The 72,089-nt window shown below is 38.4% G+C and overlaps 1 protein-coding gene across 4 annotated transcripts; it reads left to right on the forward strand.

The window, feature by feature from the left end:
• Nucleotides 1–12,115: 12,115 nt before the first annotated feature.
• On the forward strand, nt 12,116–50,226 carry TUBGCP5 (tubulin gamma complex associated protein 5). 4 transcript variants are annotated; one of them, XM_037832792.1, is made up of 23 exons: nt 12,116–12,311; nt 14,421–14,474; nt 14,596–14,704; nt 23,870–23,966; nt 24,349–24,428; nt 24,857–24,992; nt 28,870–28,987; nt 29,538–29,627; nt 30,388–30,481; nt 31,320–31,566; nt 33,108–33,310; nt 34,207–34,322; nt 35,560–35,828; nt 36,659–36,857; nt 37,456–37,644; nt 38,172–38,354; nt 42,859–42,943; nt 43,058–43,178; nt 43,662–43,837; nt 44,967–45,092; nt 45,739–45,827; nt 47,985–48,085; nt 49,099–50,226. In XM_037832792.1, the coding sequence occupies exons 1-23, from the start codon at nt 12,166–12,168 to the stop codon at nt 49,143–49,145; spliced, it is 3,075 nt and encodes a 1,024-aa protein (XP_037688720.1). In that variant the 5' UTR covers nt 12,116–12,165; the 3' UTR covers nt 49,146–50,226. The 4 variants fall into 4 exon arrangements, 3 of the variants coding, with proteins under 3 accessions (XP_037688720.1, XP_037688721.1, XP_037688722.1); XM_037832793.1 differs by having other exon boundaries at nt 28,873–28,987; XR_005216320.1 differs by lacking the exons at nt 45,739–45,827; nt 47,985–48,085; nt 49,099–50,226 and adding an exon at nt 44,362–44,483 and having other exon boundaries at nt 44,967–45,094.
• Nucleotides 50,227–72,089: the final 21,863 nt, after the last annotated feature.

The raw sequence follows: 72,089 nt of genomic DNA on the forward strand, positions 1-72,089 counted from the left end.
AGAGTTACTCTTCAATCCAGCAATTGCACTTCTTGGTGTATACTGGAAGATCTGAAAGCAGTGACACAAACAGATATCTGCACACCAATGTTCATAGCAGCAATATTCACAATTGCCAAGAGAAAGAAACAACCCAAATGTCCTTCAACAGAAGAGTGAATAAACAAAATATGGTATATACACACAATGGAATACTATGCAGCAGTAAGAAGGAATGAGGTCATCAAACATGTGACAACATGGATGAACCTTGAAGACATAAAGCTGAGCTAAATAAGCCAGGCACAAAAAGAGAAGTATTGTCTGTTACCACTAATGTGGACACTGAGAAATGTAAAATAAATGGTTTATAATGTAGAATGTAGGGAATCTAGCAATAGACAGAAATTAGTGAAGGGGAACAATAATCTAATAAGAACAGATAAGTTATCATGGGAAAACCTAATTTTCTGAGAATGCTCAGGAATGACTATGGTTTATTAATTTCTGGGGCGGAATGGTAGGAACAAGTTTGCAGAAATGTAATTATTTTAGGTTACTTGTTTTTCTTATTCCTTTCCTGGTCTAAATATTCTCTTGGGGTAAAGTAGGAACATGTTGGAAGTAATGTAGTTATTATAGGTTATTAGTTTTTTCTTTTTTCTTTATTTTGCTTTTGTTTGAGTTTTTTATTGTCTTTTTTTAAAATTTGCTGATAAAGTTAATTGAAAAAAATACAATGAAAAATATATATGCAGAGCCCCCTGAGGAGCTGGGGGAAAATGCAGAGGTATTGGGGTCCTCACCTGGATGGCTGTTGATGTTCTCACAAACATTGAGGACTGGCAGGATGATGGGCCAAGCCCTTGATCATGGAACATACCCTTATGAAGCTTGTTACTGCAAAGAAGAGGCTAAACCTAGTGTTCTAGTTTGCTAATGCTGCTGGAATGCGAAACACCAAAAACGGACTGGCTTTTATAAAGGGGGTTTATTTGGTTACACAGTTACAGTCTTAAGGCCATAAAGTGTCCAAGGTAACACATCAGCAATCGGGCACCTTCACTGGAGGATAGCCGATGGCATCCAAAAAACCTGTTAGCTGGGAAGGCATGTGGCTGGCGTCTGCTCCAAGTTCTGGTTTCAAAATGGCTTTCTCCCAGGACGTTCCTCTCTAGGCTGCAGTTCCTCAAAAATGTCCTCAAAAAAAATCACTCTTAGTTGCACTTGGGGTACAACTCTCCAGAGCAAGAGTGCTTTCAACGGCCGTCTTCAAACTTTCTCCCATCTGCAGCTCCTGTGCTTTCTTCAAAGTGTCCCTCTTGGCTGTGGCTCCTCTTCAAAACATCACTCACAGCTGCACTGAGTTCCCTCTGCCTGTCAGCTCATTTATATAGCTCCACTGATCAAGGCCCACACTAAATGGATGGGGCCACACCTCCATGGAAATTATCTCATCCATGGAATTATCTCATCAGTTGGGTGGGGCACATCTCCAAAGAAGCACTCAAAGAAATCTAATCAGCACTGGTAACGTCTGCCCACACAAGATTACATCAAAGATAATGGCATTTGGGGGACACAATACATTCAAACTGGCACACCTAGTTATAATTGTGCCTAAGATTCTCCCACTGAATAACTCCTTGTTGCTGAGATGTGGCCTCTCTCTCTAGCTAAGGCAACTCAGCTGGTGAACCCACTGCCCTCTCCCCTATGTGAGATCTGACACCCAGGGGTGTAAATGTCCCTGGCAAAGAGGGATATGACTCCCGGGGATGAATCTGGACCTGACATCATGGGATTGATAACATCTTAACCAAAAGAGGGATGTGAAATGAAATGAAATAAAGTTTCAGTGGCTGAGAGATTCCAAATGGAGTCAGGAGGTCACTCTGGTGGGTACTCTTACACAGTAATAGATAACCCTTTTAAGATTTTAATGTATTGGAATAACTAGAAGTAAATACCTGAAACTAACAAGCTGCAACCAAGTAGCCTTTACTCTTGAAGATGTATGTACAAAAACATAGCTTACAAGGGGTGACATGTGATTGGGAAAGCCTTGTGGGTCACACTGCCCTTTATCCAATGTATGGATGGATGAATAGAAAAATAGGGACAAAAAAACTAAAGGAAAAACTAGGCAGAAGGTAAGGGATCTCATTTTATTGAGATATATTCACATACCACGCAGTCATACAAAGCAAATTGTACTTTCGATTGTTTACAGTACCATTACATAGTTGTACATTCATCACCTAAATCAATCCCTGACACCTTCATTAGCACACACACAAAAATAACAAGAATAATAATTAGAGTGAAAAAGAGCAATTGAAGTAAAAAAGAACACTAGGTACCTTTGTCTGTTTGTTTGCTTCCCCTACTTTTCTACACATCCATCCATAAACTAGACAAAGTGGCGTTTGGTCCTTATGGCATTCCCAATCCCACTGTCACCCCACATAAGCTACATTTTTATACAACTGTCTTCGAGATTCATGGGTTCTGGGTTGTAGTTTAATAGTTTCAGGTATCCACCACCAGCTACCCCAATTCTTTAGAACCTAAAAAAGGTTGTCTAAAGTGTGCGTAAGAGTGCCCACCAGAGTGATCTCTCGGCTCGTTTTGGAATCTCTCTGCCACTGAAGCTTATTTCATTTCCTTTCACATCCCCCTTTTGGTCAAGAAGATGTTCTCCATCCCACGATGCCGGGTCTACATTCCTCCCCGGGAGTCATATTCCACGTTGCCAGGGAGATTCACTTCCCTGGGTGTCTGATCCCACGTAGCGGGGAGGGCAGTGATTTCACCTTTCAAGTTGGCTTAGCCAGAGAGAGAGGGCCACATCTGAGCAACAAAGAGGCATTCAGGAGGAGACTCTTAGGCACAAATACAGGGAGGCCTAGCCTCTCCTTTGCAGCAACCGTCTTCCCAAGGGTAAAACTTATGGTAGAGGGCTCAACCCATCAAACCACCAGTCCCCTATGTCTGTGGTCATGTTAGCAACCATGGAGGTGGGGTAGGCGAATACCCCTGCATTCTCCACAGGCTCCTCAAGGGGGCACTACATCTTTTTTTTTTTTTTTTACTTGTTTGTCTTTTTTCTTTTTTTTTTTTAACTTTCCCTTCTTTTTTCAAATCAACTGTATGATCCACACAGCGTTCCTTCGGACCAAGGAACCCACTTCATAGCAAATGAAGTGAGGGAATGGTTATATACTCATGGAATTCTCTGATCTTACCATCTTCTCCATCATCTGGAGGCAGCTGGGTTTGTAAAATTGTTAAATAGCATTTTGAAGGCTCAATTATGGCACCAACTAGGTGGCAATACCTTGCAGGGCTGGGGCAGTGTTCTCCAGGAGGCTGTGTATGCTCTGAATCAGTGTCCACTCTATGGTGCTGTTTCTCCCATAGCCAGGATTCATGGGTCCAGGAATCAAGGGGTGGAAACAGGAGTGGCACCACTTACTATCACTCCTAGTGATCCACTAGGGAAATTTTTGCTTCCTGTCCCTGCAACCTCAAGCTCTGCTGGTCTACAAGTCTTAGTTCCAAAAGGAGGAGTGTTTCCACCAGGAAACACAATAATCCCATTGAACTGGAAGTTAAGACTACCACCTGGCCGCTTTGTGCTTCTCATGCCTCTGAAACAATAGGCAAGGAAGGGGATTCCTGTACTGGCTGGTGTGACTGATCCTGACAATCACGGCGAAATAGGACTGCAACTACACAATGAAGGTAAAGAAGAGTTTTCCTGGAATTTAGGAGATCCCCTAGGGCTTCTCTTAGTCCTACCATGCCCTGTGATTAAAGTCAATGGAGAACTGCAACAACCCAATCCAGGCAGGACTACCAGTGGTCAAGTGGAAGAAGGTTTATTAAATCATCAGTCAATTGACTGCACCTGTGACTGATTAAATCAATGAAGGGCATGTCTTCTGCAAGGAGAGAATTCAATCAGCTAGATTTAATCCAATCAGTTGACAGCTTTTAAGGAAGAGGAAAGAGAACCTTCACTTCTTTGGCTAGCCAGCATCTCCATGGGAGTTCATTTTCCTGCCTGCCTGCCCTATGTAACTGGGACTCATGTATTCTGCCCCATGGAATTTGGACTCATGAATCCCCACAGTTGCCTCAGACACTGTTATAATATCTCATAATTACAGATATCTCCTCTTGGTTTTGCTTCCCTAAAGCACCCTAACACATTTCTGATGTCCAGACAATACAATGATGTGTGACCTTCATGTGACTCAAGTGTGCCATACATGTGACCACAACTGTCTGAGCATGATCTCAGTGTGCATCTGTACCTTCTCTGGTGGGGGACATGGAAGAATCTTCAGGGGCTTCATACAACAATTGGGACCTACAATGGGCTGCTGGCAAGCCTGGGGTGCCTTCTTGGGACTCACTGTATCCTTATCACTGGAGAGGGACTTGGGAATATTTTCAGGACGCCTCCTGTGATCAGACCCATGGGGGACTACAACCAGGCCTTAGACACCTTCCTCAGGCCTCCCTGGCGGAGCTGGCTAGCCCCACAATCTAGGGGGAACCACAGAATAACATTTGCAAGGAGCATCTGGCAACTGGGCCCCATGTGGAAAACAGCTGGGATGGGAGTGCTGTCCTCAGGCCTTCCTGTCAGCCACAGGCTAGTCCTGCCTCTGGAGGGGCTTGGTAAATTCTAGTAGGTGTATCTGATGACTGGTCCCCATGCCTGACTGGGGCCAGCATGCACCCGCAGTCTTCTCTGGCCCTGGCTGGTCCTGTCCTCATGGGATGCCTCTCATGGCTGGGGCCAATTACAGGGTTGTGGGTGGGGCCGGGGCACACTCACTAGAACTCTGTGGTCATCCTGGGCCTGGATCCTCCTCCAGAGGTGAACACAGAAAAACCTAGAAACACATCAGACATTGGCTTCATGAGGGCAACAGATGGGCCTGGACACCCACCCTGGGCATCTCTCACTGGCAAAGGCTGCTGCCCACCTCCACCAGAGGGGAACTTAGAAACAGTCTCTCAAGGCACATCTGAGGACAAGGCCCACCCATGCCCTTGGCTGTGACCAGTCCACTCTTTGCAGGGCCTCCTTGGTTGCTCCAGGCTGGTTCTCAACAACAAAGAGTGACTTAGGAAAAATGGAGGGCAGGGAATGGTGAGCCTCTGATGACAAGTAATCAGTTGGGACCACAGCCAGGCATTGCTGGAGGGAAATTGGACATTTTTCCAGCAGCATCTCCAATAATTGGACCCCATGTGGACTGGGCTGGGGCCTGGGGTCCTCTCCATAGGCCTCTTTTGTTGACCCTATACCCAGGAAGGAGCTTGGAAACATTTAATGGTTTTCCACACAGTGGTGTCACAGGGTGGAAACTGGATGCCTCAGGCCAGCATGAATCCTTTGGAAAGGAGACTTAGAAAATTTTTGAGGTATGCATCCAGCCACCAGGCTCCACAGAGCACTGCAGCCTGGCCAGCACACACTTTCAGGCCTCTTTTGCCAGCCCAGTGGCTCCCTCCCTCTAGAACAAGTTTCTGAATACTTTCCAGGAGACATATCTGGTGCCCAAGCCCGAGGTGGGACCACAGCCAGCCTGGATGCCCTCCTCAGGCTTCCCTAGCTGCTGGGGCCAGCACCCCTCTCCCAATATGGAGAAGGATTTGGAAGCATTTTTGAGAGGCACACCTGAAATCTGTGCTCACATGGCCCAGCCTTGGCACCTTCCACTCCTCCCAGGCCAGGCAGGCTAATTCCTGGTACACTTGGATGAGGTCTTTGAGGCCTGGGCCCTACTTGGAACCATGAATGGGCATGGAGGCCTCCCAGGGCAGTCATAGATGACCCTTCCAGAGGGGACTAGAAACCAGGAAGAGAGAAGGGACAGCAGGGTCCCATGAGGGACTGTGGCAGGGCTCAGGATATTCCCCAAGCCTCCCTGGCTGGCTGTTGTGACCCTTGTCACTAGAGAGGGGTTGAGAAATGTTTGTGGGAGGCACCCTGCACTCTGGAGTAGGGTACCAGCCCAGGTGGACAGGGAAGTCCAATGGGGCCTTCAAGCTCCAGCCATGGTCCCACGGCGAGCCTAAAAGCTAGATGCACAACCCCAAAATATGTATGTCTCCCTCTGAAGGGGGCAACTATCCAAGCAGGCAACTATCTGCAGAGGGCACCTTAGGCCCAACTGTGCTCCTGGATGAGGCCTGGGTTTTGGAGGCATCCATAAAATATTCCCAAGACATTCTCTGTGACACAGAAAGTTGGGGGTGGGTGGACAGGGCTCAAGCCCGTTTCAGTCCTGATGTTGGGAGCTCATCCCAAAAGTTTCCTAATTTCCCTCCAAAGGCCAGGATCAGCCTGGTAGTACAGACAATCCTGAGGAAGACACCCTGGGCCAGCTGCAGTCTCTTGTGGGCCCTGGTTATCAGCTGCATCTCCCAAAAACAATTTTCCCTCCAGAGACAGCATCAGACCAGGCCAGCCATGGATGAGGGGAGGGCGTTGCACCTCCCAAGCATGTTTGCAAGTCCCCTCCAAAGTCAGGACGGACTTGGCCTCAGTCCTTTGTGCACATCCAACAGAGGCACCCCCAAAACTTTTCTAAGCCCCTGCAGAAGGGGACACTTGAACAGGCTGGACAGGGAGGGCAGGGATGGTACCCTTGGCCAGGCTGCTGGTGGGCATGGGGACCAAGCAGAGCGCTGAGAGAAGCTAAGAGAGACAGAAGGACAGAGACATTTTGGATAACATTTTGAAACACATCCTGGGAGCAAAGACCAGCAGACAATATCACATGCCTTCCCAGCTGACAAACGTTTTCTGGACACCATCAGTCTTCCTTCTGTGAAGGCACACTCATGTCGAAGCCTTAATTTGGATATTTTCATGGCCTTCAGACTGTAAATTTGTAACCAAATAATCCCCCTTTATAAAAGCCAATCCATTTCTGGTATTTGGCATAATGGCAGCATTAGCAAACCAAAACAGGCACCACTCATTCTTTCCAGGTTTAAGAAAAGGGCAAATTTGGACATAAATGGAGAAGTGGTGGGGATAATCACCCCTTCAGTAATTAGATCTTATATAATAAGTTTTAATCCATGAAGGCCCTGTCTTAATTTAAATTGGGCCATATTAACTGCTTTAATTGATAGATCTTTGGGGTTCCATTCTTTTGAGCCAGTTTGTAGATGGCAAAGGCTTAACTTAATTTTAATTTATTTCTCATTGGGTCAGAGCATCCAGGCCTACTATGGGATATATTAGGGCAATGGGTACTATGAGCCTGGGAATTTAGACAAAACAATATTATGATATTATATTATGATATTATATTCAATAAGTCCTCTAAGATTAGAGATAGCACCATGTTTAAACTTAGTAGGACACAGAGGTGTAACTGTAATTTAAGCCCCAGTATTGATGGAATCCTTGAAATTTTGCCAATTAGTGCAGTTCAACAGATGTTAAAGTTAATTCAGAAATTTTGCTGTAGGTTCAGTGCCCTTTTACCATTTTGCTGAATAATTATTTTAGTAAACTTTGGATTTCCAATTGGGTCAAATTTTGGACTTTTGTTTCAATATGTTTTGTTTTTTTGTTTTCTCTCTTTGAATACACATTCCTTCCTTCCTTCCTACCTTCCTTCTTTCCTTCCTTCCTTTCTCTCTTTCTCTTTGTCACTGGATTAAGCGGAGTTTTTCACCCTGCTCATATTTTTAAATTTCTTCCTCCAGAGAGCATCACATCGGTATCATCAGGGTTAGGGGACTTTCTACAGGGCAATAGTTTTATGGTTTAAGGTTCCCAACTTAAGTTGGTTTTGAATTAGCCCCTCACTGTGCCACAGGATTCCACAGGTGTTTTTTCCCTATAACCTTGATGTATCAGTCAGGGATCTCCATACAAACAGAATCAACACGGCCACTTTGTTTCCACGCTGATTGGGCAATGGCTAGCAAAAGAAGCTATCTGGTATCTACAGAAAAGGTCACTTCTGGGGATGAATCTGGACCCGGCATGGTGGGATTGGGAACATCTTCTTGATGGAAAGGGGGATGCAGAATGAAACAAAATAAAGCTTCAGTAGCTGAGAGAATTGAAATGGAGTCAAGAGGTCACTCTGGTGAACATTCATATGCACTATTATATTTATTTTTATTTTTATTTATAAATCTTTTATTTATAAAATTTTATTTATAAATTATTTATAAATTATTATATTAAGAAATTTATTTTAAGGAATTGGCTTACACAATTGTGGGGGCTGGCAAGTCTGAAATCCATAGAGCTTGCCAACACTCTGGAAACTCAAGCAAGAGTTAGTATTGCTGTCTTGAGTAGGAAATCCATAAAGCATTCTAGCAGGCTGCTCAGGAAGGATTTTTATACTGAAGACTTGAGGCAGATTTCTTCTCTGGGAAACCTCTGTTTTTGCTTTTAAGGCCTTCGACTGATTGAATGAGGCTCACAAAAAATTTTGAGGGTAATCTCCTTTAAAGTCAACTGATTGTAGGTGTTAACCACATTTACAAAATACCTTCGCAGCAACTCTAGATTAATGTTTGATTAAATAACTTGGTACCATAGCCTCGCCAAGTTGGCACATAATACTAACCATCATGTCTGAAGTTCAGGATTCTTGTGGCAACAGTAGGGGTACAGGCAGTAGAGTGGTTTGTGGAAGAGAGCTCGGTCCACACTCAAGAAGGGTAAATCCCATCATCTGACACAGTCTTGCCCTGTTCCTACCACACTGGCTTCAGGTCCCCTCCATCCCTCCCTTCCTTCCCCCTTCCTTTCCCCCTTTCTCCTTCCTTCCTTCCTTCCTCCCTCCCTCCCTTCATTCCTTCCCTCCCTCCTTCCTTCCTTCTTTTCTTTTCTTTCTGTACAAATCACCTCAGAAATTTTGGATTTATAGCCATGTAAATTTGTGGCTTTTAGTTTCAGTCTCTGTCCAATCACTTGTGGTGTGGACCCTCTGAGTGAAATTTCGGGAGCCAGGTAACCTTCCTCATAGTGGGCCACCTCTTCCTCCAGGGAACGTCAGTCATCTCCCTGGGGTTATGTCCACATCTAGTAAAATAATTTTGCCTATGGCCCCAGTGGAATCCATCAAGCTCTGTGATCACAAGATTAGCCCTTAGGCATGCTGATAAGCAGTTGTGCTAAGCAGAGCCCAGGTACATTGGCTAGGGGTTCTGCATTGGGAGAGCAGTTGAGTACCATCTGCTTTTCTCCCTATCAGCAACATTTCTTTTCAATCATCAGTGCCTGGTCCATGGGCTACTGTGCCAGTTTGAAACTGCTGTATACCCCAGGAAAGACTATGTTCTTTAATGCAATCTTTTGGAGTAGACTTATTATGGGTGAGACCTTTTGATTAGATTACTTCCATGGAGATGTGATCCCACCCATTCAGGGTGGCTCTTGATTCGTTTACTGGAGTTCTTAAGAGAGCACAGGGGCTGACACAGTTGCAGACACTTGGAGATGCAGACAGAAAGCCATTTTGAAATGCTAAGAGACAAAACCCAGAGTTTGCCCCAGAGAAGATAAGAGAAGACTCCCAGATGCTTAGAGAGAAATGCCCTGGGAGAACAAGCAAGGTTGCACAGGAGCTGAGAGAGAGGAGCTAAGAGAGAGAGAAGCCCAGAAACAGTTTGGAGAGAGCTATTTTGAAAATAGAACCCGGGTGCAAAGGACCAGCAGACTCTAGCCACATGTCTTTCCAATTGACAGAGGTGTTCCAGACACCATTAGCCTTTCTTCAGTGAAGGTATCCTCTTGTTGATGCCTTAGTTTGGACACTTTTATGGCCTTAGAACTATAAATTTGTATCCTAATAAGTCACCTTTATAAAAGCCAACCCATTTCTGGTATTTTGCTGAATAGCACCTTTAGCAAACCAAAACAACTACCATGGATGTGTAACTTGATAATCTTGGGGGTCAGGAGAGAGTGCCAATGGCAGCAGAGGAGATGGACAAGGTTACTCACTACCCTGGCCTGAATAACAACACTTCTTAGGCAACCAAGGTACCATGCTTAGTTCTCCCCAGGGTGGTGTCCTTCTTCCTTTCTGCAAATCTCACGAAGGGCCATCCTCAGTTCTATCCCAATCACAGTGTCCATAAGACTGCCCCAAACAGTGATGGTCACCAGGCTAGGCACAGTTACCAGGGAGTACCAGCCCAACACTTAGTAAACTGGACTCAAGCACTATCTTGTTATGGTGCTGTGTTGTTGCAACCCTACAGGAAGGAGCCTCAAAGACCATCTTCCAAACACAGACTAAATGTGATGTCATGTCATGCCAGGTGTGATTTTTAATTTCATGTGTCAACTTGATTAGGATATGATGGCCAGCTGTTTGGTCAAGCAAGCACTGGCTCAATAGCTACAGTGAAAGCATTTCAAAGATAATATATGGCTGATTGCATCTACAATCAACAAAGGAAATTACCCTCAACAATGCAGGGAGTCTTCTAATCCAATCACCTAGCAGTCTGAAAAGCCAAAGCTGAGGATTTCAGAAGTCAGAGAAAGCCACAGGAGGAGACCCAGGACATCACCATGTGATGGAGGACAGCCATTACCAAACTTCTACCCACTTCTAGGAGGAAGCAAGCCCTGCCAATACCATGATGCTGGACTTCTAGCTTCCAAAACTGTAAGGCAATAAATGTTTGTAGTTTAAGCCAGACCAGCATGTGTTCTTTCCTATAACAGCCCTAGCAAACTAAAATACCAGGGTATTATCCATTAACAAAAATTCTTATCTAGAGGACACAGGCTTTAGGATGGGAAGATATGGTGACATCTGGCAAACACAACACAATGTTACACAAGCCAAAGTGCAAGCCCTCCAGCACTTGGCAATTCCATCCCAGAAGCCTTCACCACATCAAGGAACCAGTTGGTTAGCCAAGAGCAGCTAATTAAAGCTGACCAGGTATTCTCAGTCATGGTTGAGCCATTCCGTTTGTGACACCAGTTGTTTTGAAGGATTCCTGCCCTACGGTAATGGGGATGGTCGAAAGCAGGACCCCCAACATTAGCCAGATGAGTTCAACAGAAATTCATTATCCATTTATGCTTGCAGCCATGGGGAGGAGGACCCTGTGCCTGGCAGGGCCACACCAGCATTTCACTTGAGAACAAAGTGTACAAGCAGAGGCTGTGTGAGCAGACATTGTAGTAAAAAGAGGAGGAGGTGGCCCCTGGTACCACAAGAGGATGTGATTGGCTTGTTAGATAAATTCTGTGGGCTACCAGGGAACTGAAGCTTGCTATAAAGGGATAAGCAGGTACTGTGCCTGGTCCCTGTGATAAGGAAGTTGTTTGGCCAGGAGACCTTTTCCATGGGAGCACAAAGGGAAGGGGAACCTGTGTTCAGGCCATTCAAGGCCCTCCAGGTTTCCCTCAGATGTGAAGGCACACCTAATCCTGGGCCTTAAACTAGTGTGTGAGAGTGTGTGTGCGCGTGTGTGTGTGTGTGTGCAGACTGATTTTTGGAGATGTACAGTCAGCAATTAAATTACGGGTTTGGGGTGTCAAGAAAAATGCGAGCTGTATGTACAGATCTGAAAGTATAAGCATATAGATAATAGTTTAAACTGGAATATAAAAGATTGTGCAGGTGGAGAGCATATATGCTCATGCATAGAATCATTTCCACTGCTGTAATTTTCTCCTTCGTATGGTATTTGTGCACACTCTTCTGAATGTTTTTTAAAGACTTTTTTTTTAAAGCTCGATTAAGCGACAATACGTCACAAACCATACTGCGCCTTTGGGGAGTAGGACAACTTTCCAGGAGGCGGCGCTCGCGGCTAGCTTTAGAGCCTTACGCAGGGCACACAAACGCTCTCCACTTCAAAGTAATGCAGCATCTTCTTTAACACGTTCAAATTTACCAACCGCGAGTCGCAAACGCACACACTAGCGGCTCACAAAGACCATCCCCGCCACGCTGTCCAGGGGGAATATGTAGTGTCGCCTAGGCCCTCAGCGCCCGACCCACCTGCAGCGCGAACTCTCGCGATAGCTGTGTGACCTCGCTGATACTCAATACCGCGGGCGAGCAAACTCTCGCGAGAGTAGTTGGAACCTCGCCGAGAGCAGCCGCTGCTGGCGCGCAGGCGCGCGGGCGCGGAGGGCCTGCTAGGGCCATGGCCCGCGCTTTGACACCGTGTAGCTGGCTGGACAGACAGCAGGAGCTGGACGTGCTCGAGCTCGTCCGTCATGTAACCGGCCTCCAGGACGAGGCGGACCCCAACTTCCAGCAAGCCCTGCACTTCGTCTGGTCCAACTTCAGGTGTGTGGTGCGCCCGGGCCGGTTCCCGCCCACAGCCCGGGGTCTGCACCGGACCCTTCGTGTCTTTGTCGCCCGGGAGCCCCGAGGGAGGGGCGGGGGTACCCTCGGGGAAGCCCGCCCTGGCCCTGCTCCTGCACGGTGCCCTGAGGCCCTCATAGTCCCCGTCGCGAGGGACACGCGCGCGCTTCAGCAGTGAACCGTAGGTTGTTGAGTGTCCGCCACCCTCTTGGAATGTGGGCTTCTGGAGAGCAGGTCCGTGCCCTGTCTCTACTGTAGCCATTGCACTTTGTGCAGTACGAGTCTCTAGAGCAAAACTATGCTGACATGCTACTTAGAATTGTACTCTCCCTCACTCCCACTCCCTACCCAGACCACTCTGGATCTTCTTACTCTGCTGTCGGTATTTTGCCAGAGCGCGTGACAAAACACGTAGTATGATTTATCGATTGTTTACTGTTTGTCTCCACCTTCCCCCACCCTCAGCTAGAGTGTAAGTTTCAGGAGATCAGGAATCTTGCATCTTGGTCTGTTTCGTTCATTCCTATATGCCAGCACCTAGAACAGTTCCAGGCCCATAGTACAGTAAGGCACCCAGTACAGCTTCTCATTTAATTATTTTTTAAAATATCTACAATTTAGATATTTAGGTTGAAGTTGAGTTCCTGCTTTTCTTTATGGAATGCGTAAATTAGACAATACTGTTGTGATGGTTACCTGTAATGAAATTCATACTAAAAGAAGGTGCTAGTATTAACATTCTACCCATTTAATTTCATAGAAATCAGTAAACAGTTTTTTAAAAATCTGCAATCTTGATTATTGCAATAAAGTGCCTACTCGGTTTATAAGAGAGCTTTCAGACCCGTAAGTTTCTGAAATGATCAATCCAGTTCTTAAATGTAACTTACAAAAAATAAGTCTGCAATATCTCATGTAAGACAGGAAATTAAATGCACTATCCCAAATGATTTTTCTATTAATATTTCAAAATGACAGTAGGTAGATGGATATTATTTTCTTTACAAGAACTTTAAAGTTGCTGTCTCCTTTTTCAGATTGAGAAACTAAATTATGATGGGGAAAGTGGATAAGGGATATTGAGATAGAATTGGATGTGTTATTTGGGAGTGTAATTTATTTCTTTTAAGTACAGATTGTTGACTTTGATAACTAAAAAATGGAACATGAGAGTTGAATAACCTGTCAATCAGAAAAATGAACAATTCATGTTTACATTTCTGAACATTTTGGTTATGTCCTAGCTCCTCAAAATTCAGAAATGGGTAAGGTAATAGCTTCAATCCTAAAGGAAAACAGCAACAAAAGTGAACAATTACAGTATGATGTTGGACAGTAATTCTTAACTTGAGAGTCTGAAGGTGGAATTCAGGTGTTTGTGAATTTGGATAAGAAAATTATTATACTAACCTCTAACTGAAAAGTAGCATTTCCTTCAGTTATGAATGAAGACAACAAATCACAATAGTATTAGGCTATTAGCCTATAACTTCGTCACCAGTAGAAATTACAGTTTACTTTTATGTCATAAAATAGTTGCTGCAGATATTTCTCATTATTGTTCATGTTTCTTTAATGGTAGTTATTGAACTTATGCTAGATCCTGTTATTTATTGCATTAATAAAGAAGTACTTGTTACTATGCAAATTTTTTTAATAGTTGACAACTGTATTTCAGTATAGTGGTTTTCTTTGTATTTTATTTGATGCGTTTAAAAACATTCTGAGTTGCCCTTAGGCTTCACTGGGCTTCACTATGATATTAAAAAAAGATGAGGAGCATCTGATATAGACTATGTGCTATATTGGTCTTCAGCACAGGACATTATGGGAGGACCAAGGAATGAGAGGACTGGACTGGGGAGGCTCAGGATGTGCTTGTGTCCTGAGGAAGGGATGGTTGAGCAGTCTCCAAGACACAGTAGTGATTTGCCTGGCTGATGGTAGAGTTAACGGAGGGAAAGAGGTGCACTCCTGGAAGTGTATGATGGAGTATAGGGTGTATGGGGGGACATGGAAGGCTGTGTGACTAGTCTTCATAGTTACATGTGACAAAACCGGCATAAGAATTGCATTTTTTTATATTATTAGATTTCATCGCTTCTTGGATGTCAACAGCCATAAAATAGAGAAGATAATAGAAGGGTAAGTCATTTTTACATGTATGTCTATATATATATATATACATATTCAGAAATATTTGTGTTTTCGTTGTAGAGCTTTTTGTTTGCCTTTGTAACTATCAGTTGATTTTTTTATATTTTAGAATTTATGAAAAATTTATCATTCATTCTGATCTCAGCAAAGCTGCTAGTTGGAAGAGATTAAGTGAGGAATTTCTAAATTCATCACTGCCTAGCATAAAGGAAACAAAGGTAAGCCTTCTATTGTGAGATCTGTCATGCAGTTCCCTGATTATCTTCAACTTGTTTCGGTTAACATTTGAACATTCATTCTATTTTAGTAGTGTCCACTGGCAAGAGTAAGATCTCATGGAAACTGACTTTAAATATTGCTAGCAAGCCTAATGTGTGTCAGGCTTGTGATGGGATGGGGAGGCAGATTCTTATTTAATCGTGTTTTCAGTTCCACTCTTTGAAAATAGAGATCGGAGCCTGTCACACAATCTGGAGATCTTAAAATTTTTAAATTGCTTCTCAGCACTTGACAGTAATAGTTCCCTGTATAACACCTACTAGACGCCAAGTACTGTCCTAAGCACTTTACATATTGAGTCAGGAGTCCCCAAACCATTGTCATGCTCGGTGATATTCAGGAAGACTCACAGAACTCAAAAAAATGCTCTTGTCCTAACAATTATGGTTTATTGTGGGGAATGGCTACAGATTAAAATTTGCAAAGGGAAAGGGTGCATCAGGCAAAGTCCAGGAGAAACCAGGCACAGTCTGCCATGTGTCCCCTCCCCGTGGTATGGTATGGTGATGCACTCACCTGAGCCTTTTATTGGGGCATGTGGTGCCACTTTGTCTGACCTTAGCTATTCTGTCTCCAGCCCCCCAGGCATGGCCCAGGAACTGTGGCATATGAACCTTGCATTCTCCATAAGTCACCTTGTTAGCAAAAATTATCTGGTCTAACTGATACAGCCTGGCTCAAGTCCTCAGGCATACAAAAATACCCTCGTATGACAGCATTTTCCAGAGGTTCAGAGGTTATCTTCCAGGAGCCAGTCCAAAAGGAATGCTCAGAGTTTGGGCTGCCCAGGCCTGCTGAGTTAACACTTTACTGCACATATACATTAACTGTTTTAATCCTTTCAGTAACCCTGTAAGGAATATTCCATTATTGATAGGCTTCCCCTGGTTGTACTCTGAGAATTGCACTAGGGATGTGAGGTTTAGATAAATTTTTTAAATTGCCCATCAGTTGAAGGAAAGAGCTATGAAGGTATTTCTGGAAGAGAGGGAGGGAGCTGCAGTGCTCTGCGTCCATGCCTTAAGGAATAGAAATGCACTTCTATGTACTGTTCCTGCAAGGACCATTCGGGAAGAGAATGCAGATCTTTTATTTTAGGTATCTTTCTCCATTTTATATAGTTCTCTGGGTAGATTGTAGAATTTAGTCATTTAGACCCTGTCACACCATATAATAAAAATAATTGCAAGTATTTTTATTGTCCTTATTATGTGCCAGGCACTTTAAATCTCATAAAGACCCTACTCTGTAGGTACTATTATTATATCCAGTGGAACCACATTTCCTAGCTCTGCTTGGCACATCCTATGTCCTGAACCTTTACTACCCTTCCCCTTCTCTCCTGCCTGAGAAATCTCAGCCTTCAATACTGTTCCGGTTTGCTAATGCTGCCATCATGCAAAATACCAGAAATGAATTGGGTTTTATAAAGGGGGGGTTATTTGGTTACAAAGTTACAGTCTGAAGGCCATAAAGTGTCCAAGGTAAGGCATCAGAAATCGGGTACCTTCACTGAAGGATGGCCATTGGCATCCAGAAAACCTCTGTTAACTCGGAAGGCATGTGGCTGGTGTCCGCTTGCTCCCATGTGACATTTCAAAATGGCATTCTCCAAGATTTTGCTCTTGGGATGTTTTGTCCTCTTATCTGCAGCTCCTCTTCAAAATGTCACTGCTCTGAGTTCCCTCAGTCTGTGAACTCCTTTATAGGACTCCAGTGATCCAATTAACACCCACCCTGAATAGGCAGGTAACACCTCCATGGAAATTATCCAAATGTTTCACTCATAGTTGATTGAGTCACATCTCCATGGAAACACTTGAAGAATTCCAATCTAATCAACACTAATACATCTGCCCCCACAAGATTGCATCAAGGAACATGGCATTTTGGGGGACAAAATACATCCAAACCAGCCCAAATATTAAATTCAGGTCATCTCTAAGCCTAGTATGTGTTTCACTTATCCATATGTTTATTATTGTTTATTGCCTCTGTTTCCCCCTAATATGCATGTTTTACAAATGAAGGGCTCTGGGTCTGATTTATACTCTCTGCACCTAACACAGAGTTGACAGTCAATGAATATTTGCTTTATGAATAAATAAATCTGTGAAATCCTTTCTGCATCACTGTCCAGCTCCCACCCCACTTATACAAGGCATAATTGGTTACTCTTTTTTCCCCTCTTATGGCATCTTAAATGCATCTGGTGTAGTACTAACTTCACAATTTTTTTTCAGCTTCATTGAGATATATACCATAAAATTCATTTATTGTGACTGTACGGTTTACTGATTTTTAGTAAATATAGAATTATGCCACCATCACGACAATCCAGTTTTAGAACATTTCCGTCATCCCAAGAATTTCTCTGAAGTCCATTTGTAGGCTGTACTGACTCCCACCCCAACCCTAGACAGCCACTGGTCTCCTTGCTATATTTAAATATTTGCCTTTTTTGGCTTCTTTCACTTAGCATAACATTTCTGATGTTCATGTGGTAACACATACTCTGTTCCTTTTCATTGCTGAATAGTATTCCATTGTTTGGATAGACCACATTGTGTTTATTCAGCAGTTGATGACATTTGGATTGTTGCCATTTTTTGGCTATGAATAATGAACTTCTGTGAACATTCTCATGTACGTCTTTGGGTATGTGTTTTCACTGTTCCTGGGTAGCTTTCTAGGAGTCTTTAATTGCTCGGTGATATGGTAAGCCTAGGTTAATCTTTTAAGAAACTGCCTAATTGTTTTCCAAACTGGCTGTATTATATATATTCCTGCCAACAACATGTAAGAATTCCTGTTTCTCCACATCCTCACCAACACTTATTATCAGTCATATGATTATAGCCGTCCTAGAGTATATGTAGTAATAGCTTGCTGTGGTGTCGGTTTGCATTTCCCTAATGACTAATGATATTAAGCATCTTTTCATGTGCTTTTTAGCAGTTCAGTGTCTTCTGTGGTGCCCATTCAGTTCCTTTACCCATATTTTAATTGGGTTATCTGTCGTATAGTTGAGTTATGAGTTGTTTATTGTTCATTTTCCCCCATTCTCTGGCTTGTCTTTTCATTTTCTTAATGGTGTTCTTTGAAGCTCAGAAGATTTTAATTTTAATGAAGTCCAGTTTATTGCTTTTTTGTCTTTTATGATTCATGCTTTTGGTGTCATGTCTAAGAACTCTTTGCCTAAACTAAAGCCATGAAGACTTTTCTCCCATGTTTTCTTCTAGCAGTTTTATAGTTTTAGCCCTTGCATTTATGTCTGTGATCCATTTTGAGTAAATTTTTGAGTATGGTGTGAGGAAAGAGTCTAAATTCATTTTTTGAACATACGAATATCCATTTGTCCCCATACCATTTGCTGAAGAGAATATCCTTTCCATCTTGCATTGCCTTGGCAACTTTGTCAAAAATAAAAGAGTTTATTTCTCAACCCTGAATTGTTTCATTAATCTGTATGTCTTCCCTTATGCCAAAACCACATTATCTTGATTACTGTAGCTTTATAGAAAGTTTTGAAATTGGGAAATGTAAGTCTTCCAACTTTGTCCTTTTTCAAAACTGTTTTGTCTATTCTAGATCCTTTGTATTTCTATGCACATTTTAGGATCAGTTTGTTGATATCTACAAAAAATTCTGCCTGGTTTTCATTGCATTGAGTCTGTAGATCAGTTTGGGAGGTATTGCTATATCGTCAATATTGAGTCATCTAATCTATGAATATGGAGTGTTTCTCTGCTTATTTGGATCTTTAATTTCTCTAACAAATTAAATATAAATTTTTGGAATTTTCAGTGTACAAAAAATGCACTTCTCTTAAAATAATTTCTATCTCATTAATGAGGTGCTCAATTCAGTAAGTCATTGTCATCATAATTTAATTTTTAAACATGATTTCCATTAGTACTTTGAGCATATTTTTAATAGCCGCATTGAAGTCTGTCTGCTAAATCAAACACCTGGGTTTCTATTGACTGCTTTTTCTTCCCTGAATATTAGGTTATACTTTCTTGTTTGTTTATTTCCTGATTTTTGTTGAATATTGGATTTGAGATAATATATTACAGCAGCTCTGGATTCTGGCTCTGCCCCCTACCTGAGAGTTGCTATTGTTTTGTTTTGTGATTTTGCTTAGGAAATCTTGGGTTTAAGTACATGAAGTCTGTCTCCCCAACAGTTTGTGGCCACTGATGTCTGCTCAGTTTTTATTTTTCTTTTTTTAAAAAAATTTTATTAAACTTTTTATTTAAAAAACATTATAAAGCAGTTACAATTCAAGACATCTTCCCCTTCCAAATAAATTTGATAACTATCTTTTCCAAGTCTACAAAGCAGGTTGTTGGAATTTTGATAGGAATTGCATTGAATCTGTAGATGAGTTTGGGTAGGATTAACATTTTAATGACATTTAGCCATCCTATCCATGAACACGGAATATTTTTCCAACTTTTTAGGTCCCCTTCTATTTCTTTTAGTAAAGTTATGTAGTTTTCTATATACAGGTCTTTTACATCCTTGGTTAAGTTTCTTCCTAGGTACTTGATTTTTTTAGTTGCTATTGAGAATGGAATCTTTTCTTGAGTGTCTCTTCAGTTAGGTCATTCCTAGTGTAGAGGAACATTACTGTCTTATGTGCATTAGTCTTGTTTCCTGCTACTTTGCTAAATTTGTTTATTCACTCAAGTAGCCGTGTCATTGATTCCTCAGGGTTTTCCAGATAGAAGATCATATCATCTGCAAATAATGACAGTTTTACTTCTTCCTTTCCAATTTCGATGCCTTTTATTCCTTCATCTTGCTGGATCGCTCTGGCTAGCACTTCTAGCATGTTGTTGAATAACAGTGGTGATAGCGGGCACCCTTGTCTTGTTCTTGATCTTGGAGAGAAAGCTTTGAGTCTCTCGCCATTGAGTACTATGCTTGCTGGGGGTTTTCCTATATGCCCTTTATCATATTGAAGAAGTTTCCTTCAATTCCTACCTTTTGAAGTGTTTTTATCAAAAAAGGATGCTGGATTTTGTTGAATGCTTTTTCAGCATCTATTATGATCATTTGATTTTTCCGTTTTGATTTGTTAATGTGTTGTATTACACTGATTGATTTTCTTATGTTGAACCATCCTTACATGAACAGATATTTGCGCACCGAAGTTCATAGCAGCATTATTCATAGTTGCCAAGAGATGGAAACAATCCAAATGTCCTTCAACAAATGAATGGATAAACAAAATGTGGTATGTACGCACAATGGAATACTACGCGGCAATAAAAAGGAACAATGTTGTGAAACATTGAAACTTGAAGACATAATGCTGAGCGAAATAAGCCAGGCACAAAAAGAGATATTGTATGTTACCACTAATGTGAATACTGAAAAATGTAAAATAAATGGTTTATATTGTAGAATGTAGGGGACCTAATGATAGACAACAAATAGTTAAGGGGAACGATAATCTAATAAGAACAGATAAGGTACGGAGGGTAAACTTAATATTATGGGAATGCTCAGGAATGACTATGGTTTGTTAATTTTGAGGGGTATGGTAGGAACAGGTTCGCAGAAATGTAGTTATTTTAGGTTATTTGTTTTTTCTTATTCCTTTGTTGGGTTACAGTCTGTCTGTTTTCTTGGGGTAAGGTAGGAACACGTTGGAAGCAATGTAGTTACTTTAGGTTATCTGTTTTTACTTATTCCTTTGTTTTGGTTTTGTTTGAAATGTTCTTTTTATTGTTTGCTTTTTAATTTTTTATAAAGTTAAAAAAATGAAAAGAAAAACAGTTACAAAAATAATACAGAGAACACCAACATACCTCTAATCCCCCAGATACCCAGATCCACCAAGTTTTGCATTTTGGCACATTTGCTGTATCAGTCTATCCATTTATCTATCTGTCGCTATGATTTTATCAGTCCATGTCGTGAACACTTGAGTGTAGGTTGTGTACATCTTGCTCCTTGAGTACTTAATACTGCCATGTACATTTCCTAAGAACAAGGATAATCACTTATGCAGCCACCTTAAGTGCAGTTATCAAATTCAAGAAATTTAACATTGGCATAAAGCCTTACAGTCTGTATTCCAATATTTTCATATGGCTTTTGAGCCTTTTCTCCTCCCTTATTAATCCCATCCAAGATCTCATATTGCATTTAATTGTCTTTTTAGTTGCCTTTTTTTAAATTGTGGGAACATATATGCAACAAAGTTTTCTGAGCATACCATTCAGTGGGATTAATCACTTTTTTTGTTTTTAGTCCTGGTAACTTCGAGGTCAACCCTGTGACTGCATCTTAGTGTTCACTCAAAGATTGGTCAGAGTTTGTGCTCACAAATAGAGTTTTTACTGATTGATGTGTGTGTGAGCTGGGAAGTACATTCAGACTTGAGGCTGTTATAGAGACTCCTCGGCCAGTGGGCTCAGACCAAGGATGTGTGGGTGGCTTGGGTCCACTCGGGGCTCTGCTGTGCACGCTCGCAGCCTCTGGTTAACCCAAGATACGTGAAAAGCTGAGCACCCCCTCTGACTCGCTGGCCTCCTGGAGCTCCCTGATTCATCCCTAGTTAGTCTGCTGGTCCACTGCTTGCCCCTCACAGGCCTGCAGCCTCAGGCTAGCAGAGCCACTGGCTCTCCCTGTCCAGTTGCCAGTGTGATCGCCACTTTAGCTACAACTCTCCAAATGAAGTAAGTTTCCTCCAGCAGTGGCAGCAAAGCTGCTAGTTTTCATATCCTGTTCTAACGTGGTTGAGCTACCACTCTCACAGAGTAAGGGGGAGCAGGCACACAGCTCCAGGCCAGAAGAGCACAAACTTGCACCAGTCTCATTCTTACCTAAAGTACTTTTCAACAATAAATGCTTTTCAGTGTTTCTGTGCCTATGTTCAGTTCGTAATCACTGTCATGGCAGTTCAGTCCAGCTTAATTGTTGCTTTTGGGGAGAGGAGTTGAAGACTACTTCCTTGCATCATGCCAGAAATGAATCTCTAACCTCACTGTATTTTGATTTATAAATAAAAACAGACATATAGTGTCCATAGGAGTTGCTCATAAGTGATCGTTTACCAACCTCTAGGCTGTGAATCATATTTGGCAAAGAAGAATTTGGTAATATTTGTTATTTGGGGTGGAATAAGTAAAGATCTTGGCGCTTCTATAAAACCCAAACTAGAATGAGGAATTCTAGCTTTGTGTAGCTCTGGGTTTCAAAGAATATGGAAGTAGAGTAGAAGTTATCTCTAACTTTAAGACTGAAGACCACCTTTGTTTTCATGTACAACACGTGGAACTGCTTCTTTCACCATCCCTGCATATGTGTTCATTGAGTTTCCATGAGGTAGCAGGCAATGGATGGTGTAGAAGAAACAAATTAGCCCATGTCTTAGCAGTTAAATAAAATAGTTTATATTATCTAAATATAATATAAGTGCTAAAATCCTAACTCTTAGCAGACCTCTTTTCCTTATTAATATAACTTGTGGCTTTGGTCAAAGCATGGTAGATTGCTAATGGCTAGGCTATGATTTTGACCATTCGTGCATATTTGTAGTTGGGTTGTAACCTCAATGAGTTCCTTGGAAGAAAGCTCCTTTATAGATGTTACCAAAAAAATGAGCACATTTCAGGGTGTGGGGATAGCTGTATATAATGTCATCCAGGTCCTCCTACCATGACTGCACACTGCTTTGGTGTGTTCCCATGCAGCTACAGGGAAGCAAATCTGGCCCTTGGCAAGAAGTGTGGTGTGCAAAGGTTCAGTGTTTGCCTTTTTTCCTGCTGTACGTACTTTCCTCTTTCCTGGTAACTTTCACTTCCTTCAAGCACCACCCAGAGTCCTCCAGTGTTCCCCGTCTAAAACAAAACGGTAAATAAAGGATCTGACATTAGTAATTACACAAATAATAGATTTGAGAGAATTATTTTCTTCTGCTGTTCTCCAGCTCTGGAATCAGTCAATTCTTCAAGCACTGTCTCCTTTCGGTAGAGAACGGCATTTCACAATTAGTAACTAGCAGTAGGTAAGCTCCTTTCAGCTAGTACCATATTTGATTCTAAGTTTGTATTTTATGAGATTTAGAGCTGCAGACCCCTTTAAGGAAAGCAGTTGTTCACCATAAATCACAGTTTGCACAGACTATTTAGACAAACCACTGCAGTGTGGTTCAAGACCCCAACATACAAAACTGAATTCCCAGGAACCAGTCAAGGGCCGTGAAAATGTCCCCTTTTGGGGAATGTACAAGGTTTCAACAACTCAGGCCTGCTTATTTAAGACTTTCCTCTACAGCTAATATCCTAATTTAGAAATCAGTCCTGTGAATAAGAAAAAGAGTCAACCAAATAGAAAATTGAACAAAGAAAAGTAATAGTAAAGGGAAATCATATAACTTTTAAACTTAAGAAATGTTTACCCTTCCTTAACATAAGAGAAATGCAGACTAAGGCTACATTGAGGTAACATTTTTCACTTATTGATTAATAAATGGTGTGGGGAAACAGATAATTTTATACTGTTAGTATTGCAAATTTGTATGGTCTTTATGGAGGGCATTTTGGCATTCCTCAGAATTACAAATGCAAATGCTCTTTAAGGTAGCATTTCATCTTTTAGGAATTTATTGTACAGACAAACTCATAATTATGCAATTATATACATTTTGTGAAAACAAATGATTGGGAAAACAAAGGGGGTGTGGTTAAATAAAATATGGTACATCAGTGTCAAAACTCTTAGGTCATAAAATGTAAAATTTTTTAAGCTTCATGACACATATTACCAATGAAAATAATTTTTTTGCATTAACTTTGTCCTCCAAAGACATTTCAGCTGTTCTCAGATAATAAAAAGTCATCCACATAGATGTCTTTTACTTGTTAGAAGTGTAGAACTCAAACCCTGAAATGGCTTCGTAAGGTTCATTTGAACTATGAAAAAAGTGTGTGTACAGGTTAGGATTTATTTAGGTATAATTAATGTGTTTTCAAACCAGGAAAAAAATTGGGAACATAGCTGTCATAGATCCTTTCTTTACCCAAACTAATTTAGAAAATACTTGCCAAGTTCAGTAATTCATGTTCTTTATTTTTTTTTTAAAGACAGATGCACATTATTCCATACTGTCACTTCTACTATGTCTTTCTGATTCTCCTTCAAACAACAATTACGTGGAAACACCAAGAGATAAAGAAGTGGGTATGTTACCAATTGGTTTGACATATAAGAAATAAAAGAGGAATTGATTTCATTACTTACCTACTAGATATTGAGATTTTTATAAGAAGTTGTGCAAGTCAATGAAACTAAAATATTTGTTGCTTTGGATGCACTTGTCTAAGTTCTTACTTTGCAAGTTAAACTACCTGCAATTATATAAAAAAGAAAAATCCCTATTGAAGATCTAAACATTAGAACTTAAAATCTATTAGAATATCAATTTATTGGATGTTTCAATATTTTTGAGCTTTTATTTCCTGAGTGCATTTTATTTTGTTTTTAGACTTTTTTTCCTACAGTTTTGGCTTTTTTTCAGAAAGATTAGTGATAAAGCTAATGAGGTTCTTTGGTTATATTTTAGAAAAGAAAGATGATTTTGACTGGGGAAAATACTTGATGGAAGGTGAAGAAATTGACCTTGGTCCAAATATAGACACACCGGTAAGTGATAGCAGTTTTGCTGTTAAAATATAAATGCATGCCGAGAGATACAGAAAATATGTTCTGATATAGATGATTCTTGTGGGTCCTTCTGCTCTAGAACAATTTAGCTAAAATAGAAATATTCTTTTCTAAACTAGAGTAGTTAATTATGGAAGTTTTATTTTGTTAGAATTTTTTAACAAATTATTAGTGCTAAGAGGTTGAACAGTGTGAATACCACAGACCTTCAAGGAGCTGTGAATCTTGGATTTTTTGCCACCAAAATAATTCCATTCGTGTAGTAGTCACTTTCAAGACACTTAGAAGAAAGTTTCATTTGGTATATATAAAAACACTTTTCTCCTGAGATTTTCTTAATCTTTTTACCTAAATAGCTCCAGTTGTCGTACTCTCTAAGAGTAAGCTGAATTTTCTTTCTTAATCAGAATTGGTCTGAAGAAAGTGAAGACGAAGATGAACAGCAGCCTTTAAGCAGAGAGGACTCTGGAATTCAGGTGGACAGGACACCGTTAGAAGAACAAGATCAGAATAGGAAACCAGGGTCTCATGTCAGCTGGAAAGGTGTTCTGTGTTTTTGGATAATGGTGTCATTTCCTGATAGAATTCCCTAGAAGAAAAGGCAGGCTCAGAGAATCGGTTTCATGTGATTCAAGTTGTTATACTTTCCCATCCTTATAAGGCAAATATTATTAAACCATTAGTTGTTCTTTTTTATATAACGCCAAAGAAGTAGCACTGTACAATTAATGTCGAAAAGGAATTTAGATTGCAATGTTGTTCCTTTTATAAAATATACTTCTGAGAATGTTATATTAGTCTTAAACATTTCAATTTATTTTTATATTGAAGAAGGATTGACTTTGCTGAAGTTGGTAACTAAATAAAAGGAAAAAATCTCTTTAATTTATTTTTCAATTTGAATGTCTGCTTTTTCAGTTTTTAGTAGGAACTATGAATTGTTAGAATCTAGAAAGAGCTAGAAGCAGCCTTAGAGAAAAAATCACGTATGTCCAATTTTTCAAAGGCCCAGTTGTGGTCTCCCAGGGTCACACAGTGATGAAGCAAATAGCAGAAGCTAGAATTGGTTTCTGTGACCATTCCTCATTGATTCCCCTTAAACTATGCTAAATTGGATATAAAGTAATTTAAGCTGATTTAGCATCATGATGATATTCTAGTTTCTTCTTTTTTAATTTCCTTTTTAAAAAGCTTTCTTGAATTGGACCTCCAGGGCTGAGCATGGAATTAGTCATGTTACTCAGTCTGGAATGTATGTTGTGCAGGGGCTTTTAGAATAGTTTATCTCTTCCTTTATGCTTTTTCTGAATTCCACTCCAATTTCCCTTTCTCTGCCAGCACAGTCATGGGCTGGCAGAATCCATGGATTTGATATTCATGTTCTTACATATACTGAGTTCTTATCAAATGCATTGTGTTATTTAATGTATGTATGTTTTTAAATTACATATCTGGTATTATGCTATGTGTACATTTGTTCTGTTAACTTGTTTCATTCAACTCTGTTTTTAAAATCTGTCCACATTGCTATATGTACATCTCTTCCCTGCTTCTAACAGCTGGATAGTATTCTGCAGTTTACACATATATTTCTGTTACCTGTTCCCTTGTTGATCGACTCTGAGTGGCCTTCGCTTCCCTTCTACCACATCTGGTGCTGTGATGCACTTCCTCACTGGTGTCCATTACTGACCTCTACAAGAATTTCTCTGGGATGTAAATTTCTGCCCCACACCCTGAACCTCATCAGTACTTGATAAAATACTGTTTTATTCATCTTAGCCATTGTTTTAATTTGCGCTTGTCTGACTAGAATTTGGCAGGACTTCCTTACGTACTTGTTGGTCATCCAGCTTGCCCCTTCTGTGAATTGTCTGTAAACATTGTTTGCTTACTTTTCTTTTGGGTTTCACACCCTTTTTGCCCACCCCTCGGAGTTCTCTGTATATTTAGATATTAATTCCCTAGGTTTTGTACATTGCAAGCATCTTCTCCTAGTCAGTCATCTGACTTTTAACATTTTCCCAGCAGAATCCATGATTTTATTTTATTTTATTGTAGTCAAACCCATGAATTTTTCGTGATGTGGTCAGTATTTGGTTTTCCTTACAAAGACTGTTTTCCTTCTGTTTGCTCTTTTATCTGTGTTTAGATTGTTAGTGACTTTGAGGTCCACTTTTTTACATGAAGTGAGGTTAATGGATTCAGTTTATTTTTCTCCCATGCCTTGAGCCAATTTTCCCAACAACATCTAGTAAACAATCCAATATTCCACCTTGCTTTGTGATTCTACCTTTATCATACCTGAAGTTATCCATATATTCATGTATTTATTCTGAATGTTCTATTCTGTTCCTTTAGTGCGAATCTGGCCCAGGAACAAATAGACAGTTTTCATTTAGAAGGCTTGTAGTATGCTTTAGTACATAGAAGGCAAGTCTTACTCTAATGTTCTTCTCTTTCAAAATTGACTTAGCTATTTGTGAGCTTTTATTCTTCTATATGTAAGTAGTATGCCGTGTTCCTTTAAAAAAGATCCAGCTAGAATTTTGTTTGGGATTGCATTGAATTTATAAATTTAACTTGGAGAGAATTGACATCTTTACTATATCTACATTTATTCTATATTTCCTGTATCTTTCACTAGATTCATTTGTTAATTTCTACATCTGTAGCAGTTTTTGTGAATGAGGCCCTTTTTGTTTTGTTTATTCATGGTGTGGGGAATCCTGTTGGTTTTTATAAGTTGTTCTTACTTCCAGCATCCTTGCTGAGCTCTCGTATTAATTATACTAGTTTGTTGATTCTGTTGGGTTTTTATATAAATGATCAGTATCACCTGCAAGTATTGGCATTTTTATCTCCTCCTGCCAATTCTTGTTACACTTGCATCTTCTCTGTGACACATTGGCCATGCCTTTTTTCTGACATGTTAGCCCTGCCTCTGGCCTATAAGCAGCAACAGTGAAGTTTGGGCCTCATCCTAAGGGATTGTACCTGAAATTCCTCCATTAAGTGTGATGGTTTTTTGATATAGATTTTGGGTATGTGGCCTTTATCAAATCAAGACAATATCCTTCTATTCCTATTTGGGATTTTTTTTTGTTTTTTTTGGAGTCTTGAATCATAAATGCTGAACTATAGAAAATGCTATTTTACATCAGTGAGAAAATCTTCTGATTTTCCTATTTTACTCTGTTACTACATTGAAAGATTTTCCAGTATTAAATCATCTTTGAATTCCTGAGGTAAACTTTCTCAGTCATTGTGTTATTTTTTAAATACATCATTGGATTGAGTTAGCTGTTTTTTAGTTTAGGATTTTTCGTCTTTATTCTTTGGTAAATTGCTTTTTTTTATCATGTCTTTATTTGGTTTTACTGTCAAGGTTTTATTAGACTCATGAAGTGTTAGGCACTGTTGCAGTTTGCTAATGCTGGCCTTTTGCGAAACACCAGAAATGGATTGCCTTTTATAAAGGGGGTTTATTTTTTTACAAAGTTACAGTCTTAAGGCCATAAAGTATCCAAGGTAAGGCATCAACAATAGGGTGCCTTCACTGGAGAAAGGCCATTGGCACCCAGAAAACCTCTGTTAGCTGGGAAGGTACATGGCTGGCATCTGCTTTCTCCCAGGTTGCGTTTCAAAATGGCCTTCTCCAAAATGTCAGCATCAGCTTTCAATGGCCATCTTTAACAGCAGCTCCAGGATGTCACTCCTAGCTGCTCTCCAAAATGTCACTCTTAGCTGCTCTGAGGCCCCTCTGTTTGTGAGCTTTTTTATAGGGCTCCATCAATTAAATCAAGACTCACCCTGTATGGGTGGGCCCATATCTCCATGGGAGTAATCCAGTCAAACATTTTGCTCACAGTTGATTGAGTCACATCTCCGTGGAAATGATCAGTCAAAGGATTCCAAACTAATCAACACTAATACATCTGCCCCACAAGATTGCATTAAAGAACATGGCGTTTGGGGGGACATAACACATTCAAACCAGCACAGCACCTTTCCCTTTTTCTGTTCTCTGGGACAACTTGTATGAGATAGAGATTAGTTCATCTAATCCTTGAGATTTTAGTACCAGTCCTGAGGCTTTGGGGGAGGTTGGGGAAACTGGTTGGTTACCATTTCAGTTTCTTTATTGGATGATTCACATAAACTGTATCTTTTCATTCATTGAGTCATTTTAAAATTGAACAATATATTATTTTAATTTGTTAGCTAATGGAATATTTATTTATATATTTTATATGTTTGTATCAATATATATGTTTTTAAATGAATTATTGTATATATAAATGTCTATTAGCTGTTATTTTAAGCAGCTATTTTCGGTTGTATATTTGAATGGAGCCATAGTCCAGATAATTTTGTGGCAAAGTTGACCAAGTATACTTGTTTTTAAATTTCCTTCCAGTAGGTGAAACAGATGACCGGAGCTGGCTGGAACAGCATGTGGTCCTTCAGTACTGGAGAGCCAGATCCTCCCAGTTTCCTCATAGTTTACATTTGCACTCCAATTTAGCTGCTGTCTGGTAAGAATCTGAATGTTTCATTTAATGTAATGATAAAAGAAACTTTAATTTAGAAACATTTGCCTTTGATATAAATCACTAATCTCAGAAATTTAAACTTGTCGGTTTGTTTTTAACAATTCTAATTGGACACTGTTTTTGATTCTTTAATTATTAAAAATAACGTATTACTAAATTATAACCTGTGTTTTGATTTTTTTTGTTATTTTCAAAGTAAATGAGCTGATACTTATTAGGTCAGGATTTGATTGCTGTTTCTTTGCCCTTATTACAAAAATACAGTCACTGTTTTCCAAAAAACAACAATACATAGTTTTAAACATTAGGCTAAATCAGCAATAAACATAACAATTGAAATTACTCTGAGAGAGCTTCTCTAAGAGTATTTCAATTGATTTATGAAAATCAATGTGGGAGGATATTTAAAGTATTTGTTATATTTGTTTGCTAATTGATTTCTGGTTGTTACCAATAAATTGCATATATTCTTTGACGTGTTTTTAGTTGATTAGAAACTTTTATGTTGACATTTGCTATTGTTGTCTAATAGGGATCAGCACTTGTATAGCAGTGATCCATTATACGTTCCAGAAGACAGAGTTTTTGTTACCGAGACTCAGGTTATTCGGGAAACGCTATGGTAAGACGTATTAACTTAATTAATAGTGAGAAGTGAAACTTTATTTTCTTAAAGAAACATGTTTAGTGGTTTTTCACGTGCAAACTGGAAATAGACTCTTAGATATGACCCCAAAACAATTCCAGGTGGGCACTAGGATTAGAGGAATCAGGAAGCCCAGACTTCAGATTCGATATGGCGATTATGGCACTTTGACACATTTACTTCTTTTCCATATGTGATTTAATGAGACTAGTCGGTTACCACTTCTTTAATATCTGTGTTTAAAGTGAGGTTCCCTAGTTTGCTGTTTAGTGTTTTTAATGGGCAGAGTATACCCATGAGAGTTAACCTGTATTCCATATCAGGAAGCCAGATCTAAGAATTTAGATTGTATTTACACAAGATGAAAATGAAGGTTACAATACGCAGTGTGGTTACTACTGAAATTTTCAGGTTTTGGTGTTCTCTGCCATAAAGTACTATATAATAATGACATTCTTAAAAATAGGAAGATCTGTTTGAGTCATCTGTGTGGATGGAAATTCTTTAAGTACATTCTTTGGGTCTCCTCTCCAAGATGATATTGAAATGTCTTGTGTCTTAGGGAAATCAGATACAAAGGTGATGTCTTCCATTTTTTTATTATCTGACCTTTGGAAGTTGTAATACCCCCAGACACACTCACAATTCTGAATCTGTCATTAAAATTTCTTAGGCATTACTGTAATGAATATTTTTCTAGATTTAAAGTACATTCATCTTTTTCATTTCATTTCAGGTTACTTTCAGGGGTAAAAAAGCTCTTTATATTTCAATTGGTAGATGGGAAGGTAACTGTGAGAAACAATATTATAGTAACTCACTTGACACATGTAAGTTATTCGTATTTACTATAAAATTGTGAATCTTTACAATGCTTAGAGAATTCTTTAATATTGTTTGTGACGTTCATATCTTTTGTGTTTTCTGCTGTTTATTTGTCATTTATTGGGAAAGGCTCGTAAGTTTCATATTCTGAAATCGGAAAGCTGTACACTATAACTTTTTTCCTGTACTACATTTTCCTCATATGTGTTTTTAAAAATATAAACATCAATTCTATATTCTATAGAAATTAATGCTTTATTTGCTTTGAATATAAAACTTTGTATTCACCAGACACAAAAAGACAAATATTGTGTGATCTCACTTATATGGAATAACTAGAAGAAGCAAATTTCTTAGAGACAGATAGTGGATTACAGGCTACCAGGGGCCAGGAGTTGGGGGTGGGAAGAGGGAGTTGTTGTTTAATGGGTGCAGAGTTACTATTTGAAGTGATGAAAATGTTGGGGTAATGGATATTGGTGATGGTAGCACATATTGTGAAAGTAATTAATACTACTGAACTCAACACTTGGAAATTTTGAGTTGTAGATATGTTAATACATTCAAAAGTTATAAAAAGGAATATCCCCCTCCCCAGCTAAAGGCTGAGAAGTGAGTGCTAAAAATTGATTCTATTACTTGATATTATGAGTAGGAAATAGAGGGGAATTGTTTTTCAATGAATAAACAAAACCTTAATATTCGTCTTTCTTAGTTTTTTGTCTTTCACTAAGCTTACTATTTAAAATAGTCACACGCACAAAAATACTTGAGTGGGGGAAATGAATTTGAATGTTTACAGAAGACTGACTTTGAGTAATTGTGGTTTTCTTCCCTTAATAGAACTGTTTACGATCAGTGCTAGAACAAATAGCAGCATATGGCCAGGTTGTGTTTCGACTCCAGGAGTTCATCGATGATGTCATGGGGCACAGCTCCGAAAGTACATTGCCTGGAAATAGTTCTGTTCCTAAGAAGTCTGCCGAAGCCCCCTTTAGAACCTACCAGGCGTTCATGTGGGCCCTGTACAAATACTTGCTTAGTTTCAAAAAGGAACTTGTGGAAATTGAGAAGTGTATCATCAATAATGGTATTTAAAATGTCCTTCACTTTTACTCATAAGATACGTAACTTTATTTTCTAAATGCTGTTTATGTTGATTGATATAAGGTTAGAAAGTTACATGGCAAATAAGGAATGCTGATGAATGCATGCTTTTTTTTATTATTTGAAATTTATGTTTTTAAACTGTTCTTGTAGCTAGAAATCCCAAAAAGTAAGGATTTACAGTGAAAATTCCTCCTGCTCCCATTCCCTAGTCACTCAGTTCCTCTCCCCAGAGGCAGTTAGGCCATCAGTTTCTTGTTATGTCCTTCCAAAAATAGTTAACACTCATACAAGTAAATGGATATACATATATGCATACCTAGTAGTCTTATTATGCTACTCTCTTCAAATTGCTTTCTAATTTAAATTTTGAGGATGCTATTATACAAGTATATAAGGCGCCTCCTTGTTCTTTTTTATAAATTTTGTGATAAGGCGCCTCCTTGTTCTTTTTATAAATTTTGTGTTTCATCATATGGAACTATTGTAAACCAGTCCCCTCTTCATGGACATTTAGGTTGTTACTGATCTTTTGTTTTCAAACAATGCTGCAAGCATAACCACTTATATATGAGTAGGTGTACACATATGCAAGCAGATTATGTGTTAGGTGAATTCTTAAAAATGGAAATGCTGTGTCAAAAGGTATTTATGTTTGTGATTTTGATAAATACTGCCACATTGTTCTCCAGGGAGGCACAGATTTAAATTGACACCCTTGCCAGCAATGTGTATGAATACTTGACTCTTCACACTCTTGCCAACAGTGTGTAATCAAAATTTTTGGTCTTCACTTATCTGATAGGTGTAAGTTTTTTTCCCCTTTAACTTTTATTTTCAACTTCTGTAAAATTAATACAATGAAATCCTGTGTTCCGATCACTCATCTCCCCCCAAGGGTGACATCTTATGTAACTGTAAGGAAACTGACGTTGACACAACTCAAGTAACTAACTAGATTGCAGACCTACCTTGGATTTCACCAGTTTTTGCAGGCACTTGTTTGTTTTGTTTTGTTTTGGGGGACAGGGAGAAGGGTATGTCTTTGTGTATCATTCTATGATATTTCATCACACATACGTTCACATGACTGCCTGCACATTTGAGATACAGAAAAGCCGTCACCACGAAGGCACTTGCTTGTGCTGGTCCTTTGTGCTCACAGCCTCCCCCTTTCCCTCTAAAATGGTAACCGAGCATAGTTTTTGTTTACCCAGGGCAGTCTTAATATGCATTCTTTTATTATAGTTAAGGTTGAGTGTCTTTTTTATATGGTTAAGAATCATTTATATTTCCTTTTCTGTGAACTGTCTGTTCCTTTGTACCTTATTTTTCTGCCAAGTTATTTGTCTTTTTGTCCTTGACTGGCAGACCATTAGAGAAATTAGTTCCTGGTGATATGAGATTAAAACCCTCGACCCTCCAGCTTGTCATATATCTTTCCATAAGTGGCTTAGCATGCAGATCAGATTTTGGCTGCAGATATTTTTCCTTCTGTTGAGTTTGATTTCTTGATATTTGCAGATACCACAATAACGCTTTCAATAGTGCTGGATAAGTTGTCAGCTCGATTGGCTCAGCTTAAGGTGCTACACAAAGTATTTAGTACTGGGGTAGCAGAAGTTCCACCTGACACTCGAAATGTGGTTCGGGCATCTCACCTACTCAACACACTGTATAAGGCCATTCTTGAATATGACAACGTTGGAGAAGCTTCTGAGCAAACTGTATGTGAAATCCTTGTCTGGTCTAAAATGTATGACTCCATTCTGCTCAACCAAAGGGGTGATGAACAGACAGTCCTGCCTTTCTGGAAAAGTGATGTTTAAGTCATGGTGTGTCAGACAGGTGTTCAAAGTTTTAAAATTAGTTTCTAAATGCAATTTAACTTAACCTGAGACGCTGTGCGAGCACCCTCCCAAACAGTGGGCTGAGAAAGTGACTTTTCAACTATCAGTCACCAGGAAGACGTAAGGCAAGGACAAAGCAAAACATGAAAAGCAAGATATGAACAATACATAGCTGACTTAGATATTTGCAATAACCCTTTCTTAAATAAAAATACAAATCTAACTAGAGACTGTAAGCTGGAAAGTTACAGGTTTGTTTAGGTACATATCTGGTATTTTTCTCAGGTTTGTTGCTATAACTTTTTTTTTTTCTCACCATCTTAGTACTGCAGTTTAATTTACAGGAGTTTGATTGTTTTTAGCCTGCATGTTTTTCTAATGAGAACCACAGTGGAATGCAATAATTTCCTTATGTTTAGGAGACTTTTTTCTCCTAGTACTGTCCAGTTAGGATAACCATGTCCAGTTTCCCTGACCATCCCACCTTATGCCCATTGTCCCTGTGTAGTCCTCACTCTCAGGTGAGTCCTGGAATGGATTATAATATGGTCACCCCATATTGAGGTTAGTTTTTCGCAAGGATTTGATAATGTCTGATTTGGGACTATTTATTTATTTATTAAAAATTTAAATAAATAAATGAATGAATAAATAAATAAAAGCAACGCAGAAACCCTGTCAGTGCTTTAAAGGAGTTTCAAAAATGTCTAAATGTCCTTGTATCTAGTGACAAGGAATTTCCTCACAGGTAACTCTACACCTTCTCATCTTAGGTCTCCCTCCTGTTCTCTCTCTGGGTAGAAACTGTGCGGCCCTACCTGCAGACTGTGGATGAGTGGATCGTGCACGGGCACCTGTTCGACTGTGCAAAGGAGTTCATCATCCAGAGGTGTGGTCGGAGCTGCATGCAGCATTGGGTTTTCTTGTCCATAAAAATCACCTTCTTGCATTTGTATCAGCTGGTACTGAGACATAGTCATTCAAACGACAGCTGTGTTGTCTCCAGAGGCAAGCTCTGTTGCACTTTTAGAGACAATGTCAGGTTGCCAGGCCATTAAAAATACCTTTTCTAAAATTTTGTCAGTTCACTATTTTTCTTAGCAAATTGCATTTTGAGTAATAATATACTTATGGCTAACTAGTATGTTAAAAGGCACACTGCTTCCAATAAAATGAATTTAGGTGACATCAAATAGCTTCAACTATTCCCATTATAAATTATCAAGAATAATAAAAAATACAAAAATAATGTAAAATATTTTATAAATAATACAGAACAATATATTTATTTCTCAGAGTTTTTATCCAATTAGTTTAATGTTTAAAAAACAATTAATGGAAACCTTAACCCATTTATGATGATTCCTCTTCAGTTAATTGATTGTTCGGAACAGATTATATAAAGTCATAGCACAGTTTTCACTCTTTAATGCAGTTTTAAAGTATGTAATCTGTTTAAATGTATGACTTTTTGTTGATAGCTATCCATTGGCTCATAAGGTCACAAGGATTTGGTAACACGATTTTAGACCTTTTTTTTAATTTATTTTAAAAAAACACAGAAACCTATCACTGTTTTAAAGGAGTTTCAGAAATGTTTAAATGTCCTTTTGTCTAGTGATTTCCTAGAGCTGTAGAAAAGTAACAGTGCTCATACAAGTAAACTGGCATTCCCAGTGAGGAACATGTGGTCTTTAAATCTTGTGTCTAGCACAATGGCCTGTTTCATCAGTCTCACATGAGAACTTTTGTGGACTTGGGATTCTGACTATTTTTCAAGGGTGATGAGTGATCATCCTCTCATTGTTAAAAGCAGTCGTGTTTAAAACCTCATTTTTCTATGAGAAAAAAGAAAGGTAAACTTTGATTCTACTTCTAAAGAGGACAAAAATAGTCACTTACAGTTTTATTTATTTTACTATTACCAATTCAGGAAAATATTCATGCTTACTTAAATTTTACCAACACCACTCAAAGTATTTATCCATTTTTCTATGTTAAACTGAGGTCAGATATTAGTAATTGATATTAGTTTATCTAAACTTAACTAGAATGGATATGGTCTTTGCTTTTGTTATTTTTAAGGAAGAAAAGTTTAAATTTAAAATTTTTTTGAATTTCTGTAGAAACAAAAATGTTCCAGTAAATCACAGAGATTTTTGGTACGCAACTTACACATTGTATAGTGTGTCAGAAAAGACAGAAAATGAGGAGAAGATGAGTGACAATGCAAGTGCAAGTTCTGGTAGTGACCAGGGACCCTCTAGCAGCCAGCACACCATGGTGTCCTTCCTCAAGCCTGTTCTGAAGCAGATCATCATGGCTGGCAAGTCGATGCAGCTGTTGAAGAACCTGCAGTGTGCAGAGAGCTCCACACGCCAGGCAGCAGCAAGAGGTACACACCCCTTCATGCATCTAACCTCAGCATCTTGATGATGTGTCATCCAGAGATACATAATTATTTTATAATTTTATAATTATCAAAGCCTAACGTTTTAATAGATCATACTGCTCATGACAGAAAAAAAGTTTGTCTTCCTTGGGAACTTCCAGCCCTTTGTTTGAAAAGGCAGTGATAATAACTTCCACATGTGTTTTGCTTACTCTTGCTTTCCTAGCACTGGTCCTTTACAAAATAATCCTCTGGCATTTCTTAATGTGGTACAATATTTAACTCCTAAGGACCATTAACATGGCAGATATCAATTTGTTGATGAGCGATTAAGCCTTGATCCTAGATTTTGGGAAAATCTTTATAATGTCTAGTCTTTGTTGATGCAATTTAAGCAATACACTTAGTTTTATTAACTGATTTAACAGGCTTGAATGGTACAGATGTGACTTTGTGGAATATTTCCTTTTTGATGGATTATAAAATATAAAGAGCTGTCCAGATCACTGTTGGAAGCATTTTCTCCAGTGAAATTATGACTCCTATTAGTACAATCATAATGCTGTCATGGTAACTTAACTTTTAAGGATTCTGCTTAAAGTATTACTCTGTTCAGAACAGAAAAAAAACAGCTAATAGTTTGTGGCATTTAAACCCTGAACTTTGCGATTTTTTAACAGAGAACATAAAAATGTTTAGTTTTACAATAAAGGTAGAGAAATAGGGATAGACCCTCATGGGCCAAAGGAAAAATACCAACCCATATTAAAGTGACATTGTTTAATATTATACACCGGAACATAGTTCGCCTGCCTTTTTTCTTTGTGTTTCAGATGCAGAAAGAAAAAGTTTGTACACTCTCTTTTTGGAATCTGTACAGTCCCGTCTCCGGCATGGAGATGATTCCACTCCACATACTCTTACTGAGCAACAGGCGACCAAAGAGAACCTAATTAAGATGCAGTCCATGGCTGAAAGACACCTTGAGTTGGATGATGTTCATGACCCACTGCTGGCCATAAACTTTGCAAGGTGGTACATACCTGTACATTTGAAATGGCAGAATCTGTACAATCTGTACCTATAATTATTTCTGCCAGGTAGAGCTTTCTAGCCTTAAAAAAACCCCTGTAGCATATCCTAGCTCTTCAAATGTGTACCTGAACCTCCTTGTTTTTGTGGGAGTCCACAGACTTGTCCTGTGAGTTTGTTTCTGTGCCTTGAGGCTGTACTGAGTGCTGTCACTCACAGAAGGTGTCAGGAGAGTGCAGATCACCGGCGGGGGCAGGCTCCCTCTGCATAGAATGAGATTTGGGCTCGGGGCACTTTCCAGCTCTCAGGCCAAGAAAATAAGTGATTAATAGGCACAAGGTGGTGCCATAGAGTCGGAGAGTCTTCACTCCCAGAGGTGGCCCAACTGCTGGGAAGACCAACCCAGCTAGTGACCCTAAGGGCAGAAGCAACTGAGAGACACTTGAGTGAACAGACTCAGAGTATATTTGCAGGAGAAAGATTTTCTCTTTTTATATTGATTAGTAATTTTAAGACTGGGTCGATGTTTGAGGTTTGCTCTAAGAGAATTCTTTTGGCAGCAGCTCATACAAAGAAGATTGACAATTTTGTCTTAAAGGTTGTATTTGGAGCAGAGTGACTTCCATGAGAAATTTGCTGGTGGTGATATCTGTGTGGATAGATCATCAGAATCTGTGACGTGCCAGACTTTTGAATTAACACTGAGATCTTGCCTCTATCCTCATATTGATAAGCAATATCTAGATTGCTGTGGAAATCTCATGCAAACTCTCAAAAAAAATTACAGGTAAAAAGAAGTAAATTAGTTTTGGAAACAGCAGTTTATGGTGTTTTAGGAAGAGTTGAGATCATTTTAAAACTGTATTTTCAAATTTTTTTTTTATTAGAGCAGGTAACAGATACGTAATAAAGAATTTTCTTTTGAAAATATCATTTAACCATCACTATTTCCTTAACTATATATTTTTAAATGCATAGAGAAAATGATTGAAAGAAATACCGTAAATATTAACAGTAGAAATTCATCATAGCTGATGGGATTGGAATTAATTTTGTTGTTGTTGCACTTTTATGAGTTTGCCCAACTTTCTACAATGTTATGGAAAGGTAATTATTTTTTTCTGATTATTAAAGTAAAACATACTATTTTTATTATTTAAAAAGTCTTCAAGAGGTGTTAGTAATTCTATTTCACTGAATGTAGAGTGTAAAACCTGTTTCACTAAAAATGGTAGTATACAAAAGCTGGTGTTGATTTAGAGTCCTGTCTTACGAATTTAAGATCTTTCTGTCACTTATTTTCTCCCCGTTCAGGTTGTTGGAGTACTTGCAGGCCATGAGGAATTTTTTCTTAATGGAAGCTGGTGATACCATGTATGACTTCTACACATCAATTTTTGATAAAATAAGAGAGAAAGAAACCTGGCAGAATGTGTCTTTTCTTAATGTCCAACTCCAAGAAGCAGTAGGACAGCGTTATCCTGAAGATAGTTCACGGTAAAATATGAGAGGTTCCTTTTCTTAAAATGTTATAAACAGTGTGCCAAGAACTCTATGAAATATATGTGTATATACACACACTTTTTTTAATCCTTACACTATTTTTATGAATTGTCACTTATATTTACAAATCAGGATATCAAGGCAGAGGATAGTTAAGTGATTTGCCCAATATCACTCACTAAAGCAAGAGAAAATGATGGGATGGGATCCCACGGCCAGTCAGGATGATTGGCCCATGCAAGGTCCAGTGTCCCCCCCATTTGCCACGGCACCTCCATTCTCCATGGGCCTAGTCCTCCAGTGGGTTACATTGGCTTTCTTACTGGGCAGTTATGCGCAGCCTTCTGAGACAGTGCAAGGAAAATCCCCAGGCCTATTGTAGCCTGGGCTCCACGAGTCAAACCCACACTTCCACGAGGTCACACAGCCAGCCCGAGTTCAGGTGGGAAGTGGGTACGTCCTTCCACTTAGTGGGGGAGATGCATGTTTTCAAACTGCCACATTGGCTTAGTCCTAACTGTGGAGCTAACCAGCCGTTCTTCCTGTCTGCTAGTCTGCCTACTAAGCAACTCAGCCAGGTCTCTGGATTGCTGCCACTAGGTTTGTAGAGTAGAGGCTTCATCTTCCACACCACTTGGCTGCCCTTTTTCCTGTTGCATTTCCCTACTTGGCTTTTCCTCAGTGGCCCTTCGAAAGTCATAATAGTGATGATCATATTCACACCTGCTATGTGCCAGATAAGGCATTACTTCATTATCCTCACAATCATCTGGAGGTTACCTATCTTCTACTAACTACAGAGTCCCTCTACTATGATTTCTGTTTTATGGTTTGGGTTGTCTTAGGTTATATAATAACAGAGCCAGAATTGGAACCCAGTCTGACTCCAAGGCTGAGTCCCTATATCTTCTCATACTGGTGTCCTCTCAGCAGATGCCCTTGTTTTCCCTTTCTTGGAGTCCATCGAGACCATTGTTGAACGTGACACTGTGCTTATCCTGTCTCTTCCCACTTCGTCCCAGGTGGCAAGCTCATTTGCATCTGTACCTGGGCTTACCTCTGAGTCCTCTGATCAGGTGGACTCTCCCCATCTCTGAGGACTGCACCATCTGTTGTCTTCTCTTGGCTCTTGCTCCATTGTTCATCCTCAGTAGTGCATTGAGGATAGTGCTCACCCCAGTGCCTGCTGCTTAGGATGCTGTGTTCCTGTGGCTTCACTCTGGAAGAGATGGCAAGTTGACCATCTTTTCTTTAGAGCCAGACTCTCCAGATAGTTGTCTTTACTCATGGCGTCTACTTTCACACCTTCATCTGTCTTCTTCCTACTCTGCCAGGACCTAGGTTCTGATTCTGATGGGCTATTTTTGTTTTTTTGGGGGGGGGGGTGAATTAGGCTTTTTTGAGCCAATATGTATTAGATTTTAATGATTAGTATTCTGTACTTGCTACTTGGAAATTATGTTGATTGTTTTAACTGTACTATGAAAAGTTCTTACCCGAAAGTAGTAAGACATGTACAGTGAACTCCCATGTACCCAGCCTCAGCAGTCATCAACTTTCTGCCATTCTTGATTACCTATCCCCCCCGGTTGGGGAATAGGTGGGCAGAAAGTATTTTAAAGCAGATTCCAGATATGTTGGTTTTTAACACAATCATAACATCATTACCACTTCAAGCAATAATAGCAGTAATCTCTTCATCATCCTAATCCAGACAGTGTTCATTCTGCCCCAAGGTCTCAAATATGGCATTTCACAGACTGTTTGTTTGAATCCGGATCCAGATTGGCTTATATGAATCTGAAAGCGCCTATAATCTTTAGTCATTCTTCTTCCTTTTTCCTTCATGTCATTTATTTGCTTGTACTGATTGTATCTTTGTGGTTTTGTTTAACATGTAACTCTATTCCCTAATCTTGTAAATTGATAGTTTGATTATGGTTTAATTAGATCCAACATTAGTTGCTCTGGCAGGATTATTTTCCTGCTGTGTCATCGGCCCGTCTTTCCACATGAAGGTCATATCACCATCTCTGATAATCATTTACTGTATCCAGTAATTTTCCAATTCATTTAATTTCGTGCCATTCTTTTATTTATTACTCTTGATTCTCCCATAAAAGCAGAATTTTCATCAATTACTTGGTTACGCTAAAATACAAGTCTCTCTCAGTGAACATTTTGATGATAAGACGTTAGTGCCCACTAGACCCAAGAGGGGACCAGCAGGGCTAATTCTTTTCAGTGTCCGTAGAAACTGGGGAATTTTGTTATATGCAATGCAATTCAGTCCATTGTAGTTACTGTTTTTTGTGGCTCAGACCATCCCCACTCTCCAGAGGGAGTCCCTGCACTTGACCCCAGTGTTCTTGGGCAGCCCCCTTGCCTTCAGGACTCTGTGCACTCCCTGCTCCAGGCCTGGAAGCAGACGGTTCTCCCGGGAGCACTGGCTCCATCGATGCAGTGGCTCACAAAGCCCTTGCTCTGGGTGCTAGGGTCTTTATTAGTACTGGACTGTCACTGCTTCTTGACTCTTCCAGTAGAAAGAGCTAGGAAATAGTAGAAACAGAAAAAGCATTCACTTATTTTGAAATTCTCATATATATTTAAGAATTACAGGGTTTCAATTCTTTGATTTTCCTTTGTTTCACTTCTTTTGAATGGTTCCTAGCATATTAACAAAGACATTTATTCATTTTATCCTATAATAAATAGTGATAGTTCCAAAGTAACAGTAATAACAAGCCCAATGAGAATTTAAAATGTCCTCATGATTTTTTTTCTTTTCTCTCTCTCTCTCTTTTTTTTTTTTTTTTTTTTTTTTTTTTTTTGGTACTTTGGTCAAAATCCTGCATTTCAAGTTTACTTAAAATAATCCTCCTTGTGGATATATAACCAACTTGAGATACGGTCAGGTTCATTTGTTTCAGATAATTTTCTCCTTTTGGAAATTGCTTTTTTTTTTTTTTTTTTTTCAAAATTATTTAAGACACCTATATGTTTCTTAAGTCAAAATCATTGTTAAAAAAGGTACTTTTTGGGAAGTCTATCTTCCATTCCTGCCCTGCCTCAGTTTTTTCCTTCCTTAGGTAACCCTTTGTATTAGATTTTATTTATGCCTCCCTGTTTATTTTTTGAAACCAAAGACATGTGTATATTTTCCTTTTTCTTCTCACATGTTACTCAAAAGGTAGCATGCAATGTATATCCTCCAACCTGGTTGATTTTTGTTGTTTTTTTTTGTTGTTGGTTTTAGCATATGTTTAACGTATCTCAGACCTTGCTCCATTGTGGAATAGAGAGCTTGTCCTCACTCCTTTTCTTGCTAATTAGTGCTTTACTGAGTTTATTCAACCATTCTCCCTATTGGTGGACATTTGGATTTCTATAGCCTGGTGCATAACATTTCATATTTTTTGCCAGAGAACCTTTAGAGTATATTCCAGAATGGGATTGCTGGTTCAGAGTGAATACATATGTGATTTTTGTTACCAGATTCCTCTTCATATAGGATATATCTTTTCTAATTCCCACCAGCAAGATGTTAACAGACGATTACAGGCATAAATGCTGAATCTTCTCACTCCCACAAGCAAGATGACTACTACGAGCCAGCACCTAAAGAGTCAGCTACTTTATAAATGACACACTGCCGTTTAAAATGCTGGTTTTAAGGCTTACTCCCCACCACTACCTTTCATTTTTAACTGTCAGTTGTATCCCTTACCTCTCTTACTACCTCTGTACCCTTGGGGACATTACATAATTTCTCAGTAACCATTGATATATTGAGTTGTTAGGATTATATTGGATAAGGCACATAAATGCCGGTGTAGTTCCTGGGATGTTTTCATGTGCCCATTAGTTTATTTCTTTCTACTGAGAATCATATTCAAAGTAGTCTTCGAAATAAATGGATGAAGCAGTGTGTAACACCTTTGCTTTAAAAGAATCCCAGACTCAGCTTGATCCTAGCATGGGAGAGTTCTCAAGCCCAAAGGAGCTACAGCACAGCTCACAGCAGAGGCCACTCTGGCTACATGATCCTCTTCTCAGTCCTCCCCCAGGTGAGAAGGGCAGATCTCCCTCCTTGAACCTGAGCAAAGGGCTCCCTTTTCTGAGACTGTTGCCTGAAATTTACCAGGATTATGTAACAGCTAATTGTTACATCTTCCCTGAGTTCATGTTTTTTTGTTTTTTGTTTTTTTTAGTTAATTGTAACCTGTGAAGTATCTGCTTTTTTATATTACTCTTACTTAAAACTTTTGTTCCTTTTCCTTATTCCTAAAACCAAATTTGTGTTCTGGAAATATATGCTAGAAAATATACATTTATTGGAATGTTTATATTACTTTCATGAAATTGCCATATCCTTTTTTGGAGTATAATAAATAGTATGTAAATTTAATAACGTTAAAATGCCAATTTTTTTTTAAGAGAACAGTTTTTATATGAACCTAGTACTGACACAAGCTAAAACTGAAATTTCTTTATGTAGTCTCTCTATATCTTTTGAAAATGTTGATGCAACTAAGAAGAGGCTCCCTGTTCATATATTAGATGGTCTGACCCTTAGCTACAAGGTATGGGCTGAAAAACATTGTTTTCTATTAAAATTAAAACATGCAAGTAATAGGTTACTGTCTGTTCTAAGTTTCTTTTTTTTGTTTTGTTTTGTTTTTATTTTGTTCTCATAGGTCCCATGGCCTGTGGACATTGTTATAAGTTTGGAATGTCAAAAAATTTATAATCAGGTCTTCCTTCTTTTATTGCAAATAAAGTGGGCCAAATATAGTCTGGATGTTTTACTATTTGGTGGTAAGATTTGTTTTCAACAGGTAAAATTATTAGTTTAATTTTAGTCCTGAAAAAGAAAGTTGGTGGTCTTTGGTCATTTTCTTATGACTACACAATTGTCAGTATGACATATATTTATAACAATAGTTCTACAGACATCTGAATTACCTTCTCTGAATGAAATACTAGGAAGTTGTATGTAGAGATTTGAAATGCAATAACTTGATTAGAATTCAGCCATAATAATATTCTTCTTAGGTTATGTAATTTTTTAATGGTTTTTCATTTATATTTTTCAAGACTGTAAAAATAAAGATGATATGGGGCACTTTTCACTGCTTCACCTTCTAAAGACACTGAAATCAGGACCCATGATCTGCCTTTGTCAGATAGTCGTGCAGTGTCAATAACCTATTCCATCAGAGTTCTCGACTGTGTCTAACGGTGACAGTGGGTTTTAGTGCGTACCCTTTCCACACACTTGTCTCTTCTCATCTGTTGTAGAGCTAGTTAGTACTGCTGAAAAACCACAACTTAAAGGACTGTTACATGAACCAGACACAGTTGCTCAGTTTGGACCACAAAAGAAACCGATAAGACAGCAGATTCATCGTATGTTCCTCTTAAGAGTGAAGCTCATGCATTTTGTGAACAGCTTACACAACTACATCATGACTAGGGTTTGTGTCTGTCCATCTACCTCTGTTCTGTTGCCTTATATACAGCTAATCATAGAGAATGATTTGTAATTAGATTTATAAATACAGAGGATCCCAAAACATACTTAGAGATTATGTCGATGTCAAAATAAGACTTATAAAAATTTTTATTGGAATATGTTTTGTATACCAAAACATATATATCCAGAACACTGTTGTCCTTCCTTTCTGGTCATTCCTTTGGGTGGGCATTTACCCAGAGCTCCTCTTTTGGAATTGCCTTCAGAACTTGGTACACATATATTCCTTTAAATTTCATCAGTGGTGGCCAAACTGCCCCTTGAAAATATCTTCGGTTTTTCGTAACAGCATTGTAAAACCAGTTCTGGGGAAAGTTTTGAAAGAGGTGTTCAAATATTTGAACAATAGCAGTATTATTAGAGGATGGTATTCATTTGTGGTTTAAATTTTGTTCCTAAAAAAAAAAAATCATTTTTTAGCCATTCTGGTATGTAAGTTCTAAAATCCATCTTGTTTTGATGAAGTGAACATTTGAAACCTGTGTTGGGACTTGATGGACATGGCAGAGGTGGTCACTGCTCCCCATGACTTCACTAATGACCTTCAGAAGGCTAGCCTTAAACCCTTAATTGTTAAGAGGAAAATGGTAGGAGTTTAAGTGTTTTCTTTGTTTTTGTTTTCTGTTTGAAGTACACCTATGTTTCTTTTGGACTTATAAAAGCATGTAATTCATAGTAAAAAAAAAAACTCACTGTAATTATTTGTATTGTAAAAATAATACTTGCATTTATAACAAAATCAGATTAAAAAAAAAATCAAGTTCCACCATGCATTTTATAGGATTCTACAATTGACTTTACTTTACTCTCCCTACAAAGAACAGTCTGTTAGCCCAAAGTGAAGCATTCATTGTCTTGTGCAAATGGATGTCCTAAAGGACTCACCCCAGGATCATTTTAGAATAAGAATGCCAAAGTGTTCCATAAAGATCAATACTTTATGAAACTTTACAGATGAAGTTGTTGAAGGATCTCAGAGTAGAAGCAGTTGGTAAAAAAATGTTGTATGTGGCTCACAAGTCCTCAGAGAACAATTCTGCTGATCAAACTTTTCATTTTTCTCTTCAAAGATTCTTCACAGTACAGGGCTGGAGTTTGAACATCAAGTCGAGGAAGCCAAGGATTTAGATCAGTTGATTAAAATTCATTATAGATATTTGTCAACCATTCATGATCGATGTCTGCTAAGAGAAAAGGTACATGAGCTGTCCGCTGGGAACTTGGCCCCTGAGGCAGGAAATGAAGCTGGGCAAAGGAGGTTGTTTATCTCCTTTGGAATTTTATTATTATTAAGCATCTGTTCTGCAAAAACGTTCTTTAAAGAAGGACCGGATGAAATTTGGTTAAAAAATTTTGCCACTTTACTGGAAATAATTTCTAAGAGAAATAGATGAGAACTGTGTTGTGACATTCTGCACTCACTCTGCATTCACTGTGTTATGCTTAGATTCACTGGAAAATCATATCTGCAGTTGTAGAGTAATAGTGGTTTAGTCAAAAGGTGTCCAGTTTAGTGTGAATATATGGCATTAAATAATATGACATCCTTTGGAATTACTTGTCCCGTTTCATTGGTGAACTTAAACAGCCAGCCCAAGAAATTGTCACTTACTCTGTTGGTTCAGCTGTACTGCTAATAACCCCTGTATCGTGGGCACAATAAATGCATGGGCCAGATTCCAAATGAATCATGTTCAGAACCAAGTTCCTTACCTTACACATAGAAGGTATTCTTGGGCTAATGATCTTTTTCTGTGGTCATTTCAATTAGGTAGAAAGTGTTGGTATTAGTTTCCAGAAAACTTACAGAACCCATGTTATATCCATGGCTTCACTTTCCAGGTTAGCTTCGTGAAAGAAGCCATCATGAAGGTGTTGAATTTGGCTCTCATGTTTGCAGACGGCTGGCAGGCGGGTCTGGGGGCTTGGAAGTAAGTACATGATCTTGTGAAGCATCTGTGTTGTGACCATTTCACCTTCCCTTTTGACTGGCTTCTCTATTCACCTAAACTAGGTGGCATCAAGACTTGTTTGACTCCTTTATGAGAAGGAAACGCTAAGAAAAATGGGAAGTCTTTCAATCAGAACAAAAAATATTCTTAGAAGACACTCATGTTGTGTAGATTTTGTTAGGTTTTTATTATGGATACCTTCAACAGACACAGGATTGCTAATCCCCATGTACCCATCACCCAGCTCTGCAGGTTGCAACACAGGACCAATTCTTTTTTGTTTCTACCACACACTGCCACTCACACATGCTGAATTATTTTAAAGCACATTCCAGACACCACGCTAGAAATTATAGTCCAAAATAGTATTTCAGGTGAACTTAAAAGATGTTGTATATTTTACTTTTTAGAGGGTGTGTTACTCGCATCTGTCGTGTAGAAAGGCAGATGCCCTCAGGTCCAAGTACAGTTGAAGAACCAGAGTTCTCCCTCATCAGCAGTGCCATCCTCTACTGTCAGCTCGAATGCAGAGCTGTGTTTCATGTCTGCCTTGTTTGTAAAATTAATGTAATGACAATGCTGCTCTGCCTTCCTTGAAATAAAAATGCAGGTCTGGTTGACAAGGCTGTTATGGCTATAATGTATGCTTAGTACTTGTCCATAAGGAGGTGAGTTCTATATAGTGCTCGTCTAACCCAAAATCTTAACCTTTGAGTGTTTTCATACTCTGAATGCAAAAATTAAGATAATAGGTAATTTCATAATGCAGGGATAAAAACAGGAGTCTTCTTGCTGTCTCAGAGTGTGTAAAACATTTCTCTTTTTGCATAAAAGTCTGGGTTAACTGATGCTTACTGTGTGTGCACTGTGGGATGGGAGAGAAAATAATAACCTTGCTGTATATGCTTTGCTAAAATTGCATGGTTTCAGTTTCTTCAAGAAATAATTTGTGAGAAAAAAGCCAAAAGTAGGGATCCTTAAGAATCATATCAAACCAGTTGCAATTATGGAATTTAACTGAATCCTTATTCACTTTTCTTTTTTTAAAAAAGTATCAAACAGTGTGAAAGATTTGGACACTGGTTATTTGATGATATTAAAGAATTGTTAAATACTGTTGAGCAGATAGTAGTGTGGTTATGTTTTAAAAGAGAGTTTTAAAAATTAGATAAAGAATAGGGTGGGATGGAGGGGATGGAAAGATTTAGGTGTTCTTTTTTGCTTTTATTTTTGTTTTGGAGTAAGGAAAAGGTTCAAAAATTGGTTCTGGTGATGAACGCACAACTGTATGATGGTGCTGTGGATAACTGTACACTGTGGATGACTGTAGGGTGTGTGAATATATCTCAAACTATTAAAAAAGTAAATGAATAATGGGGGGACGAGGGGAATGGGATGTTTTGGATGTTCTTTTCTATTTTTATTTTTATTTTATTTTTTGGAGTGATGAAAATGTCCAAGTGATTGTGGTGATGAAAGCACAACTGTATAACGATACTGTGAACAGCTGATAGTACACTTTGAATCATTGTATGCTATGTGATTATATCTCAACAAAATTGCATTAAAAAAGGGAGTGTTTATCTCTAATGTATACACACTGAAACATTGAGACTGAAATGCTATGACGTCTCAAATTTACTTTTAAGTAACATGATGAAGGGTGGGAGGGGTATAGGTAAGGTTGGCTCTGAGTGGATGATGGTTAGTAGGTGGTGTATACATAAAAGTTCATTGTGTAATTCTTTCCTGTGTATGTTTGATATTTCCTATAATAAGTTTTTAAAAAATAATTTCAAAAGTTAGGGTTTTCAAAAGAATATATGCTTGTAATAAATAAAATACGGAAATATATAATGAAAAAGGGAATATCCCCAATTATCCTAATTCCAGAATTAAATATTTTCCCCCAAACAGCAGAGTTTTCATATCCCAATGAACTTTTTCCTTAGGACACTTTGAAAATTTTGTTTTAAAGTAGGGTTTGTAATTCTGTATTTTATTTTCTAATCTGTAGACTTAAGACTTTAAGTAATTTAAACAAGGTAAATTTGAAGTTACTCCCAATCATATTTTATTGCCTGCCTAATAACCTTATGTAAGCCTTACTTAAACTGAAATTTACTTTCTTTTTAGAATGGAATCTATAGAGAAGATGGAGTCAGATTTTAAAAACTGCCATATGTTTCTTGTAACCATTTTAAACAAAGCTGTCTGTAGAGGCTCCTTTCCCCATTGTGAGTATATCATGTTCAATTATTACTACGTTTATATTTTCATATAGCTAAATCTACATGCTGTTGTACTGATCCCTTAAATCCTATAAAATATTAGACTATTTCACCATTTTCAAACCTGAAAAGCCCCTTGGCTGTTGTATCATGCCTTGAATAGTTTTTCTTAGAATTACACTGGAGTGGGTGAATATGAAATCTAAAGCATTAAGTCTAATGATCTTGCTTTCTAGTATCACATTCATTACACCAGTGGATTCCTTAAAACTATTATTAAATAAAGCACATGGCAGAGTAGATTTCTGGCACAATTTACCACTATTTAACTATTCCTTTTCAAAAGATAAGAGGTGTATGTTTGGGTTTGTTTTTGTTGTTTTTTCTTTTTAAACTCCCAAGCTGCCTCTTATCTCAAAGAAATGTGGGTCTGGTAGTGAGAACTCAGAGTATAAAGTAGACAGAGAGAGGAGCAGACAAATGTCCAAGTAGTACCTCTGCATAGTTCTTTTTCAGGAGAGTATGCACGGTTAATCTCTTCCCCATTTGTGCATATTCAAAATGTGTTACATTTACTAAAAGTAGTTAAATATTTTAAAAATGTGTTAGAACTATGTTAGAGAAATTATTAGTGTATTTGACCACTTTTGCATTTGTCAATCTTATGCAAGTAGATTCCATTCTTAGGGTGGAATATGGCATTCTGTTTTTGAACTGATCACAGGTTTTCTGACATATGAAACAAATGTGTTTTGTTCAGTGAAATGCCTAGATTTTTTGCTTTTAAAACTAAAAAGTTATCTGAAATAGAAATAAATCATATTTCCTTTTTAATTTGTATTTAAATGAAGGTTGTCATCTTTAATATATAAAAATAAATATAATATATAAGCCATAAAAATAATTCGATTTAAAATAGAAAACATCTTTAAATACTTTTCAGTTTTTAATTTATTAAAGTCTTCTTTAAACATTCTCAAATAGTTAAATTTGTTTTTTTAACCTTATTTTTTCTACAGTGGAATCTCTCACTCTGTCACTCATGGCTGGCATGGAACAAAGTTAAATATCTTACAATGTAATAAATTCCTTGAGAATTAATCCTCATATATTTACATTTCCACTGTGTACATTTGAGAAGTGGAAATATTTATTTTGATCTGTTTTTCAAAGCTGTTGTCTGCTGTCCACACAAATGGATTGTAAGTATTTTCCCTGGAGATTATTGTATAATATATATAGGGTTATATGTATAAAATTGTATAAATAATGCAAAGTGTATATAAACTGTTTACACTTAAATTTCCTACCTTAAGCTATAAATTTGTAGTAATGACACATTTAAATGTGATATCTTTTAAAAATGTAGTTATTGATAACTAAAAAATAAATTACATTAAAGCGTTTTTAATGCTGTTATTCTCCTTTTACCGCTATACATCAGTTATAAAAGTTTTTTTATAGACAGTATTACATGCATCTGAAAAGTATATGTATTTTTATGTGCCTGGTAAGTTCCAAAATATAAAGTAGCTTCAACCAGTATCACTGGACCTAACATGCCAACTTCACTTAGGATCAGCTGTTGGTACATACTATTGTTTGGCATTTATGAGCCAACCATTTATATCTTAAATAAAATTATGGTTACCATTCAGTTTTTCCACATTTTTAATATATATTTTTATACATATTTTTATAATCCATATTTGTTCTTCTCGGCATATCGCTAGCACTTATGACTCAGCACTGTATTTACTACTTAGTTCTTTTCTGAAAACAACCCCTTAAGGTCCAGATAGCCTTGAGAGCCCAGAATGAGGGCCCCTTATGGACCAACCTGCAGCAGTAGCTTTCTTGCACGCAACCCCTGAGAACAGCCCCACCTGGGAACCTTCCCATATCCTGCGCGTTACTCTGAAGTCTCCAAAGAAGTTCACTGGGAAGGTCTCTAAAAACCTGGGAATGAATATCTATCTACAGATCTCAAGAAAATGGTGCTGTGTAGCCCCACAACTGTTAGATATGTGAAGCCTCTTGTGTCCTGGTTCTGTAAGTCAAAATCCTGTAGAAATTGATAGGAACATCTGCTCCCATATGTCTCATAATGAAGTCTGCTTTTAAACAGTGATGGCCTGGCTTTTTTCAATAAAGCTCTTTATATTTAATAAAGATCACATGTCAACATGCCAAAACACCTCTTTCATAGACTGAACAGTGTTTCTAAACCTGGGATAGAAGGCAAGTTTATTTACAGCATATTTACATTTTAGGAATGGAAATACACTCTATCTGTATTTGCCCTTTTCTCATGACTCTTTAGAGTTTTTGAGTGAAATTTAACAAGTTTAAATTGGGGGATGAATAGGCTTTACAAACAAACTGGTTGATTTCTTCAGGACGCTGCCCCTGAGACAAGTTAGACATGCAGCATGTTTGTTAGGAAGTGACCTGTGGAAAGAAGGGAAGGGGAGACTGAATGAGCAGAAGTAGCCCTGCAGCGTAGATAGCTGGGTTGCTTGTTCGTTTGTCCTGCATTGGGTCAAAATGATTAGGTCCTTATCTGTGTTCATCAATCAGTGGATGTGCATCCCCAGTAAGAGCATGACCCCTGTAGCTGAGGCAATCTCAGGAGCATCTCTAGCTGATGCTGAAGGCTGTCTACTGACAGGACTCTCAAGTGGGAACAGTAATTCCTTGAGCTGGGATCTGGGCAGCACTTTGTGTCATCCACACTCGCCAAATGATTCCTGGTTTTTCTAAATGAGAAGAATATGTGTCTTATTTTAGCACTAAAACTAAGAGCTGTTCCTTGTTCAGAAAAGACCGTGATTCATTAAATGGTCCTGTCCTATGTGTGAAATCTTTATTTTACTTCATTTATCCTTACAGTTCTGTTTGGATTTTTGAAAGATGCTATATGTTTCCTATCTTTTAAAAACAATAATTCTGTAAAAATCAATTTGGCAGTTCCTCAGAAAGTTGAAAATAGAATTACTATATGCTCAGCAGTCCCACTTTGTGTATAACCAAAAGAATGGGAAAGCAAGGACTCAAACAGATATTTGTATGCCGTTGTTTATAGCAGCACTATTCAAAACAGTCAGAAGGTGGAAGCAACCCACAAGTGTCCCTCAACAGATCAGTGAACAAAATGGTGTACACACACAGTGGAATACTCAGCTGCATAAAGGAATGAGGTTATGATAGCTGTGATGACATGGATGAACCTTAAAAGATACCATGTTGAATGGCTAAAGCAGATTTACAGGTTGGGGCAGGAAAGGGAAGGGGAGTTAATGGGTGCAGAATTTCTCTTTGAGATGATAAAAAAGTTGGGGTAATGGATATTGGTTATAGTAGCACAGAATTATGAATTAATTGATTCCACTAAATTGTGCACTTGAAAGTGGATAAAGTGAGAAACTTTTAGTTGTATATTTTCCTACAGTAAAAGTGTTTTTTTTTTTTAATGCTTAAAATGTGAGCCATGAAGTATAGTAAATGCTTACAAGCAAAATAAGATGAAACTTGACCAACTTGAAAGAAGTTTTAATGTGTTTTATTGTTGGTGTTGTATCTTTGATTTGGTTTGGGGCATTTTTAACTGGATGCTCTCATCCAATAATTTTTTTAAAATTTTTATTGAGATTGTTCACATACCATACAGTTATCCAAAGATCCAAAGTGTACAATCATTTGCCCCTGGTACCCTCATACATCTGTGCATCCATCACCACAGTCAATTTTTGTTCAATTTTTAGAACATTTTCATTACTCCAGACAAGAAATAGACGAGGAAAAAAAGGAAACTCAACTCCCATATCCCTCATCACCACTACCCTCCGTTGTTGACTCGTAGTATTGTATAGCATGTTACTGTTTGTGAAAGAACGTTGAAATACTAATTATAGTATATAGTTTGCAAAGGTATATATTTTTTCCCTCTATGCCCCTCTATTATTAACTTCTAGTAGTATTGTCATACATTTGTTCTGGTTCATGGAAGAGATTTCTAATATTTGTATGGTTAATCACAGACATTGCCCACCATAGGATTCAGTTTTATACATTCCCATCTTTTGACCTCCAACTTTCCTTCTGGTGACATACATGACTCTGAGCTTTCCCTTTCCACCACATTCATGCACCATTCAGCACTGTTATTCTCACAACATGCTACCGTCACCTCTGTTCATTTCCAAACATTTTAAGTTCATCCTAGTTGAACATTCTGCTCATACTAAGCAACCACTCCCCATTCTTTAGCCTCATTCTATATCTTGTAACATATTTCATGTCTATGATTTTACATATTATAGTTAGTCCCTATCAGTGAGACCCTAAAATATTTGTCCTTATGTGTCTGGCTTATTTCACTCAGTATATTGCCCTCAAGTTTTCATCATCAACCCATTTTTTTTTTTTTAAGATGGTTTGGTTCACACACCATACATTCCATCCTAAGTAAACAATCGATGGTTCCCTGTATAGTCACATATTTATGTGTTCACCACCTTCACCACTATCTATATAAGGGCATCTACATTTCTTCCACAAAGCAGGAGGAAGAGTCAAAGAAGGTAGAGAGGCAAAAGAAAAAGAAAAAAGAAAGGAAAAAAAAAAACAAAACATGACAGCTAGGAAGCAGCAAAAGGAAAGATAACCTTAAATCAAAGTAGGATAAAGAGACAACACCAATGCCAAGTGTCTCACACCCCTCCGCTATACCCCCCCATCTGCATCTACCTTGGTATATCGCCTTTGCCACATCAAAGGAAGCATAATACAATGATCCTGTCAACCACAGTCTCCAGTTTACATTGATTGTACCCTTCCCCCAATGCCTCCCAATTTTTAACACTGCAAGGTTGACATTCGTTTGTTCTCCCTCATGAAAAAACATATTTGTACATTTTATCACAATTGTTGAACACTCTAGGTTTCACCGAGTTACACAGTCCCAGTCTCCATCTTTCCTCTTTTCTTCTGGTGTCCCACATGCTCCCAACCCTCCTCTCTCAATCATATTCATAGTTATCTTTGTTCAGTGTACTTATATTGCTGTAGTACTATTTCCCAAAATTGTGTTCCAAACCTCTCACTCCTGTCTTCTCCTATCAGTCTATAGTGCCCCCTTTAGTATTTCCTGTAGGGCAGGTGTCTTGTTCACAGTCTTTCATTGTCTATTTGTTGGAAAATATTTTGAACTCTCCCTCATATTTGAAGGACAGTTTTGCTGAATATATGATTTTGGTTGGCAGTTTTTCTCTTTCAGTATCTTAAATATATCACACCACTTCCTTCTTGCCTCCATGGTTTCTGCTGAGAGATCCGCACATAGTCTTATTAAGCTTCTTTTGTATGTGAAGTATCACTTTTCTCTTGCTACTTTCAGGATCTCTCTTTGTCTTTGACATTTGATAATCTGATTATTAAGTGTCTGCTTGGAGTATGCTGCACTTCTTGGATCTGTGATTTTATGTCTTTCATAAGAGATGGGAAATTTTCATTGACTATTTCCTCTATTATTGCTTCTGCCCCCCTTTCCCCTTCTTCCCCCTCTGGGACACCAATGACACATATTCCTTTATTTTGTTTTGTCCTTAAGTTCCCGGAGATGTTGCTCACATTCCTCCACTCTCCTTCCCATCCACTCCCCTGTGTGTAGTCTTTCAGGTGTTCTGTTCTCCATTTCCTGAGTGTTCTCTTCTGCCTCTTGAGATCTACTGTTGTGTGTTTCCATTGTGTCTTTCATCTCATGTGTTGTGCCCTTCATTTCCTTAGATTCTGCCAGTTGGTCTTTCAAATTTTCAGTTTCTACCTTATGTATGCCCAGTGTTTTCATCATATGGTTCAGCTCTTTTGCCATATCTTCCTAAACTTTTTGAATTGACTTATTATTAGTTGTTTCAATTCCTGTATCTCAGTTGAAGTGTAAGTTTGTTCCTTTGGGCCATAACTTTTGTTTTTTTTAGTGTAGGTTGTAGTTTTCTGTTGTCTAGGCACCTGACCTCCCAGGCCACCCAATCAGGTTTTCCCAGATGAGAACAAACTCAGGTCACAGAAGGAGGAAATATTCAGTATCCAGTTTCCCTGATGGTGTGTTTTAGAGGATTGACACACCTTGTGCTTTTCTGCCCAGCTGGTGGTGCCTGTCAGCCTGTCACTCTGGGCTTGGGTAAGGGGGTGTGGCCCATGGCTCTCCTCCCCCAGGCTCTGGGGTCTGGTTCTGAATGGAAGGCAGGTAGTAGAGCTGGGCCTCTCTCTTTCTTCTTTGGGAAGCTATGCCCCCTAGAGAGAGGTCATTTGCATATAAATAAATTCTTTGTTTCTCTGAGTCTGCTATCTCCACCCTTGTCTGGGTCAGAGTGCTATGATTTTTAAATGTCTGAGGCTTTCTCTACTGCAAAGCACTGTGAGCCAAAAACGGTTGAGGCTTTCTCCATTGAGCTGCCCAGGTTGATAGAGAAAGGTACAGAAAGCCTCCAGATTCACCTGTTGGCCAAAGATAGCACCCGATCCTCTGGGCTCCTTGTCCTGAGACAGATATGTCCCCTGACTCTCCCAAGGTCAGTAGTCACCAAAAGCCTCTGTCTGCTTGTTGGGGATTCACTGTCTGTATTGAGCAGTTAACATTAAAACCCCAGTTGGAGCTGGGCTGAGTTGTAGTCACTTGTTCAGAGAGTGCTGCTCTCTAGCACCATGAGGCTTCCATAAGTGAGGGGCTCTCAGATCTCGGTGTGGGTCTTCAGTTTTTGCTTATGGATTTTATGCTGCAATCTCAGGCATTCCTCCCAATTCAGGTTGGTGTATGATAAGTGGACAGTCACATTTGTCCCCCCGCAGTTATTCCAGTTTATTTACTAATTTTTCTGTTGTTTATGAATTGTTCCAGGGGGACTAACTGGCTTCCACTCCTTTCCATGCCGCCATCTTCTTTCTTCCCCCTCCAATAATTTTTTAATTGTGGTAACATAAAACAAAATTTCCTATTTTAACCTATGTATTATGTGATAATTCCCCATTCCCTCTCTCCCAGGCCCCAGTAACCTCTAGCCTACTTTATGTCTCTATTAATTTGCTTATTTTAGATGGTTTTGTGTAAGTGGAATCATACTGTATTTGTCCTTTTGCATCTGGCTTACTTCAAGGTTCATCTATATATAACATGTATCAGAACTTAATTCCTTTTTATGGCTGAATAATAGTCCATTGCATGTATATACCACATTGTTTATCCATTGATCTGCCAATCATCTGTTAATAGGTTGTTTCCACCTTTTGGCAATTGTGAATAATGCTGCCATGAACATGCATGTACAAGTATCTGTTTGAGTCCCTGCTCACAATTCTTTTGCATATATACCTGGAAGTAGGAAGTAGGATTTCTGGGTCATATGGTAATTCAATTTCTTAGTTCCAGAGGAACTGCCAAACTATTACCATTCCATTAACTTTTCCATGTATTTTTTATTATTTATAATAATTTTCAAGGAGCTTGGAAAGAAAATTTCCTTTTACTAAATTTTTTAAAAAGAAGAACAGCATAGAATAAAAATGTGGGGTCAGCAGTTAGATATTAGGAAGGTCTTCTGCTTGTTATAGCAGTACTGGGAAACTGTCTTAAAAATTTTCCACTTTGGATTTATCCTCATAATTCTGTCAATTTTTGCCTAAATAGTGGAGAAAAGTTTGTACATACCAGTATTTCAGCCAAAACTCCAGAAATTCTGTTTTGTTTATGGATATGGTTTGAATTTGTCTCTGTGTCATGACCTTGAATTTAGTATTGGAGACTCAGCCACAACTGATTGTAATGGCATTCTTTGAAACAAATAATATTTACAGTATTTTCTGGGTAATCCTAAAGATAGAATATCTTGCTTTAACCTTTGAAACTCTTGGACACACAATGTGAATGCCAACTAAATGTAGTTAGAGCAATTAAGTCTAATTTAGACAGCATGTAAGATACACTAGAAGAGTTAAGCGAAACAAAAGATCTTCAAAGAGTGAATGATAGTCTTTGGAGAAAAAGAAAATTTACTTTGGACCTATGCCATCCATGTGTATTCCATATGAACTCTTGCTGCCTAGTGATAATGTTAGCTAAAGCTTAACCAGAAAATTATAATAATAATGATGAAGAAATGGTTCTTTCAGTGAAAAAACTGCTAAATGTGAAACATGCAACAAAAGTCATATTCTAATAAAATATAAGAAAATCAGAAGAAGAAAATGAAACCATTTGCCTAGGCAGAAGATTCATTAACAAATAATTCTGCAACTAATTTCTGTTATGCATTCTGATACTGTAGCAATTAAAGAAAGATTAAACAAAGTGGGCAACCTACTGCTATTTTTTTAAACATTCCAACATCAGAAAGTGTAAAAGAATTTTTAGAAAATTTGTGTTGCTCAAGATATTGCTTTAAGTGATGGTGAAAATTGATATTTATGTGATAAAACTAAAATATTTTGTAGTACTTTGGTGACTTTCACATGTTCTCATTTTAAGGTTTTGCTATGATTCATAAAATTTATGTTTCAATTCTTAAAAATTTATAATTTGCATACCAAAAATTCACCATTTCAAAGTGTACAATTCAAAGGTTTTTAGTATATTCAGAAGGTTGTGTAACCATCAACACTCTCTAATTTTAGAACATTTTCACCACCCCAGAATCAAGTTCGATACCCATTCATGTCACTCTCCATTACCCCATCTGTTCAACCTCCGGCAACAGCTAATCTACTTTCTGTCATCAATTTACTTGTTCTGGACATTTCATGTGAATGGGATCAAACAATCTGCAGCCTTTTGTGTCTGGCTTCTTTCACTTAGCATAACGTTTTCAAGGTTCATCCAAGTTGTAGCACGTAGCATGTGGCATGAATAAGTATTTCATTCTTTTTTATGCCTAATAACCTTACATTGTATATGTATGCCAACTTTTGTTTATCCATTTATCAGTTGATGGACATTTGGGGGATAATGATTAATGCTGCTGTGAAAATTCATGCACTGTGTGAACAGCAAGTCCTGTCAATTCTTTGGGGTATATGCAGAGGAATGGAATTGCTGGGTCATATGGTAATTCTATGTTTAACTTTTTAAGGACCCACCAAGTTTCATACCTTGTCTTTTCTATTGCAGATTAATGCATGTAGCAGCATCTCTTGTTTTCTCTTTCTCTTGTGGGTTCCAGTGACTTTCAGCTTCTGGCTGCTCCCTCTGCCTTTCTCCCTCTCTGTGACCTGCTCTTTAAGGCCTTCAGTAATAGGATTTACACTAATTCTGCTAGGCCACACCTTAACTGAAGTAATCTTCTCTCTCAGCTCCTGTGCATCCTTGCTTGTTTCTCCCATGGCATTTCTCTCTAAGCATCTGGTGTCCTCTCTTAGCTTTTGGGGGCAAAATCTGGATTTCATCTCTTAGCTTCTTTCCAGGTTCTTGTTTCAATGGCTGTCTCCAAAATGTCTCTGAGTATTTTCTCTCCAAGCATCTCTGAGTTTTCCTCAAAATGCCTCTGCCTTTTATCCTCTCATAGAAGATGCCAGTAAACTAATTAAGACCCACATTGAATGGGTAGGGTCACATCTCCATGGAAATAATCTAATCAAAAGGCCCCACCCACAATAAGTCTACACTCACAAGATTGGATTTTCCAACTCGGCAGGTGAACCCACTGCCCTCCCCTGTACATAAGACATGACTCCCAGGGGTGTAAATCTCCCTGGCAATGTGGGACGTGACTTACGGGGATGAAACTGGACCCTAACATTGTAGGATTGAGAAAGTCTTGACCAAAAGGAGGAAGAGAAATGAAACAAAGTTTCAGTGGCTGAAAGATTTTGAATAGAGTTGAGATGTCATTCTGGAGGTTATTCTTAAGCATTATATAGATATCCTTTTTTAGTTTTTAGTATATTGGAATAGCTATAAGGAAATACCTGAAACTGTTGAACAGCAACCCAGTAGCCTTGATTTTTGAAGATGATTTTATAACTATGAGGCCTTCATGTTGTGACTGCAATTGTAAAAATCTTGTGGCTCACACTCCCTGTATCCAGTGTATGGACAGATGAGTAGAAAAATGGGAATAAAAATTGAATAATAGGGGGGACAGGGGGTGGGATGTTTTAGGTGTTCCTCTTTACTTGTATTTTTACTTGTTTTTATTTTTTTTATTTTTATTTTATTTTATTTTTTGGAGTAATGAAAATGTTCAAAAATTGATTTTGGTGATGAATGCACAACTATATGATGGTACTGTGAGCAATTGATTGTACACTGTGGATGATTGTAGGATATGTGAATATATCTTAATAAAACTGAATTTAAAAAAAAGAACATGGCTTTTCTGGGGTACATAATAGATTCAAACCAGCATGGATAGTATTGCCATCTAAACAATATTAAATCTTCCAAATCTGTGAACACAACGTAGCCTTCATTCTTCTTTATTTAGGTCTTCTTTAATTTCTTTCAGTAATGTTTTGTGTTTTGCATTTTACAAATCTTGCTCTTCTTTTGTTAAAAATGTCTAGGTATTTTATTCGTTTTCATGTTCTTATACATGGAATTTTCTTTTTCATCTTATTTCAGATTGTCCATTGCTAGTGTATAAAAACACAACTGATTTTTTTAAAAAAAACTTTATTTTGAAATAATTTCAAATTTACAGGACAGTTGCAAAAATAAATCAAATGCTGTACAGAGAACTCAAACTTAACCCCTATCCAGATACCAAGATCCACCAACTTTTAATGTTTTGCCACAATTGCTGTTTCATCTATCTTTCTGTTTTCTAAATATTTGAGAATAAGTTATATACATCATTTTCTTGAACTCTAAAGATTCCAGGAGCATTTCATAAGAATAAGTATATTCACTTAGGTATCCACCTAAAATGCAGCAATCAAGTTCAAGATATTTAACATTGGTATAAATCTTACAGTCTATATTCCAATTTTTTCATATGTCATAATAATGTTCCTTTGAGCCTTTCTCTTCCCTTATTAGATCTCATCCAGGTTCATGTATTGCATTTAATTATCATTGTCTCTTTAGTTGCTATTTTCTTTAAAAAAATTGTGTTATATATACATAACACAAACTTTCCCATCTCATTCACTCCCCAACATACCATTCAGGGGTTACTCACTTTCACAATGTAGCAGTACACTTACCACCATCCATTACTAGAACTGCTCATGGACCCTTGGATTGCCTCCACCCCCTGGCCACTGTGATCAATGCTGCTATGAATATTTGCGTAAAATATCTTTCTGAGTTCCTACTTAAATTCCTTTGTGTCTATACCTAAAAGTAGGATTGCCAGCTCATACAGTAGTTCCATACCTGACATCATGAGGAGCTGCCAAACTGTTTTCCAATGTGTATATTCATATCTTTTGTTAAATTTGGGAAGTTTCTGCTGTTGCTTATTGGAATATTCTCTCCATCCTTTTCTATCTTTCTTCTCCTTGTAGACTCCAACAATGCATATATCAGTATGCTTGATGGTGTACTACAGGTTCCTCCAGATCTGTTCACTTTTCTTCATTCATTCCTCTTTCTGCTCCTTAGACTGGATAATTTCATTGTCTTATCTTCAAATTCACTGATTTTTTCTTCTACCACCTCCAGTCTTCTGATGAAACCCTCTAGGGAATTTAACATTTCTCTTACAGTGGTCTTCAGCTCTATTTTGTTTTTTTCCTAATTTCCATCTCACTATTGATATTCTCTTTGTGCTCATCTATCATTTCCCCAATTACCTTTAGTTCTTTTTCCATGGTTTCCTTTAGCTCTTTGAGCATATTTAGGACCATTTTAAAAAGTCTTTGTGTTGTATGTCCCAGGTCTGGTCCTCCTCATTGATAGTTTCTAATGCTTTATTCTTGCCTTTTGTCTGGGACATGACTTCCTATTCCTTTGTATGTTTTGCAATCTTTCATTGAAACCTGTACATTTTTGATACATCAGTGTAGTTGCTGGAATTTAGACTCTGAGGCATCTGTTCCTTATGCTTGTATCCAATTAGTTTTATGACAGAGCTTTCCATGAATGCTAAGAACTAACCTAAAAAGAAGAAACAAAAATGAAAATATCTTTCCTACTCTCTGCAGATTGGCCTATGCAAGTGCTCTCCTTCAGAGTTTATCCATACAATGAGTTTAGAGACTAGCTTGAGGCCAAAACAGGGGCCTCCTTGGTCCTTTCTGGACCTGCCTCTTGTGGGCATGCACACAGCTCCAGGAATTCTCCCATTTGCAAGGATATGAATGTCCCCTCTTTCCTAAGAAACTCTCCTCATAGTTCCAGGCACTACACTCTATTTCCCACAGCCAGCACCCCCTTACCTGAGCCTTCTGTAGGATAGCTCTGTGAGCTGATTTTTACCCTGCTTGTAAGTTCTGGGATGCTGAGCCTGTGATGAGTGTCCTGGTTCAGTCCCACAGGCTAAGACAAAGAGATTGGAGGCAAGGTTACTTTGCTCCCTCCAGAACCAAGACTGGGGATCTGCGCTGGGAGTGCAGACTGGCCAATGATGAGTTGGTGAAGGGATGGGGGAGAGGCCAGCAAGTAAACTAGGAGATCCTTTTATTTTTAAGTTGCCTTTTTCTTGATCAGCACTTGTGCTGATACTGCAATTCTTTAACTGTTGTCTTGAGTTTTGAGAAAAATGAGTAGGCTAGTTCTTGCTGGTAGCTCAAAGGTTCTGTGGGGGTATAAAGCCTAGTATCTTCCACTCTGCCATCTTCAACAGGGCAGGGTCTGGTAATTTCAATTGATTTTTTGTTTACTAATATTCCAAAGAATTTAATGGAGACAGGCACATTTTTAAACCAATGATGCTAGAAAAACTGTATAACAAAAGGAAAAAAGGAATCTTGACCCCTACATTATACCTTTCCAAAAATTAATTTTAGATGTATCACAGAATTAAATGTGAAATCTGGAACTGAAATGACCAAATGTGGAAGCTAAAACTAGAATGCTTTGAAAAAAAACTTAGGAAAATAACAGTAATTCTGGGTAAGGCAATTATTAGATTGAACATACTAGAAGATATTGGACTCTTTAAATGGATTGTATGATATGTGAATTTCTCTTAAAACTGCTTTTAAAAAATAATATACTGATAAATTGGACATCATCAAAAGAAAATGGTAATGCAGACCACAGACTGAGAAAAATATTTGCAATATATATAGCTGACAACTTGCTAAAAACTGAAAACAACCTAATGACCATCAAGAGTTAGAGGGATAAACACATTGTGATATATCCATAAACACAACCCAGTTGCAAGAAGTAACACATTATTGACACATATAACAAATAAATTTCAAGAACTTCATTCTGAGACAAGGAAGCCAGACTTTAAAGGATTCATATTGTCTGATTCCATTTACATGAAGTTTAAGAACAGGCAAAACTAATCTATAGTGATAGAAATTGAAGCAGTGATTGCCTCTGGGGAAGGAATAGTGCCTTCAAAAGAATAAGGTGGAATTTTCTTGGGTGATGGAAATGTTCTATATCTTTATTGGTTACATATGTAAATACACTTGACTAATATCATTGAACTGTAGGCACAAGTTCTATGCATTTTACTGTATATAAATTTAACCTCAGTTTATGAAAGTAAAAAGAATTCATAAACATTCAGCACAAGGAGATATCATTACATACCTATTAGAATGGAAAACAAAAACTAACAATATCAACTCCTTTATGCAAAGCAACTGGCACTCTTATATATGGTTGGTAGAAGTGCACAATGGTCCAGCCACTTTGAAAAAGATATTTTTCAGTGCTTGATAAAGTTATATATGTGCTTACTATAACCCAGCAATCCCATTCCTAGGTATTTACCCAAGACAAATGAAAATGTATTTTCACACAAAACTTACACAAATATGAATAATAGCTTTACTCAAATGCAGAAAACTAGTAACAATCTACACATGTTGATCAACTGGTGAATGGGTAAACAGAGTGTGCAATATCCATATGTCATTCTTTGGAGCTATGCACCCCAGAAAACAGGTTCTTAGACTCAGTTCATTCCTGTGGGTGTTAACCCATTGTGAGTGGGACATTTTGATGAGGGTATTTCAGTTAAGGTGTGGCCCAACTCAATCACAAAGGGTCTTAATCTGGTTACTAGAGTCCTTTTAAGCAGAATGAAATTCAGACAGATAGAAAACAAAAGGAGCAGCCAGAAACTGAAAGTCAATGGACCCTGGAAGGAAGGGAGAGTCTGCCATGTGCATTATCATGTGATAGAGGAGCCAAGGACAAGGATCGCCAACAGCCAGTCCCAGAACTCCAGTCTTCAGGAAGAAAGCATCACCTTGATGACACCTTGATGTGGACTTCTCCTAGTCTCAAAATAATGAGCCAATAAATTCCCAGTGTTTAAGCCAAGCCATTATATGGTATTTGCTTTATCATTGAGGAAACCAAAATACCATACACTGGAATACTTCTCAGCAATGAAAAGAAATAAACTAGTAATACTAGTGATAACTCAGATGAAACTCAAAAACATAATGCTATCCCAGGAATGAGCCTGGCCCTGGCATCAAGGGATTGAAAATGCCTTCTTCACTAAAAGGGGGGAAAGGTAAGAAAATAAGGTTACAGTGGCTGAAGCATTTCAAATAGAGTCAAGAGGTTTTCCTGAAGGTTACTCTTATTCAAGCTCCAGCCAGATACCCCAAGTGGTGACAGTATGCCAAGCCCTAACCAACAATAGTCCTGAAATACCTAGGTCCCCCTGTGAGACTCTATAAAATTTTCACTCACTAAGTTTACTTTTCAGAATCTTAAATTCCCCAGAGTGTTCCTATGCCAGATAAGTACTAAAACCCAGAGGCAACAGCCTCTCAAAGAATATCAAAAAGATGCAGCCCCTTCCCCATTATGTCCAAACACCTTTTCAATATGAACAAGTTAAGGTGGTCACTGACATCCCTGAAGATCAAGAAAGAGATTAAATGAGAAGAAGGGGTAGCAACAGACAAGACAGGATTTAACAAAGGATGATGAATACTCAATCTTTATATAAATATATATATATATTTATTTTAGATGCTAGGATATTAAAATACTTAGAAGGAAATAACAGAAATGGTGGAACGATAACCCATTAGATTCTTTGAAATTTGCTCTCTGTTAAATTGTACTTTGAAAGTTATCACTCATCTGTACATATGTTATATTTCACAATACAAAATGTAAAAGAAAAAACCATAATGCTAAGTGAAAGAAGCCCTACTCAAATGGCTACAAAATATACGATTTCTTTTATATGATCTGGAAAATGAGAAACCACAGGGTCAGGGAACAGAAAAGTGGTTGCCCAGGGCTAAGATTGAAGGAAGGGGATTGACAACAAAGGGGTATGTGGAAACTTTCCTGTATGTTAGAACTGTTGTATATTTTGATTGTGGTGGTGGTGGGTGTGTCAGAATTCATAGAACTGTATATATAAAAAGAAGAATTTTACTATATATTATACCCCAAAGAGCTTTACTTTAAGAAGAGAAACAAATTCATTTCATAAAACAGTATTAAATGAAAAACTTATTTCAAACTAAGGGTCCGTATAGTTTCTTAATCAATTCAAAAATTCTGCTATTGTCTCTTATTCATAAGTTCTTCAACATACCAAAATACAATATATATATATATATATCTGATTCTGGTTGATATGAAGAAATGTAGATGTAAGTTTCATGACATCAGTAAAGCCTGTGCTTCATTGTGCCAGGTGTTCACTAATTTGACAAACATTGAGCATCTTCTATCTGCTGGTCTGTGCCAGGCACTGATCATAAAGTGGTGGACAAGTCAGACACAGGCCCTGTTCACCAGGATTACACAGTCTAGCTGAGGGGGCCAACCAAATAATAGATAAATGTATAATTCTGATAAAAGACAAATTTTTCTTTAATAAATTCATGACATCATTTTCACCAACAGACATTTTCAGGAATTTCCATGCTCATTAAGACACCAGAAATGGCTATTTAATGGTCTGAAACCCTAACTTTTCTCTGTTTTCTCTGTTCATTTTAGCTGGATGTCAAATTAAAAGAAAACAGTCCACTAAAAATTATCTTGCATGTCACCAATATTTTGTGGCTATGTTGGAACTTATAACCCATATATGCATTACCATAATAAAAGATAAAAACAACATCTAAGGGATTCTGAAGCTGTAAGAGGCTCCATGTAGCTTGCTCACAGTTAAGAGTGAGGTGTTTTGGGCTGCAGCCTAAGTGGTAAGGGTAACAAAAAGACATGTTAATACATTTCATATCTAAATCACTCAGTGTGCTGTAACAGAGACAAAAAAAAATACAAGTTGTAGCTTCTGCTTTCAAAGTTTTATAATTTAGGTAACGAGATCTGAATTTTGTTTTTAAAAAATAGCTTTGCTATAATATCCTAATGCTGTGGTTTGCAAACTTGAGCATGCATCAAAATCACCTGCAGGGCCTCATCCCCAGAGTTTCTGGTCCAATAGTTCTGGAGTATAACATAAGCATTTACATTTCTAACAGGTTCCTAGGTGGTGCTGATTCTGCTGGTCCAGGAACTGCACTTTCAGAACTATCGTCTTAATTAATAGGAAAGGCAGGGGCTTATGAGAGTCAGAGGAGAAATTGTTCTAGTTTGTTAATGCTGCCAGAATGCAAGACACCAGAAATGGATTGGCTTTTATACAAGGGGGTTTATTTGGTTACACAGTTACAGTCTAAAGGCCATAAAGTGTCCAAGGTAAGTCATCAACAATGGGGTACCTTCACTGGAGGATGGTCAATGATGTCTGGAAAACCTCTGTTAGCTGGGAAGGCACGTGCCTGGCATCTGCTCCAAATTCTGGTTTCAAAATGGCTTTCTCCCACGACATTCCTCTCTAGGCTTCAGCTCTTCAAAAATGTCATTCTTAGTTGCTCTTGGGGAGTTTCTCTCTCTTAGCTTCTCTAGAGCAAAAGTCTTCATTCAAAGGCCATCTCCAAAATGTCTCTGTAAGATGAAGCTCCTCCCTCAGTCCCAGTGTGTTCTTCAAAGTGTCCCCCTTGGCTGTAGCCAGCTTGTTCCTTCTGTCTGAGCTTATATAGTGCTGCAGTAATTTAATTCAGACTCATCCTGAATGGGTGGGGTCACACCTCCATGTAAATTATCCAACCAAAGGTCTTGTCCACAGTTGATTGAATCACATCTCCATGGAAACACCCAAAGGATTCCAAAATCTAATGAACACTAATATGTCTGCCCACACAATATTGCATCAAAGATAATGGCATTTGGGGGGACATAATATATCAAACTGGCACATACCACCCCTGAACCCCAAGGTGACATTATGTTTCCATATGCAAAATACATTCTTCCCACAACAGTATCACAGAAACTTAAATCATTTCAGTAACAATAGTTAAGTACAAGATCCCATTAAATCAGTTACAGGTGTGGTGTGTCCAAAAGCAAAATTCCCCTCTGACTTTGGACCTGTAAACTTAGAACAAGTTGTGCGCTTCCAATATACAAAGGAGGTACATTCATAGGATTAATATTCCAATTGCCATAGGGAGAAACAGTAAAGAAGACAGGGTTAACAGGACCAAAACAGTTCCTAAAACCTGCAGGACAAACTCCATTAGATTTCAAAGTCTGAGAGTCATTAACAGAACTTTGCAACCTTGGGGCTTGAGGGAGTGGCAGTCTAACCCTTCCTAAGAGACTTTGTGGCAGCCCTTTCCTCTCCAAATGCTGGGATGAGTGTTCCAACATATCCACACATTGGGGAGACCACCTTCTCGGCCCCACCCTCCTCAAACATTGGGTCAGCACCTGGATTCTCTTCCATCTCTGGGGCACATGCTCAACCCCTTCAGAACAGTGGGGTGGCAGCCAGGCTCTCCCCAATTCCCTGGGAATGTGCTCCACCCTCTTTGGGACCTGGGGTGGCAATGCCTTTCCTGAACATCTAGGTGGAAGGCCCTCCCTCAACCTCCAGGGCAAACTCACCCTTTCAGTGCATGTGGGCCACTCCACTCTCCCAGCCTGAGACCTCTTGCCTACAGATCTCAACCTCCATGGCTCTGTCTTTGAAGAAATTTTTCCTTCAATTTGTTCCTTGTCTGTCTCCTCCAGTCCTGACCAGCAACAGCTCTGTCTGTAAAGAGCCTGCAAAAATTCTGTTGGCTTTGCATGAAGCACACAGGGTTTAAAGCTGTCAGACAACAGGACTTTCCACAAATCCTTTCTGCTTAACTCCTTCTCCAATCTTGGCTTGTACTGAAATGGTTGCTGGGCTCCATGTTTGGTTACATCCTCATGTTGGGCTGCAGCTTCTGGGGTTTCACCTCCTGGAAGCCCAGAGTTTTTCAGGCCATCAATTTCAGATTTCTTTGAAACCAAGGGTTAATTTCTCAGCTTATCTCTATCCTCTTGCATTTTACTATAAGCTGCAAGTAAAAGCCAGGCTACTTCTTCTGTATTTTGCTTGGAGATCTCATCAGCTAAATACTCCAGGTCATCACTTTCAAATTCTGTCTTCCATCCAACAACAGGACTCAATTTTGCCAAATTCTCTGCCACTTGAAAACAAGGATCACCTTTCTTCCCGTTTGCAGCAACACATTCATCACTTCTGCTCAAGTCCTCATCAGAAGTATCTTTAGAGTCCATATTTCCACAAACAGTCTCTTCAAAGCAGTTTAGGCCTTTTCTATCAAGGTCCTCACAATTTTTCCAGAACCTTCCCCTTATGCATTTAAAAAGCTGTTCCAATATGTTTGGTATTTGCAAACACAGCAGAACCAGCACCCCACTCTAGTACCAAAATCTGCTCTAGTTTGCTAATGATGCTGGAATGCAAAACACCAGAAATGGATTGGCTTTTATACAAGGGGGTTTATTTGGTTACACAGTTACAGTCTAAAGGCCATAAAGTGTCCAAGGTAATGCATCAACAATTAGGTAACTTCACTGGAGAATGGCCAATGGTGTCCAGAAAACCTCTGTTAGCTGGGAAGGTACATGGCCAGCATCTGCTCCAGAGTTCTGGTTTCAAAATGGCTTTCTCCCAGGACATTCGTCTCTAGGCTTCAGCTCCTCAAAAATGTCACTTTTGGTTGCTCTTGGTGCATTTGTCCTCCTTTAGTTTCTCCAGAGCAAAAGTCTGCTTTCAAAGGCCATCTCGAAAATGTCTCTGTAAGATGAAGCTCCTCCCTCAGTCCCAGTGTGTTCTTCAAAGTGTCCCCCTTGGCTGTAGCCAGCTTGTTCCTTCTGTCTGAGCTTATATAGTGCTCCAGTAATTTAATTCAGACCCATCCTGAATGGGTGGGGTCACACCTTCATTTAAATTATCCAACCAAAGATCTTGTCCACAGTTGATTTTTTTATTTTGAAATAAATTCAAAGTTATAGGAACAGTTGCAAAAACAATACTAACCCCATACACAGAACTCCATCATACACTGACCCCCCTCCCCCGATACCCCACTCCACCAACTTTAACCTGCTGTCACTTCGCTATTTCTTTCCCTCCCTCCCTCCCTCCCTTCCTATCATCCATCATCTATTGCTCTGTCTTCTGAACATATGAGAGCTAGCTACACACATCCTTGAACATACACTATAATTCACATACACACTTCCCATGAACAAGAACATTCTTTTATGCAATCCCATTAAGCACAGCTAAGAAGTACAAGAGATTCAACAATGATACAAGGCTTACATTCTATATTTCCTTTTCCTTAAGTCTCAACTGTGTCCCTTTGAGCCTCCTGTCCTCCATCCTCCAATCCCATCCAGGTTCATCCTTAGCATTCAATTGTCATCTGTTTAGACTGTCTTTTTTTTTTTTTTTTTCAATTGTGGAAATATATATACAGCCTAAATCTTCCCATTCCACGCCCTCCCTAGCATTCCAATAGTGGAATTAATCACATTTAGAATGATGTTATGCTCTTTCCCACCATCCATTACTAGAAATTTCCCTTCACCTCAAACAGCAACCCTACACTCCTTTCTTAACTCCCCATTGCCCCTTCCCCCATTTCTCTTAACCCAAACTCTACTTTTCATCTCTATGGTCATATTTTCTGATAATTTCTTTGTGTTTACTGTGAGGCTTAAAATTAACCTCTTAAATCCGTAACAATCTTGTTTTTCTTTGATACCACCTTCACTTCGATAGGACATAAAAACTATGTTCCTATACTCCTCCATTCCCCCACCTTTATATAGTTGTCTAAAAATTACTTATTTTACATTGAGTTCAAAACCACTGATTTGTCCTTAGAGTTTGTGTATTTTATATCATATAGGAAGTAAATAATGGAGTTACAATTCAAAAATTATTGACTTCTAATTGTATTCCATTGTGGTTGGAGAATGTGCTTTGAGTATACTCATTTTTTTTTTAATTTATTGAGGCTTGTATTATGTCCCAGCTTATGGTCCCTTCTGGAGAAAGATCCATGATCACTAGAGAAAAATGAGTGTCCTGGTGATTTGGGATGTAAGGTTCTATATATGTCTGTTAAAATTCTCTATATCTCTTTCTCCTTTCTTTGTTTCTTTGTCAATAGGGCTTCCTTTAGTATCCGAAGTAGGGCAGGTCTTTTATTGGCAAAGTCTCTCAGCATTTGTTTGTCTGTGAAAAATTTAAGCTCTCCCTCAAATTTGAAGGAGAGTTTTGCTGGATAAAGTATTCTTGGTTGGAAATTTTTCTCTCTCAGAATTTTTAATATGTCATGCCACTGCCTTCTCGCCTCCATGGTGACCACTGTGTAGTCACAACTTAGTCTTTTTTTTTTTTTTTTTGAAGGAAACAGAAGATTTAATAGTGGTAACAGTGCACATTGATATGACATTTTCTTTTACAGTGTGCTTTTTCCTGTTTTCTTTTAGACCTCACAATATATAGCAAGTGAGAGCCCCAGTTCACTGATGAGGCAATAATCATATATATTTTCATAGGAATTCCAACACTAGGGAAGAATGTGGTTGTGGCTGGAAGGTCAAAGAATGTTGGAATGCGCATTGCAACGTTACTACACACAGATGGGGCACATGAACGTCCTGGAGGTGAGGAAATTGCTTTTTTTTTTTTTAATTGCAGCATTTAATAACTTTATTAACTTTAAGGAAACAAAATAAAAGCATTTAAAGGATGTTTAATAAATGAATGAATTAAACTTCAATTTGGAGTAAAAGAGAAGGATTTAGGAGAAAATTCATCTGAGGAAAATGAGAAAGTATTTGAGTCTATATCGTATCAGAAAAAAAAGTTACTTTCTTTTCATTCTTTCTGTATTTAAGAGTATAAGTTAAGTTTCATGGGAAGGTGTTGGTTTGTAGCTATTCACAATACATTTTTTCCCTCTATCCCAATAACGCTAAATACAAACACAGAATTTCCGTCTCTGTTAGTATCTTATCCCAATCTCTCCTCTACACAGAGGAGAACAAAAGGATTCCTCTTCATGTTGTTTGATGGTTCTGATTGTCTCCACTGCCATTAAGGGCTGTGGTGGAAATTTGAACTCTTAACTTTTAAAATAGGGAAAATTAGAATGCATAATTCTTAGGGTCTAGAAGCCCTGATCTGTGCTGGCCTGTTAGTCCTGTGTAGCTATTTAATTTTTAATTTAAATAAATTAAAATGAACTATAATTAAAATCTCATTTTTTCATCATTTTAGACATTTCAAGTGCTCAAAAGCCACATGCAGCTAGTAGCTATCATATTTGGTCGCAAAAAGTAAATAAAACAGAATAAAGTCTTCAAATTAAGATTTGGAGTATGCCTAAAGACATACATGGACAGAAGTGGTCTTCTGTGTGTAAATTTTATTAAAATGCTTTTGATGTGGCTGTTTAGATGATTTATTGCTTTGCATTACAATCTTTGAATATCTTTTGGAATCCAGGAATTGCTTTTATAGGAGCATTGTCCTCTCCGCATGTGAGAACCCGCAGAGGCAGCCTGTGGATGTGTGGGAGGGTTTACTTTGTGTGATGTAGACCCACAGTAGAGACTACAGAATCTACTCAGTGTCAGCAGGGAGTTTATTACTCATTTATTATGCAATTAGTTCAGAAATGGATGTGCCTCAAAATGAAACATGAGTTTTGAGTATAAGCATGCTAATAGACAGTTGGAATTTTCCTTGACTCATGTATAATGACGTAGTTAGGCTTGCATTTAGGAATTTTCAGTTGTGGCTTTGATAGAGCTGGGAAGCAGTTATTTAAAGTCAGTTTACAGTCTCTGTCATTTCCTAGAAAAAAATCTTAAACCATTGCAAAGGATTGAACTGATAATACTAATAGATCATTTTATCGAGTCCTGTTCATTTGTATGTCACCCTATATGATTATAACAGAAGTAATGGCAAAACTATTTATAGATAATGTCTTTTAGCACACTTTTTTTTTCACTCATTTTTTTTATCTTCATTTTATTGAGATATATTCATATACCACGCAGTCATACAAAACAAATCGTACTTTTGATTGTTCACAGTACCATTACATAGTTGTACATTCATCACCCAAATCAATCCCTGACACCTTCATTAGCACACACACAAAAATAACAAGAATAATAATTAGAGTGAAAAAGAGCAATTGAAGTAAAAAAGAACACTGGGTACCTTTGTCTGTTTGTTTCCTTCCCCTATTTTTCTACTCATCCATCCATAAACTAGACAAAGTGGAGTGTGGTCCTTATGGCTTTCCCAATCCCCTTGTCACCCCTCATAAGCTACATTTTTACACAACTGTCTTCGAGATTCATGGGTTCTGGGTTGTAGTTTGATAGTTTCAGGTATCCACCACCAGCTACCCCAATTCTTTAGAACCTAAAAAGGGTTGTCTAAAGTGTGCGTAAGAATGCCCACCAGAGTGACCTCTCGGCTCCTTTTGGATTCTCTCTGCCACTGAAGCTTATTTCATTTCCTTTCACATCCCCCTTTTGGTCAAGAAGATGTTCTCCGTCCCACGATGCCAGGTCTACATTCCTCCCTGGGAGTCATATTCCACTTTGCCAGGGAGATTCACTCCCCTGGGTGTCTGATCCCACGTAGGGGGGAGGGCAGTGATTTCACCTTTCAAGTTGGCTTAGCTAGAGAGACAGGGCCATATCTGAGCAACAAAGAGGCATTCAGGAGGCTCTTAGGCACAACCATAGGGAGGCCTAGCCTCTCCTTTGCAGCAACCGTCTTCCCAAGGGTAAAACCTGTGGTAGAGGGCTCAACCCATCAAACCACCAGTCTCCTATGTCTGTGGTCATGTTAGCAACCATGGAGGTGGGGTAGGCGAATACCCCTGCATTCTCCACAGGCTCCTCAAGGGGGCACTGCATCTTTTTTTTTCCCTTGTTTTTTTTTTTTAAATTTCCCTTCTTTTTTAAATCAACTGTATGAAAAAAAAGTTAAAAAGAAAACAAACATACAATAAAAGAACATTTCAAAGAGACCATAACAAGGGAGTAAGAAAAAGACAACTAACCTAAGATAACTGCTTAACTTCCAACATGTTCCTACTTTACCCAAAGAAAGTTACCTAATATAGCAACATTTCTGTGAACTTGCTCCTACTATATCCATCAGAAATTAACAGACCATAGTCATTCCTGGGCATCCCCAGAACGTTAAATAGCTTATCTGTTCTTCTTGGATTATTGTTCCCCCTTCCTTAATTGCTCTCTATTGCTAGTTCCCCTACATTCTACATTATAAGCCATTTGATTTACATTTTTCAAAGTTCACATTAGTGGTAGCATATAATATTTCTCTTTTTGTGCCTGGCTTATTTCGCTTAGCATTATGTCTTCAAGGTTCATCCATGTTGTCATATGTTTCACCAGATCGTTCCTTCTTACTGCCGCGTAGTATTCCATCGTGTGTATATACCACATTTTATTTATCCACTCATCTGTTGAAGGACATTTGGATTGTTT

This window comes from Choloepus didactylus, chromosome 4 (genome assembly GCF_015220235.1).
Source record: "Choloepus didactylus isolate mChoDid1 chromosome 4, mChoDid1.pri, whole genome shotgun sequence".
Classification (NCBI taxonomy): Eukaryota; Metazoa; Chordata; class Mammalia; order Pilosa; family Megalonychidae; genus Choloepus; species Choloepus didactylus.

Excerpts from the sequence above, each read along its gene's own strand:
- TUBGCP5 (XM_037832792.1), top strand. The coding sequence starts at position 12,166 with ATGGCCCGCGCTTTGACACCGTGTAGCTGGCTGGACAGACAGCAGGAG. Across the intron at positions 29,628-30,387 it reads GTTATTCGGGAAACGCTATG|GTTACTTTCAGGGGTAAAAA; the intron begins GTAAGACGTATT and ends ATTTCATTTCAG. Across the intron at positions 43,838-44,966 it reads ACAACTACATCATGACTAGG|ATTCTTCACAGTACAGGGCT; the intron begins GTTTGTGTCTGT and ends TTCTCTTCAAAG.